The sequence below is a fragment of the Erpetoichthys calabaricus genome, chromosome 4, assembly GCF_900747795.2.
Source record: "Erpetoichthys calabaricus chromosome 4, fErpCal1.3, whole genome shotgun sequence".
In the NCBI taxonomy this organism is placed as follows: domain Eukaryota; kingdom Metazoa; phylum Chordata; class Cladistia; order Polypteriformes; family Polypteridae; genus Erpetoichthys; species Erpetoichthys calabaricus.
Genome location: NC_041397.2, coordinates 222,190,944 through 222,263,032, shown reverse-complemented (window position 1 = coordinate 222,263,032; position 72,089 = coordinate 222,190,944). Strand labels below are relative to the sequence as shown.

The following is a 72,089-nucleotide window of genomic DNA, read 5'->3' as shown; positions in this document are numbered from 1 at the left end:
TATATGAATCAAGAAGGATGTATCTAAATGATTTCACCTTTCTGGAAGATGAAAAAACCCCTTGTGTACAGGGTGTGATTTTCCTGTTCGGGACACCTGAACTTCCCATTATGGACTCTGCTCTCCAGACAGCTCCTCTGCTGGGTCTCCTCAGCAGTTCCTGCATTGGGCACTGACCTCTAGTGGCAGTCTTTGAGATTTGCTAGATGAAAGAAATCTAAATTTAGGTTCAGAAGGAAAAAAAAGAGAAGTCATTTTAGAAAGCTGGTTATCCTTGTAAAATGTGTATTCATTCATTATGCTGAACCAAGCCAGACTAGCTGAATACAAAGGGACGCTATATGGATGAATAAAATCCTCCAGTTCTTCTCTGTGCATCTTGTTTCACTGCATTTTTAATTTGCTAACAACATTACAGTGAATAAGCATTGACACCCCTTCACTTTTGTCACATTTTGCTGTCTTTCAGGCTTATACTAAAATGTTTCCCTTCATTGAGCAACATTCAATATCCCAGAATGACCAAGAATTTATTAAAAATCTGTTTTTTTTAAAGTCCACTTTACATGCATGAGTCCAGTTATATCAAAACTCCCCAACATTATTAAACTGCACAAAAAAAGAGTTAAAATGTCCTCATCGGCCGCCGTGAATCTGAAAGGAGCCTGCAGTGGGTCACTTGTAGTGTATCTGAGATAGCAGTGGATGAAGACCAGATGTTGTAGTGCATACGGTACCAAGAGGAGACGATCTGCAGGTATAAGAGTTGTTTTAGTGAACAGCGGAACAAGACCAATACCGAGTTGAACTAATCTGCAGTGAGTCTTGATTTTGTTTTGTGTTTCACCTCAGTTTGCTCAGCTGGCCAACTGATTGCCTGTTAACGGCAGTGTACCAGAAATGAACATCTCACCCTCTCTCAGTTAGCAACATGCTGCTACACATTCCTCTCGGTTTAAAGGTATGGAGCACAAGGAAAAGTGCATAGTCATGTAAACTTAATTTAAGAAATAAATACAGTCTCATAATTGCAATAAAAATGATTGCAGTCGTTAAAGCTGATATCACATTAAGCAACTTTTTTGTAGTGGGGTATGTCAGATTTGCCAACAGCAGTCGCTGATCTCTTTGCTGCACAATATCAATATACACGACTCGAACATCACAGCCCATGTCACAATTACCGACAGAGCAGAAATCTTCCTGCACGGCCGTGCACGCCCCTTTTTCTAACAGCCAATAGCGTTCTGCCTGACGGAGCATGCGCTGTATCAATAGTTAATAGTTGTGGTGTGTTCATCTGCAGTCTCTGTTTTTGTTTTATTTTTTTTATGTTCTGTTTTAGCACATAAACCACAAGACATCAGGCAGACAAGCTTTATAGAATTTTAATCAAATATTTTTAATCAATACATGATAATTTTTACAATTTAATATAAGTATATACTTAAATGTAGTTGCAACAGTGGATTATTAAAAGCATAGGGGAAAGGTAACTAAAGGGTAAACTAAATGTTGTTTTAAGCATGTGAGGCTTTTGTCTCATCTAGAGGAGCCACCAAGATAGTTGCTAAGGTTAAAATAAAGTAGATGTGTAATGAACACCACCTTAAAATGCAAGAACAAACCAGTGAGAAAGCCCAAACACCCCTGTTCTGAAGCAGAGATAAAATCAACGGGAAAACCCATAGGACACCCCTATTAACGAAGCAATATTTAGAATAATGGATGAATCGATATGTTTATGAAGTTACTGGTGGCTGTAGTCGATTGGATAAGATGATAGAATTCTGCATATTAAGAGTCAGATGACGTGATGTGTTAGAAAAAGTAATGGTAATTAAAGTTTTAAAGGGAATTATTTTATTGACTGCTCACTCCATGGACTGAGACATTCGTGCAAATTTATGTGCAAAGAAAGAAAGTTTGTGCATTTTCATCTGGACTCTGTGAATGACCTCTTTGAAAACAGAGGAAAGATATTTCCACAAAAAGTTTCTTTTCCATTTGTGGGGTTCAAATGAACACTGAACTTTGAGAATATGAAAAGGCCCCGATATTCCTATATGGAAACTAATGATGGTGAGAGGTACACATTAGTAAAATTATATCTAAAGCACAATTGTCTGTCTGTAATTTTCCAATTACATTTATATGGGTAATACAGATAAGTTAATACTTGTCATTCATTTTATGCAAAGCTTTTCTTAAAAGCCAGATTAATCCAAAAGTAATTAAAGTGTATGAGGCTGCCAATATTCATGAAGAATGTCTGGTCACAGTGCACAGAAGAGCACCAGTTCTCTATAATGCATTGTGAGAGATCTCATATCAGATCTGGATGATTCTTGCAAAGATACCTCAACAACACTCTGAAAGAATACAGCATGGATGCAACCAGCAGCATCTATCAATAAGCATATTCGGAACCGGTGACCGAGCAACATAAAATGCAATGTAAATATTTCCTTGCATCAATTGATTTTTTTAATGACATTGAGTTAAATAGATTTGATTCTGTATCATACCATACTTCACACCAGATATAAATATAAAATATGGTTTCCTCATTTTTAAATTGCATACTGTATAAGTGCTTTTCATGTTCATACAAGTTTGTCTGATGCGTGTAGAATTCATTTTTTAACACTACCCACCTCACTAAGTCCACTAAACCTGCTCACAAGGTGGTCTAAGTTAGTGCACAATGTTGTTCCCCTTCTCCGACTTCTCTGACTCCAACTGCACCTGCACTTAGTCTTAGTCTTGGTCCGCTGGCAGTCTGCAGCTCCGTGGCACACTATAATAAGGCTAAATCCAAAAGTTAGTCCTGTTACTATAAATACATACTAAGACCAGATCAGTGTGGGGTCATCCCGAGCTGGCAGCACATTGCAACTGAACCTGTCTCTAAAGAGATTGTGTTGCTGAGCTTAGCACTGTACATTCAGCTCATCAACAAGAATTTAATGATTTTCGAAATACTTGGACAGATTATTCCAACCAGAAGAAAGTATCATGTGATCGCCCAAGCATTTGCATTAGGAAATTTGTCTTTGTGGACCCTCCTTTCTTCTCAACCCATGGCTGCTGTAACGGAATAAACAACAAGAAAACAGGTAAAGTGTTGGGGGAATTCCCTGTATAATGATGTTGGTCCTGAACAATATTAACAGACTGATACAACAGTCAAAATTACAAGTAAATACATTTGACAGAGAGAGAATTGCTGGTGGGACTTTTATATTAGACGGACAGGAAATTACAGCGGTAGAGGAAATGATGACGGTGGTGAGAGACGGAAGTAAAGTCATCTGAAGGGGACCAGGGTAGGATTCTTCAAGGAAGCAGGAAGTGTTGTTATTTGCATGTGTTCAGAGGTAGGAAGGTATTTGTTAATCTTAATACTTCATTCAAATCCTCTATCCTTTGTTCTTTCATGCTCCTTTGGGCCCTTTGCCTGCCCTCTAATCGCACGCGTGACATACTGCTGAAAATGAGTGCGAAGCAGAGACTAGTGGAATGATTTACTTTGAACAAGTTTACCAGAAGAGTGCAACAGACATGCACAGACTGTGAAATCTTTACCTGCAACCTGGTTAAAGGTTTACATGACCACTTAACCAGGTTTCTCACAGAGAAATCTACATGTGCTAACCCAGTTACTCAAAGACCAAAACCCAGTTTCCCTAACCAGAATAAAGGATGTAGCAGGGTGAATAAAGAGGCAGGGCAAAGCTAAATACTTGGAGTGCCAACTGAGTAAAACTCCATTTAATTGGAATAAACACCAAGAAAATCAACAAAAAATATGCGCCTTAGTGTGCCATAAGAGAGGTATAGTCGTGCTTTCAGAATTGCATGGCAGCAATTCTGGTCTTGATCTGCACAGTAGCAAGGTCAGCACCAAAAGTCAGACGCCGCCTTCTGGGAGGGTTCTGCTCTTATACTGGGAGGCCTGGAAAATGTGAGGCACCATTTGCTTCAGTGCCGTCAAGGGGCTGTTTCTTAAGGCTGTGAGGGGAAAAAGAGACAAGACCATTAGCAATACGCCCTGTTGTCCCAGGGTGGTACTACTAACTTTAGGTGAATACAGGGTATACTGTACATGGCTCTCTGTGACACAAGTTTGAGGACTCTTTGCTCAAATTTCCTCATCAAATACTTGAAGTGTTACTAAACAAGGCACCCATCAGTAGAAGCAAACCATCAAAGTAAGTGTGGGGTTTACGTTAGGCAATTGATCATCTAAAGGGATTCAGGGGTGCGGAAATCCAACACCCGACTCGTCCAACACAGGTAAATTGACCATTGAACAAGCGTGTTTTTCTGGTTTCAGTTGTCCGCGGACAAGTGCAATTTTCTGGAGAAAAAAGAATTATATGTGCTGTGCTGGGCACATTTTTACCACTACTTTCAGATTTTAAATATTTGGGTACGTACTTTGTGCGGAAACAGTCTACTTAAGCATGTTCTTCATGTCTCAAATTGGTCTTCAATCCATCCATCCATCCATCCATTTTCCAACCCGCTGAATCCGAACACAGGGTCACGGGGGTCTGCTGGAGCCAATCCCAGCCAACACAGGGCACAAGGCAGGAACCAATCCTGGGCAGGGTGCCAACCCACCGCAGGACACACACAAACACACACCAAGCACACACTAGGGCCAATTTAGAATCACCAATCCACCTAACCTGCATGTCTTTGGACTGTGGGAGGAAACCGGAGCGCCCGGAGGAAACCCACGCAGACACGGGGAGAACATGCAAACTCCACGCAGGGAGGACCCGGGAAGCGTTTACAAAATAATGGCTGATTTTTCAAAGGGGAAGCACTCTTACGGTCTTACATAAGTATTTTACCCTACTATTTACATGCTTGGAGATGTGGTCATTTTTTTTCATGCCAACATTATGATGTAATCTGATGATTTTTCATTATAATTGATAACTTTTATATATTATTGATAAAATTCATTGTTTCTACATAAAAATGCGGTCATTTTACTTACAATGCAAATGTTTTCACCACATAACAAAGCCTGTTAGACAGTTAAACTATCCTGAAATTTACAATTTCGCGTAGGTTGTGATATATTAAAGAGTTAAGAAATTTATTGCGTGACAACATCCATTTTGATGAGCTGTCTATAGATCATTTTTGATCAGAGAATTTTTAATATAAAACAAGTTGGGTTTCGCGCTGTCAGTTTATTAAAAATAAAGGAGAAAACATTCTAACGGTTTTCAAATGTTATGAAATGTCTATAAAAATCTTCACTTAGAAACGATTATTTTTTCCCAACAACATCGGTAATATTTACTTCTTTGGAAATGTACCATCTTGTGGAATTTTGAATATGTCATTAGGAATTACCTGTGTAACCCATAATGCACTGCGGTAAGCATGTTTTTCTCACTATATGCATGTTGCTGAAACTGAAGCAAGTAGCATCGCGGATGAGAAATGGACCGTTTCTTGATTAAAACTGGCACAACAGGCCCTGAAAAACCTGACAATAAAGGCAAGAAAAGAAAAACAAAAGCTGAAAGGGACTGTGAGTATGATAAAAAACGAAAACGGTCTTTTCAATCGCAATGGCTCAAAGAGTTTCCGTGGGTAAATGCAGACAACACGGACTCTGTTTTTTGCCAAATTTGCCGTCAGTATCCACTTATTGCCGACAAAACATCCACATTATTTACCAGCAAGAAAGTCGACAGAAAAGACACACTACTGTCGCATCAGCTGACTGCGAAACACATTGCCTTTATGTCAAAGCATGAGTCTAAAAGTAAGAAAAAAGTTGGTTCAATTGAAAAAGCGTTTTCTAAAGTTGAACGCTCGTAGGTTGAGCGTTATGCTAGGCTGTTCAGTACTGCTTATGCTGTTGCTAAGCACAACAGGCCATTACCGACTTTCAATTTCTATGTTCTGTGCAGGAAAAGAAGGGAGTGACCATCGAGGCAGGGATGTGTAGCTATAATGAAGGCATTGTTTATTAGTGAGCTAAAATGATAAGAGAATCTTTTATATAATGTTCTAGAGCAAGGTGGCAAAATACTACTCCCTGAAAGAACAATATCAATCAATAAAAGAGATCAGAAAAAATAAACTATTTTTCACTTTTGTTATTTGTTTATGAGCAAGTGAATTTAACTGGTGGACAAGTGGATTTTCTAAGTTTACTTGTCCGTGAACAAGTAGAAAATAATTTGATTTCCACACCCCTGGGATTAGATTCTGTCAGGGCTGTGTTTGGGAGGCCCAGAGAGCAAAGGTCATCTTTTAATAACCACTATTGTTAAAGGTGTTGGCTGGAACTTTTATACAAAGTGTCCACAACAGTAAAGGGGAACTCAGACATTATATTCAGTCTGCTTCATGTTCTGTGGGTTTGGATTGTATTGTTATGGGCCAAATCAACAGTTGCCACTCTGAAACATATTATCAAAATTGCCATCTTACCGGGCACAAGCTGAAACTGCACTTAAAGGTAATTTCTTCTTTTGCGGGTACAATAAAGCACTGAGACATTTCTGTAAGTTGAGCTGCCTTTCTTAAAAACTGTCAAAGGAAGTGTGGAGTGTAGAATTGTGCAGAGAGACATAACCCATAAAATGTCTCTATGGTTCCATCTGTTTGGGAGGCTTGTAAACTACTCACTTCCAGGATGAGTGATTGCCTTTGTTGTTGATGCAGGCACCATCTTCAGTGTCTTCAAACCACAGAATCCTAGCAGCTGTGTGAATCCCATTCCACTAAAGTCAGTCAGCCCAGCGCTGTGAGTCAGGTGGCCTACACTTTTTTAGTGAGGGTTTGGTCCTCTGACACAGCAGGATCACCCCACACCCTTTGATTAAACATCCAGTCTTTAAATCATAGGTGAACGACTTATTTTGAGCAAATAAGAAGACAGATTTATCACAGTATGCTGTCACACACGTGCGAGTAGGAGGCAGCTGAAGGGCTTAAGTAATGGTAATACCACATCCGACCAAGGGGCAGCGGGGTGCACTAACTGTCTTTCTCAGTTCTCTGCAGACTGTTCCCGAGAAATCCTGCCAGGTTCCGGCTCCCTCAATGACGTCACTTCCGGGTCCGGCTCCCTCGATGACGACACTTCCAGGTCCGGGCCCCTCGATGACGTCACTTCTGGGTCTGGGCCACTCGATGATGTCACTTCCGGGTCTGGTCCCCTCAATGACGTCACTTCCTATATGGGCCTTTAAAGCAGCCATCTTACCACCAAGAAATCAGTTCTGTTTTGGACTCAGTATTGCAAACATTGCTGTCAACTTAAAAAACCTTTTGCAGCCAGGGATATTATACGGGTGGCTGCCCCAAACCTTTTAATGATGTCTGGTCTGTGTTTTTATCACAATGCATGAATTGAGAAATTAGGTTACTCAGTTGAAATTTTAATGACACAACATACTGTTTGAACAACTTCATTCAAAACAGGTCCATTTTGACATCTCAGATTCAAATGATGAAAAAACTGTTCAAGTTGGAAAAAGAAAGTTTATGCAAAATTTGTCAATTCTTTTTTCTGAAAAGAAGCAGAAATGTTGCCTGAATATCTCAACTGAATGCACATCTCAGCTCCATCTAATTTGAGTTGAAGGTCTGGATTCTGAATACCTTCATAAAGAATGTTAATTCGCATACCATTTATCCAAACAGACATTAATTTTGAAATGCCTGATTTAATTAGTAATAATGCTTTTTGTTAATAATATGCTTTTCCTAAATGCAAAACACTAGATAGATAGATAGATAGATAGATAGATAGATAGATAGATAGATAGATAGATAGATAGATAGATAGATAGATAGATAGATAGATAGATAGATAGATAGATAGATAGATAGATAGATACTTTATTAATCCCAAGGGGAAATTCACTACAAAGCTGTAAACCAAGAAGACCAAAAATAAAAAAGCATGGGCACTGACTTGACATAAATAATAAAACAATAGCAACAACAATCTTCCTATTATATTAAATATGTGTTCCGTCGTGTCCGCAATATTCAGCTTTGACTACTCCCCTCCACACCGATTGCCCAATCATTACTCCTACTGCGCACATCCTCTCTCCACACCACCCCATGACACTCTCAGTGCTTCTCAGTGCCTTTCGCCCTTCAACGCAGTCAGTTATAATGGCAAGGCAGGAAAGCAAATGATCTATTCAATAACGACAAATTTTAGACAGTGATAGAAAAAGAACGTTAAGAGCTGATAATGAACGTCGAAAAAAGAAATGAACAAGAAAGAGCTGCATATAATAAAAATCCAAAAAAAAAGAAAATCATCCAATAAATGAAAAAGAGAAAAATATCCCGAACAATATGCAAACAGAAATACAATAAAGCAACATTTATATAATATAAGTTAGAGGATAAAGTAATTCATAATATTGTCTTTAATGAGGCATTAATGTAATTTAAATTTTATTTACTTTTTATTGAGTTTTACTTTTTTTTTTTTTACTTTTTACTATGTTATTATTCATTGCTATTTAAAATAGACAGTTGTAGTGAAAAAATCAAGTAACTAATTTTCTATCTATAACAACTAAGCACCAAACTGTCTTTTCTCCTGTGCCCTGCATACTCTTCTATATACCATCTCTTTAAATACAATCGCTCTCTCTAATGGAAGAGCACCCCGACGCTCTTTGAGTGGTTCAGCCCAGGGGTTGGTGAGCAAAGCGAGCAGGGGGCAGAGCCCCCTAGTAATAATAATTTTTACACTTACCATAGCATATGAGACAAAGACATAGCAAAATAAAATTTAAAAAATCAACACGGTAAAAGGACTGCAGTAGTAGGCTTTGACTGCATTGGTAAAGACTTATTTAATTCAAAGTATAGGGATCTCTCAATTGGGCTTACATTACATACTCCACATAAACCCTCCTCAGTTGGTTAGCACGACCTATGATTTGATTTATGAAGCATTTCACATTTGCTCCTTAAATGCTAAAAAAGTTCTCTATAGTCATTCTGTCACTAGAAATGCTCTAAAATTGCACCTTGATTGTAATGGTGATGCTGCATTCTTTGCATACCTTTGTGAGGATATGGCATACAGGGATCATACAGTAATTTCTCTTTCACTCCTATGACAAAAATGTAATCTTTCTTACAGATATGTGAAATGGAAAAATGAATGAATGCCTGTCAATACAGCCCAGTTGCTACATGTTTTCTGAAATGTGCATATTTTTTTGAGACAGTTTTACCGAGTATAGTGATCCCTCCTCGATCGTGGGGGTTGCATTCCCCCCGTGAAAGGTGAAAATCCACGAAGTAAAAGCTATATGTTTATATGGTTATTTTTATATATTTTACGCCCTTATAAACTCTCCCACACTCTTGCAAACATTTCCCGCACAGCTATACAGCATAAACCGCCTTATTACATCCACTTACAACTCGTTTTGTGCCCTGTTTAAAGGACACTGTGGCCATAGATCTTATATTCTTTTCATCCTTCTTAATATAACGAACCGTGGACTCATTGATGCCGTCATACAGCGTTGTAGCTGTTCCCTTCCTTCAACATATCCAAAACTTTTACCTTTTCGGCGATCGTTAGCATCTTCCATTGGCGCTTGGGCACGGCCCCAGAAGCAGTAGCAGGAGCAGATCGTTTTGGAGACATAACGAAGGGCTTGACTACGCACAAAGATAAACACAAAAGAGCACAAAAGTTAACTCTTTACACAGCGAAACACGTTGATGCTGAATGAGCGAGACGAGATGCTGGCTAACGCAAAGCGGAATCGAATGCTGCTCTCTGTCGCTGAGCCAATCAGCACCCAGGAGCTTAACCACGTGCTCTGATTGGGATTACTGTAGCTCCTCTCTGGTGTCCACAGGTTTCTATGTGCAGATCTGGCAGTGATGGTTTTACTTAAATTATCTTTGAGCTGAAAAATTCACAGATGTTCTGAACTATAAATAATTTAAAGTCGGCACATTGCTGAACTGGAATTCGTAGTTGTCTATTAGGTCACAGTTATCTGCTGATTTCATTTTTATTAATTTGACAGAATCAAGATAGATATTGGTACAAAGCAATGTATAGTTTCAAACACCGCTGATATGGATTTTGCAGGGTATTTAAAATATTGTGACCTTTTTCTAGCATTGCTCCACGATTAGGTGGGGAGTACCAAATGACAAAATAAAAATGATCACTAATAGAATTAAATATGCAACATTTCAGTCATAATAATAATAATAACAACAGAATAAAACATACAACGTGCATTAGTAAAATCTGAATAAAAAGGGAAAGTAGGCCTCAAAAGATGTTTGAATCCTTTAAAACTAATTTTAAAAGATGAATTTTAACTAGCTTCCTAAAGCAGTCAAGTGTGGTGGTGTTCTTAATAGCTATTGGTGTGGCATTCCACAGCTGAGGAGCACTGCAAGAAAAAGTCTTTCACACATTGAAATGAGGAACAAGGGGCAAGCAGATTGGTGGTAGCGTGAGGGAGTAAAGGGTTTCATTAGATCACAGATGCAGTGAGGGGACTGTGACACGGACCTCTTTGTTTATAAGGATGAAAGTTTTGAAAGTAATGCCTGCATGAATATGGAGGCATTGCAGCGGTGGCTGTACAGGGGTTATATGTTGAGGTTCGAGTAAGAACATGAATAGCACAGTTGTGCACATGTTGGAGCTTATTAAGAGATTTTGCATGTGTTTCAAAAAGAAATGAATTGTAGTAGTCTAATGTAGAATTGAAGTGTATGAATAAACCTTGTAGCGTCAAACTATAAAAAAATGACCAAAGTCTAACAATTTTGAGAAGACAATACAAGGAATGTGTCCCTAAAATGTCCCCTGACTGTTGGAAGGAACTTGAAGGTTGTGTGAGTAAGTAGTGGGAGATACCAGAGCAGATCTGTTTGAGAGAATAAACAGTCTTTGAACAGTTTAATTTAACATAGTTGTGTTGTGTCTGTGACTTTGTCATGGTAACAACTGGTAAAGTTAATAGTGGTAGAAATACATTTAGCTTACCAATATGGATGCGAGTGTCAACTGTATAGCAGTGATAACCCATTTCATTATGATATTCTCTAAGGACAGAATGGGCCTCAACACCAAACCATGAGGAACTTCATGGCATACTGGTGAAGGAATACGATTTATTATTACCTGTAAGGCAGTAGCTGAGAGTGGCCTGATAAGTAGGACTTTTACCATCAAGAATAGGTAGCCCAGGTAGCCTGACCAACAGTCCCATACAGTCAATTAGGAGGTCTCAGCAGTTAGTGTCAAAGGCAGCACTAAGGTCAAGTAGTACTGTTGAGTCTTCACAACTAAAGAGATCAGTTAATAAGGCTGACCAGGAGTGTTTGAGTGCTGTGCCCAGGTCTGAAGCCAGATTCGATTGGGTCTATTATATTATGACAACTTACTCAAGAAATCTAGAAGGAAACAAAAGGCAAGAGAATGGTCTATAGTGGGCTTGATCAATTGCAACATGCCCTGGCATCTTGGGGACTACAGAGCTAGAGGCCATGTTTAACTCAGTGGAAAGGGAGCTGTTAACAAAAATAATCCACTTCTCCATCTCTAGGGAAGAAAAATGAAAGATAAAAACAATTAAGAAAGAGCAGTTTTTGCGAGTGACTGAAGCAAGAAAAAAATGTGAAAAAAATCGCACTCTTGAAATACATAGGTTTAGGCCTAGAAACATATTAAGGGTAGAGACGAAATGGGAGTGTTGGGAAAGGGAAAACAGGAGAGTATTGGCCAGCAGCACTGCAACAAGGAATCACTGATAAGGCGGAACAGGAAATGACTAGTTGTAACCAGCTTTCAGTAAACCATTTCAGAGTTGGAGCCAAACTCACCGCCCTTCATGGCCAGTTTACCACTTGTGACAACTGGCAATGGGATTCCTCACCCTGTTCTAAATTTTATAAATGACAGAAAAAAAACACACAGGCTCACTTCTCATGCTTGATATCCTCAGGTAGTCCATTTATAGAGTACAGTAAATGAGGAGACATTGCACAAGAGACATCTTGACTTGCCTTGTAGAAGAAAGTTGCCATGGAGCACCCACCCCTCTACTAAGAACATTGCTATCTTTGTAATTTATAAAGCCTGCCAACTTTCTAGACCCTTCAATCATACCTTGACATACAGGCCCAAATACTCCTCATTGTGATTCAATTCAACTCAACGTAAAAATAATTTTGTGCTCTTCAAGGTACTTCCACACACTGATGGATAGAATGCAATTATCAAAATAACTCAAATATATTCATTTACTCACATGAGTACATAAAATTAGGCTAAATTACCATAAAATGATCACGACAATATTAAAGTTAAGTCTTTTAACTTTAAATTTAAGATATGGCCAGTTCACAGCAGAGAAGACAAAAGAAAACTTCAATCAGCCACAGCCCTGGAAAAAAAATAAACCTCTCGGTGGTTTGTGCTCAGTTAGGACTAACAGAGTTAGAGAAAGTCACAGATATCAGAACCTAAACCACCTGACATTCAGCCATGTTGTAAATAGTAGTCTCATCAGATGGTTCACAATATTTTAGTATACTGTATATGCAGTGTTTATTATATACTAGCCAAGCTACCGTCAAAGACAGGTAATGAAACAATTTTAAAATTATTTGCTCTCTCTTGACCCTACGCATACCTTTCCACTGTATTCGCATGTGTCTGAATCTCTCTTAATCAGCCCTCCCTCTGCTGAGCACGTTCCCGTAGAGCCTGTTTTTCAGACTTCATCATTATTTTTGAGACACCTTTCTCACCTCCTGCCCCCTTTTATTTTTGGCATCTTTGAAGGCAACTCTTTCAGTGGGCCTCCTATGTTGTTTCTCCTCCTCACACTCGCAGTTCCTCTTTTCTACAGTGTATATTTATACACACACACACACAATTAATTGTTCTTTAGGTTGGCCATCTCTGTAGTTCCTGAATGCAATCGCACCATCCCTTTCCAGAGCTGGATCACATCATACCTATAGACAAAGTGGGAATGCAGAACAATTCAATTCTAAAGCCCCTCTTAAAAATCTCATTACCTCAAATTTATCATCTAAGAACTTTTATCAGACTTATGTTACCTTCTTCTTGTTTCTAAACATGAAAGTAATTTGCAGAAAAAAAAAACGTGTCCACACAGAGCTCTTAATTCATGTAGGCATGTGTACTAATGTGACATTACTGAATAATCAAAAGAGATGCTTCTGGACTGAACTGTGTTGTGTAATATTTCTGTTCTTTATTCTACTTGTGGGAATTCACCATCTGGGCTTCTAATATTCAAATAAAGCGCTTCAAAAGCCACTACTGTAATTAACTCTTCTTTTGGGCAGTATAAGGTCAGCATTAACAGCTGTTTTTCAAATTTAGATTTATTGGAGAGAGTACTCCTTACAACAGGTTGCCTAATGTAACTTAAGGAACCATAACATAAAGAGAACAAAAAATGCAGAAAGGCAGCAAGTAACAACACTATGGTTTATTTTATTCCTAGTTTTCAGAAAGGGAAAAAATGGAAGGGGAAAAAAGCAGTATAGTCCTCATGTTAAGAGTAAACCTCTTTTTGACAAAAGTATTCATTTACATTTAGCCCAGATGTGGTGAGCGGAGTTTACATCCCAGTCTGCTCACATTTTATGTGCAATTCTTCCACATGTTCATGTGGGCTTACCTTTGGTGCTCCAGTTTCCTACCACATCCCAAACTTCAAGTCACATTAGACCATGGGTCATGCCTACCTACTATAACTGGACTACTAAGCCTGTCTATTACTGATTTTTAATGAGAAAAAAATACTGTTGTGCATTAAAATCTTTTATATATCAATGAATTCACAAACAATAAATAGCTGATTTTTATATCAGCCAAAACCCTTCTAGAGAATATGAATATGTTTCATACAAAGATTGATCCTTTGGAGTCAGCAGTAACTCACCATTGTGAATTTCCCATTGGGATTAATAAAGTATCTATCTATCTATCTATCTATCTATCTATCTATCTATCTATCTATCTATCTATCTATCTATCTATCTATCTATCTATCTATCATTACTTTAAATTGTTGATGTACTGTAAATGTTGACAATTACAAAGCAGATGGCATCATTTTTGAAAAATTACAGTATGAATATTAGAAAACGTCTGAAATTAAACCCCTGCTACTTTAACTACATATAATGTATTTAAAAAGTGTTCAGACCTCTTTACTGTTTGCACATTTTGTTATGTTGCAGCTCTGTGCTAAAATCATTTTTTTCCCCCAACATGAAGCAACACTCAATAGCCCAGAATGACAAAGTAAAACCAGGATTTTAGAAATTTAATTGAAGATACATTTTTAATCTTCGGCATAAAGAGATCAATAGTATCAACTAATTACTCAGCGTGCACTCTTATACAACCATAGAAAGTGACCTCTCAAATAATGTCTCTGTGACAGTCACAGACTCGGGATGGACACCACAAAAGGTTAGGGCACTAGCTTGGCGAACCCCGTTTAATCAGTAAACTCAAAAAAGAAAAGAAACATGCTCTCACATAAAATAAAGAATGGTTTTGCTTGCCAATAATGTTGCTCTGCTTGATCTTTAAATACTATATGGTTCTGTCTTGTCTTGCAGATGGGTCCAAAGGATGGTCATCTTCCTGGTTATATACATCCACTTCAGGAAGGGTTTTGGGAGCCAGGGCAGCCTCTGCTGTGTGCGAGCCTTGAAGCTGTGGGTGAAAAATGAGAAACTGTTAGTGCTAGCACAACCTCTCACCTTGTGATGGTACTGATTACCTCAATGGAGCCCTGAATGTGACCCCTAGGCAAGTATGCATGACACTCAAATAAGAAATTAAATTCAGTCATTCATACCGTACACTCTCTTGAATTTGTGCAAATCTTTAAATCATGCATCATACGCATCTTTCAAAATAATATTTATGTAAAATCCTAACAGTGAATGATGTGAGCATACAGTGGCCTTATTAGGTCATATGTTTTGGGAATGTTCTACACAATGATCAGTTAGAGGTAAAATATTTGCCCATGGGTCAGATAGCACTGTACTCACAATTGTTATAGATCCCCTAATAGCATTATATTGACTGAGTAACACTGCAAAAAAAACCTACATATTTGCTCCTACTCCATTATGCTTGTCAACTGGTACTAATATATTGTGTTTGGCTTTTTGCTAGGCACAGGGCCTGATAAAGGTGGGTGCTATTGATGCTGCAGCATTAGACCCATTCCTGAAATAGGCCCAGATGAAAACATACGAGTGAGTGTCGAATGCACATGCACCAATGATGGCGAGAAAAAATAGGCCTTTTTTGCGCTGCAGCATCAGGCCCAATTTCGTCTTAATCCGGCCCTGGCTAGGCGTAGTGTTAAACAATTCCACTTTGGTCTCATATGTTCTCAGGATATTATTTCAAAATTCCAGTCGAACATTCAGATTAGTTTTTGCTAACGTAAGCAATGCTTCTGTGTTCTTTTTTGGAGTGGAGAGATTTTCTCCTGACGAACCTACATGAAACGCATACTTGTTCAGCCTTTTTCTGAGATTGAACACAGATTGTAACATCACCTTGTTGATAGAAGCCTGTAGGTTTTTGAATGTAGTTTTTTGGATTTTTTTGTGAGTTCTCAGATCATCACATGGTCTGACATTTGGGTGAGTTTAGTCTAACATCCACTACTGTAATTCCAACATAGGAGGTCCCAAGTATGAAAGAGAAAGGTGAATGATGGATGGTTGGCGTGGGGCTAGTGTTGTGGAAAAAACTTTCCTCCATTGTTAAAGAAGAAATTCACAGAGCCCAGAAGAGAATGCAGATGTTATCTTTACTTGCACAGACTATGCACAAATGTGAGCAATCAATTAAATAATCCATGTGCTTTTATACTTTTCTATTACCACTACCTTACCTAATATATCATGTCATTTGACTCTTAATATGCAGAACTTTATTATCCCATCCAATCAACTAACGTTACCACTAATTTCTGACTCATGTCGATTCTCCCATCATTCTGAACATCGTTTTGTTAAGAGGCATGTTTTGCGGATTGTCCTATTGATCTTAGCTTTGAGTCATAGGAGGGGTGCTTGGGCTTTCCCATTAGTTTATCCTCACTTTTTAGAGGGGGTGTTTGTTACTCATTTATTTCATTCTAACCATGGAAAATCAAATTGATGGTTTCTCTAAGATGAGGCAGACTTCATGTGCTTAATCTTTAAGCTACATTTAATTAAACCTTGACTACCCTTGAGTTATCTTCAGTCCTTTTCCTTATGGTTAATAATTCATTCTATTAAGGCTATATCTATATATACTTGTAATAAATTGTAAAAGATTCTTAAAGTCCCACAAAAATTTAGAGGTTGATCTAGTTTTTCTACTTTAATTATGTCTATTTCTAATTTGAATTCATGTGTATAGTATTACATTTTTCCTCAATAATTCTCAAAATTGTGTCCCAAAACTCTAAGTTTGATGATGAAACATTGTCAATAACTTACTTTATCAGTATCATATTTTTCCCGTTTTTAAAGTAACAATTTGACTTCCTTCCTATACAATAAATATTAGCTATGTTAGTTTACAAAAATGTGATTAGATCATTCAAAATTACTTTTGTGGTGACAGTGACAGCACAAGTACAGTATTTCCTTCAAAAACTTCAAAAGTCACTGTCAAAGATGTGTACAACACTGACCAGAGATACAGTCCTTATACACTCACATCCTAATGTTCACTTCCCCAAAGTCACCCTGTTTTTTACATCCAGCTTTGATCTATGCAAGGTTATCACCTTTGTTCCATTAAAGCAAACTTATCTTGCTGACAATAGGTGCCAATCCTCCCTTTGGAAAATGTCACCAGTACTCTCATTAATACCAATCACTGGCTCTATTCAATGTGACATTCAAATTGCAAGGGTTGTACCTAAGCTTATTTTTGATATTAAAAATCTTCCGCCACCAGCTGGGATATCTGGCTTATATATGGGCTGTCCTATTTGCAAACAGCACACTCAACAACTCTTTGCATAAGACTTTCCATCTCTGTTGTGCCCAATAATTACTTTGTTTGGCTATTTCCCATACTTAGGCCCAAGAAACCATAATATTAATTACTGTATTTGTCCTACATTGACACCAGCAGCTTCTAGTTTAAAGTTTATCTCTGTCTATAATAATGGATTTAGACATTTTACCCTGGTGGCCCTATTTCCAAAACACTTATATAACACCCCATAAGTATGCTATCGTTCCTTTCAGTTAACAAATTTCCCTTTATATTAAACCCTATACTATACGTTCTTTTATTAAAATAACCAATAGTGGTTAGATTGGGCTGACTTTAACTAGTAATGTTGTTTAAGTGCTAATGTGATAGTCACTAATGAAATACTAAAGATGGTAGTTATCATGTGCTAGATTCAGAAATGGGTTCTGAAATCCTCTTACACCAAGTATCCTATAAAAAATATCTATCTAAAAATATTTACTCTTTCACATTGCTTTTACTATAGGTGGTGACCATGTTATCACATTTTCTAAACTATTTTATTATATTATTTTATGTCTATTGTTGTAAACGTTAAATCCAAAACAACTTAAATTCAGAATACTCATGCACTATTTCCATTAATAAAACAATATTTACTAATATTCAAGAAGTATTTATGAAGTACAGTAAGTTCATTAAGTGTTGTTAATGAAAAATATTCAATTGCCTCGTGCGTGCAGTTAATTAACTTTTCCTCCTATATCATTCATCACTCAATGGTTCAGATCCTATTTGAAAGACATTGTTGCAGAAAAAGAGATATTAGGGTGTGACAAATTTCCTTCTATAGTGGGAATTTAATATGATAGTCAGGTCTTGGGGTCTAACACCGTTTACACAGAGAACCATCTACACTTGGAATATCCTACTAAATACTGTGGTAGACAGTAAGACAGTAAGGGACTTTCAAAACTAGACTTGATGTTTTTTTAGAAGAATTAAGTGGATAGGACTAGTGAGCTTTGTTGGGCTGAATGGCCTGTTCTTGTCTAGATTGTTCTAATGTTATAATACCCCAAAACAGAGGATATTAATATCTAAAACTCCCTTGATCCAAGGTGGATGAATGCCTTCTATGGTTCGAGACCCACGATGATCTTTTTGGTGTCAGAAGTCAACAGCACATAACATGTTAAACTTTTAGTTGGGCTGTTTGCATTAGGGGCCTGTGATCCCTTTAACTGGAACTTGAGTATGTTGCAACAAATGGAGGTTGTGGCAGGTGGCCGGGTGTGGTCATCAGCCGCCTGCCTATTTAAGGGGCCGCCTCCCTTCAATCAAGGCTGGAGTCGGTTGAGGAGTTGGACGAGGTCGGAGAGGAGGCGGCGAGGAGAGGCCTGGAGTGAGAGAGACAAAGAGTGAATAGAGAGAAAAGAGAAAGAGAGGTGGCTAAGTGAAGCCTGGACTTTGGGAGACTGTGGGGGTTTGTGTGTGGCGGTGCACGTAAGACTTTGTAGATACTATTGTGTAAATAAACGTGGGGTGATGGCTGTAAATGTGTCTGCCTGTCTGTGTCCGGGCCGTTCTATTTCACAAGGTTCAGAAGTCACTTAGACGATGGCCTGGTCCATGGGGTGATCCCCTTCTGGTCTGGCTTCTTCCTCCTTGGAATTGGACAATACATTTATTTACAGACCTTTATTACAGCTCAATGTCCAGGTTCAAATTCAAGTGCTGTTACCACTGATCAGTTACGAATAGCAGCTTTTACCTGCAGGTATAAACACTTAAGAGTTTTGCTCAATATTAGTCAGTATTACAATAGTTAATCTGCAATTGTTGAAAGTTAAATATGGATTCCATATTAATATCTCATGAGGTGTTAGGCCTGTTTCGTTGGGGGTATCTCATATTATCAATAACGCTAGCGGTAAAACAGATGGCCAGTATCCAGTCTTTGCTTGTATCTTGGCCAATTTGTTTTTAATGGTCAAAGTGAATTCTGAAGGTTATAAGCACAATGTACAAGTTTCCTTTCATTTTGTCTATTATGTTCAAAATAGATCCTTCATTAAAAACATATCCTTTATAGTTATATCTAGTTTGGCTGCTGTTGTGGCCTTCACTCAATTGAAAACATATCCATCATACCAAGTAAATCATCACAATATAAAATAACTAGTCATTTAGCCCGTTACAATAACGGGCGCTAGAACAGTAGTGCATAAACATTAGTAGGAATAGTCTATATTAAATGGCAAGGGACTTTGACCTCATTCTTTTTGTTGGTTTTATTTTTCTTTCTTTCAGCCTTTCTTTTGTTGATGTTTACTTGCTGAGCTGACCGTTCTTCGTGGGCTGCCGCCGTGTATTGTGTGTCTTTAATTTTCTGTGACAGTAATACTGTCTTGTACGGCTCTATTCAATAAGGGCGGGTAGATAATTTAGTTCAAATGGCTCTGGAATATGTGAAGAGCAACAGGTGCAGATCTTTATTTACGCGTGCCTTTATTCGCTGTGCCCAATTGAGGTCGTCCTTTTGAGGCTTGCCTTTTTGTGCGCGCCCTTATTGAAGGATACCGTCTTGTACGTCCACTGGCTTGTACGTCCGTAATACACGTCCGTACGTCCGTAATATACCTTTAATTTTCTCCGGCGGTAATACAGGCGTGCGCGTCGGTAATATGCCTTTAATCTCCTCTGACAGTAATACTGGATTGTATGTGGCTGTAATATGCGTCACTGTATTGTGTACCTTTAATTTCCTCTCGCAGTAATACTGGTTTGTATTTCCGTAAAACGCCTCTAACTTTCTCTGACAGTAATATCGCGCGCCGCACCGTGCCCCGCGCATGTGCACTTCACCAGAAGACACCCACACACGGACACCTGGACGCACTAAGGGATTTTATATATATAGATGTAATTCTTCAAATATTCTAAGAAAAAAAAACCATTCAATTAGTCTCAGAATATTCAAAGTATTGGCACATAACCTTTGCTGTTATGAATAAAACAATTAATTTACTATAACACAAAAATCAACCCTTCCCCCTTAGTGACACCTGTGTTAATTTGCTATATATATTGTTAGAGGGAATGGGAGCAAGAGGGTATGTTAATATGTAACCTTTCACAATTTATTACACTAGCAACCCCACCCCATGAAAAAATCCTGCTTCAGAAACACCAACAGAAACTTCAAATCATAATATCTCAATTATGACTTTCTTGTATTACTTGGGTGGTCCTTTTAAAATTAATTTTAGGTTTTCGGATATGTAAATTCCAGTTCTGGTAATGGTTTTCCCTAATTGTATTTATTTTATTTGGTTCAATCATTTTTGCACCTTTTTGACTCCATTTTGTTTTTGTAAACGTCAATATGTGGAGTGGTGACTATAGTATTAGTAGGTAAAAGACCTGAAAGTGAGTGGCTGTGACATCATGGGGTCATAGGCGTGAAGGTCACGTCAAACACCTCCTATACAGTTTACAGAGTAAAAATAAAGAGACTGTCACGTTGTACTTTTCATTGTGTTCTTGGCAAACAAATCATTGCAAATTAAATATTGACTGTGATTTCTGAGAATTCATAGAATTCTGATGTTTGACTTGACGACTGCACATTTGACTTCCTAGTTAAAAATCTTTGCCCGTTTTCTTGAGTAGTGAGAAAACTGCTATATAAATGTAAAGAATTACTAGTATTATTATTTTTGTCCACATCTTATCTTCTGGTCATATTCTAAATTATTTTCCACCTCACTTTTTCTGGTAGAATAATCTCTGGAAACATGCTGGAAGAAGGATCTTCAACGGGAAGATGCATGACGTCATGTGGTGACAGTCACTCAGCAGCAGAAGACATGGGTTGGCTTACTACCTTTTTAAGAGGAACAGTACCCAGACATGAGGTGTTAGAACCATGTATGGACCTGAGGAAAAGCAGCACAAGTAATAGAGAATTACAATTTAGCTTTTTTAGGAATTAGTGAAATTCCTTGGACAAAATGAAGGCAGCCAAATCGACCAATAGGTGAATTAATGCTCCATTCGGGGAATGAAGAAGAAAATGACTGACATTCACAATGGTTAGCATTCATGGTTTCAAAACAATCTCAGAAGGAACTACTAGGATAGGAAGATCATGGACCAAGGATTATTACAACTTCTTTTAGAACAATACAAAAAAAAATAATTTAAATGTCATCCAGTGCTATGCACCAACAAATGATAGTGACAATGAAACCAGAAGAATCATTTGTTAGCAGGCTACAAAATTTACTAGAAAACAACCCTATAAAAGATACTAGCAGCAAATCATAGCTCTGAAAACTGAACAAATCATGAATGAATTTGCAATAAATTCTGTAGTACATTACAGATATAAAGAGGTGAATATGTAGCATCAGGACACCATATTTAACTTGCCAAATGAACTCTGAAACTAAAACAAAAACAAACTTGGCCCAAAATACATCAAGAGAGATGGGATATAACACAGAATTATGAAAAATGCAGAGATTAGAGGAGAATTTCAGGTTTTTTTCTTTTCAACAACTTCAAGGTACTGCAAGAACAACAGAAAGAAACTGATTTAAATGAGGAATGACATGTCAAGGAAACATCAATCAAAAGATTTACTATCCATAGAAATTACAGTATGCAAAAACTGAAGATAGAAAACAAAAGAAAGCAGCAGTCAATAAGAGCAGAACATGAGCAACTAAGCTCAAAGCACAGGAAGAATGTGCTCAAGAAAGGGGACAGAACGAATAAGCACATGGGCAGAATACCTCGGAGACTTTTTAAACAGATACCTCAGAATCCACCAGACATTAATCCAGCTTTCGGGGATCTTTTTATAAAATGTGATAAACCAACCAGAGGGGAAATCAACTGAAGAATAATAAACCACTGGGACCTGATCACAGCCCAGAAGAAGCTTTTCAAATGGATATTAAAATGTCTGTTGATATACATTCCCTAAGTGTTTGAAAAAATACAGAATGAAGAAGAGACATAACTGGAATGGAGAGAGGCACTGCTAGTCGAAACACCCAAGAAAGGATTCCTAAGTAACTGTGCCAACCATACCGATATCTGTGTTTTCAATCTCCAGTAAAATATTCACCCAAATCCTTTCAGAAATAGTAAAGATATCGTAAACCAATAACTAACGGATGACCAAGCAGCCTTCATCCAAACCAGTCATGTACAGAATAGTCATGGATGTGGCGAGGAACGCCACAGACCCATCTGCATGCCTTAAGGGTGAACACAGGACATTTACAGAAATCACTCAGGGTGGGTATTGAACAGTCAGCCCTGGTGGGGGTTACAGTCCACTGTCTTCATCAGTAGACTACAGTGTATTAAACAGATAGAAGACCACTTTAAGACATTGTAATGATGAGCAGCCAGGAAAACACCAAAATGCGTCTGTCATGATTTAAAAAGCTTAAACATGAAGCTAAACTCTTTTTATCTTCATTATCTGCCGGGATTCTCTTTGGGATTATTGCAGGAACAACCTTAGCAGTGTGTAATGTACTGCCGTTTTGGTGGCAGTTGATCAATTCTTCAACTGCACTCATATTATCCCTTTAAAGAACTTACCCATTGACTGATATCGTTATAAAGACAATTCTTCATCTTCATGGCTTTCCCTTCTCTGTTATCCCCAATAGTTGACTAGTTGAATTTGTTTCATTTTTTTTGTCAATTTTTTATGCCAAGATAGGTTGTCAACACAATTTCATTGCAGGCTACCATCTTGAGGATAATGGCAGACAGAACGAGCCAATCATGATTTAGGGAATGTACTTTGTGGCCCGTTTTAGAATTTGCCTGCAGTAGTTTGCTCAACTGTCCTGTAAGGATGACACCTTTTGAATGTTTTTTATGGATTTGAACCTGCTTTACTTCAGCTGAAATCAGTTTCTTCATCATTGCCCAGTTTGGCTGAATTCCTTACTAGCTTACATGACACATGAAGGTTTTTTCAGGAGAACTTGAAGATGGTGGAAACTGGTGCCAATAATTGTTGTGGGCAAAAGGTGTGGTTCACTACAAAATACATCCACCTAAGGGTTCCATCCCCTAAGTGGGTTCCACAATTTATTGATCCTCATTCTATTATTAAACAGGTTGATAATGCTTCATATACAGTACATTGGCTCTTCTTGCCCACTTCAGATTCACCCTGTGTTTCATGTTTTCCATCTTAAGCTTGTTCATCGTAGTCCAGATTTTAAAAGTTATGTTCTACCTCCTTCTGTTTGTGTTGATGGGAAGAGGAGTTTGGATTCGCACCATCAAGGTTCTTATGCTCACTGTTTGGTGCATTGATGTGGTTACAGACTTGAGGAACGCTCTTGGGTTCTTGACCATGATACTAATCTTCCTAGATTGTTGTGTTCTTTCTATCTTCACAGTGCTGGCTGGACAGATGCCTGCACCTGAGGATTACAGTATGTTGTGGATTCTAGTACTTTGCTAATTTTTCATCTGCTTGACACGTTTTACTCTAAGCTTTTGCGTGTTTCTTTTTAGATTTTTGTTCCATGCTGAAATTCAGTTTAGCTTTCATGTTGTTATGTTTTCTTTTGTGACATCTAGTTTTATTTTATTGTTATGTTTTTTTGTTTACCATACCACAATCTTATTTTTAAGTAGGCAGCACCATTTTGTGTATTACGATGCAGTTGTTTGATATCATGAATGTGGCCCTGGAAGTTGCGTATGGTGTGACGTCATTTACACAACAGTATTTATGATGGCATCGATAATCAGCCATTGTCCAAGTCTGTGGATTCAACACAAAATGGCAGAGGCAGCCTGGAGACTGCAGATGGACAGTAAGATGCTGTCGGATGCCAGACAGAGTGCAACGTTTGGTGGTTTTTCACTGGTTTCAAGCAATATTGCAGACGCTTCAAAGAATTCTACAGTCAATAGGGCCCACCCTAAAAAAATCTTCTCCGATCACCACATCCTTTAAGATGTCCTTTTAACGTCACTGGAGTCCTTTTTAAAATACTGTGTTTTATTCACATTTTAGTTCCTTTGCATTTTAACCTTTTAAACATATTGCAACTGCCCTGATTTTGGCGATCCCTAGGAATGAACTAGCCATCATGCCATCTATCCTTTTATTGGACGTGAGGTCATTTCATCACAGGACACACACTGGACCGATTCAGAGTCCCCAAACAGCCTAAATGTATAACTTAGGAGACCTTAATTCCCAGAGAAAACCTACATGAATACACAAAGAGCAAGGAAAACCCTGCCAGGAGCTGAACAGGGCTTAACAGTGGTTAATGTTAAGTAGTACAACACTGTGACAGTCCTTAGGAAAAGTGCTATGTAAAATAAAAACTTGTCTTTCAAAGCTGATGAGGCACTGCCTTATGTTGAAATAGATGAGAAGTGACAGCAGACAGTAACTGCAAGAACTGGAAGTGTCTAGATGTTTCCCTGAAAGGATCAAAGTATGCTGTAATTAGCATATGTCCCACTAATCGAGTATTATCTAGAATGTCAGCTGGGAGGGATTATAAGTTACCTCACCTCAGTCGGCCTCTGACAAAAGCACATTCACAGTCTGCCATCTCAGTCTATGAGCAGACGGACCTGTGGAGAAACCGTACCACCGGCAGACCATCACACTCACATTGGGACAGCTTCATCGAGCTCTACTGGAGCAGAGACGCAAGAATGGCTCTCATGAAAAGTGGATATCTATGGCGACAAAGTGAGTGGAGTGACGAGCCGAGCACGCAGGTCTTGTGCTGATTACGGTAGCTGTTTTTGTTACTTAGAGTCAGAAATGAAACAAGTCTCGGAAACAGTGAAAGCATAGGGGAAGGATTTGTAGAAAGACAACATGTTTGAAAATGTTATTTAAAATTATAGTATAATATTCTAAGCATTTCTCACCAAATACCAACATAAGGAGCTGCATGGGAAAAGAAAAGTACAATGCAAAGTAACCCTTGAAAACAGAGCAATTCAATCAAGTTACAAAACAATTCCAAAAGAGTACTCAACACAGAGATAGGCACTCTCCAGGTAGACATCATATACATTAGAAAATAAAGATAAGAAATCGCTTTATCCAAATATTTCTTTTAAATGGCACAAAATTGTACGTTACTTTAAAAATGAGCTAATCAGTTAATGTGGTGGCCTTGATAGCAGAACTCAACAGACACCACAAAATGATAGATAGATAGTTGAAAGGCACTATATGATAGATAGATAGATAGATAGATAGATAGATAGATAGATAGATAGATAGATAGATAGATAGATAGATAGATAGATAGATAGATAGATAGATAGATAGATAGATAGATAGATAGATAGATAGATAGATAGATAGATAGTTGAAAGGCACTATAAGATAGATAGATAGATAGATAGATAGATAGATAGATAGATAGATAGATAGATAGATAGATAGATAGATAGATAGATAGATAGATGAAATGCACTATTGATCTACAGATAGACAGACAGAGTGTTCTATGAGTTTTAATTTATCGCGTCAGCTTCTGTTCCCCCTACAAGTCTGTTATCATCTACGAGTAAATGGATACAGGAGAGGCAGCTGCAGGCTCTCATTTCAGGTCATTCAGAGTGTTTTGCCCAATCAGTATTCTGCTAATAGTAAGTGTATTGTTAAATTGTTTGACTTTTTCATTCAATTCTTGCTTTTATTTATTTTATATTTCAATGTGTTGGTATTATCATCTGTCATGCATACTGTAACATTTTTTGTAAGAACAAAACATTTTCCCTAAATATTTTATTTCAGTTGCTGGCTTATTAAATGAGAGGCACTTTATTTACTATGTTTAGAATAATGTACTTTACATTATTTTGGTTTGGGGTGAGTTTCACATAAAATTAATTTCAGTTAGAACTTAACTGTTTAGATTGCTTTCCAGAAGTTATAATGGGTACATCGTGCTCAGTATAGAAACTTCCATCTCTTTCTTGGAATGAATTACGTTTATAAAGTGAGCTATGGGTGTATAATAGTTTCTGTTTTCTTTCTGTCATTCCTCTTACCCACTATAAACTACCCCACAAAATATCAGAAAGTAGTTTTTTTTACTATGTGGGAGCGGCAATGCGCTGTATCAGCGGGTGCTCCTAACCTCTCTCACTATTGTGTCTACGTGACCACACGGTAAGACCCAAACTGTTCCGAAGCAACATTTGCACTGATTTGTGTTTTTTGTATCTCATACACCTTTATCGTAAGAGCATCCCTTATCTACTATAGAGTGTTCGATCAGAAGAAATATGAAGCTGGTTTTAAATTAAAGTAGCAAAAGAAATTGCTAACTACGCTGCTGTAAAAAAAATTGATGAGTCTGAAAAACTGACATGAGATTGAAGGAGGCAAGAAGATGTAAAAAAAAAAAAAATTTTAAGTGTCGCATTTTTGAACAGTAGTATAAGTCAGGGTCTGATTTTATAATCGATTTTTCGGGTTTCAAGACCTGACATATGTGAGTATATATGGTAAGTGCAGTCAAATAAGCAAACAGCACTTCTCTGTCTCTTCCTCCCTCGTCCGCCTCCACTCTTCCCTCAGCTTTGTTCTCTTCCTCCTGACTCTGGCTCCCTGAATGGCTCCCTGAATGGATTGAGGCAGCTCCTTTTATAGAGTACCCGGAAATGCCTCAAGTGTCCCATGATCTCATTCCAGGCATACTTCTGGGTGTGGCGGCAGTCCTGCAGAGGAAGACTCAGGTGTTTCCCCCACACCCCTTGGTGATGGCCATGGGCCCCAGCAGGGCTGAGCTTCCAAGCTCCAAATCTGTGGCACCACAGTAAGCCGGTGGGCTGCCCTCTGTCATCCCATGGGAGATATTGCCCCATGTAAGCTCCTTCCCCTGGTCCTTCTCTTAAGAAGGTGTCCCAGCTGTCCATTACACCAGACATAGGGACAATCCGAACGGCATATCATATGTAGTGGTTTTCTCGTACTGGTGAGTCAGGAGCTGCCAGACAAAAAATAAATAAACTAATTCCAAAGCAATTGTAAGTAATTGTTATGAATTATAAATGAATAAGGATTGTTTAGAATATTTGTTTGCACTGTACTTTTGAGCAGGACATGAAGAAGAGATCCTATTTTTCTCACAGCACTCAATTTTAAAAATGTACCGACTCCGTAGAGGGTGCTGCACAGTGAGTGGCATGTAGAGACTGAAAGAAGGAGAGGAAGTTTCGAGAACAGGAAGGAGAGGGCATACGTAAGGATTGGAGTGAAAGAAGGAAATACGCATGAAGGAGAAAAGATGTGGATGGAGTAACTAGGAGTGAAAAAGATGGAAGACAAAGGAAGAAAAAACAGACTGAGGTTGTACAAATCAGGTCAACAAAAAAATGTGACTGAGTCAGTGAAATGGCACGTCAGAAAAAAAAGGTTAATGGTGTGTTAAAGGCGTCCATACAGTACATGTCAGCAAGTATCTGCACCTTGGCAAGAACAATGAATGAGACAGGGACTGAGTACCGAATGTATTTGTGGAAAAGAAGTGTCCGATTTTATTTAATTGTTTAGCAGTTGCTTTTATCCAAAGTGGCTTACAAAAGAGGTCAATATAATTGAAATATAAGTTTGGGAATAAGTGTTAGAGGCCTAGGGTACAAAGATGATCACCGTAACCGAACAAAAATGTAGAAATTCACCAAACAAAACAGACTTCATACACTTCATTAACTCATTGAAGGAGTCAAAATTACAAGTGGAGATGGGCAACTTGTTGCACCAGCCAGGAGAGACACATGAGGTGTCTGGACTGAGATTTGATGCCACACAAGTGTCTCCATATATACAGCTGCTGACCCATTGACTGCTCCTGTAGGCAAGCAACAAGGATTTGAACCCAATGTGTTCCTCTACAGGGAGCCAACATAGTCATCTGAAAGGAGGAGTGATGTGTGCCTGCCTCGGCTGGTTGAACAGCAGACGTGCTGCTGCATTTTGAATCATTCAGAGCGGTTTGGTGGCACGTGCTGGTACTCCTGCCAGCAGAGATCTGTGGTAGTCCAGATATGACAATACCAAAGCCTGGACCAGGAGTTGTGCTGCATACTCTGCCAGATACGGTCTGATCTTGTGGATGTCATATAGAATAAATCTGCAAAGCTGAGAGGCCATTGCAACATGATCAGTGAAGGCCATCGATCACCACCGCAAGGTGGCGTTAGCAGAGAAAATCGGCATTCTGCTTGCAATACTTCTACTGATGGAAGTACCTTCGGAAAACAAAAGATTCATTTCATAGTGTTTACTATCAGATGGAGTTACAGTGGTGGAGAATGAAGTACTGAACTCTTACTAGGCGCAGCTAAAAGTGAAATTTCTTGACTCCCACTGCTGCCTCTTGTATTGCATTTGAGGATTTTAACAAATGATTAGAGTTCTTTTGTGTGGTTATGTATGTCTTTTAGTTTTTCTTATGTACACCAAATGTTTATTAATTGATCATTTTTCAAATCTAGGAAAAGTAGTAGTGTTTGATAAGGAATACAAATTAGAAAGTCTAAAATTTCCATAATTTTAATTTACAAAAATTATTTCTGCTGATCATTATAAGGTGGCTCACTAGTTTATTATATATAGTTTGAAGAAAAAAAAGGATTTCTTTGTTAACGCATTTTAAGCTTGAGGTACGTGGAAAAGCAAACATGCATTGAACCTCCTTGGCATGATTTCTGCTGGCAGCAGGTCAGAAGTGAGGTGAGGCTCACTGCTAATCAGTCAGGCTGCCAGATTTTCTGTCTTAACTCCATGGGTTGCCTTTTTCTTCTTCTTGCTACTGTTTTTGCTTCAGGGTGGCAGCAGTTTATTATAATCAGCATTTAGGAGCGGTCTGTGCCAAAGTAGGAGCACCGCTAAACCTCAGCTTGTTTTTAACGGGAGAAATTTGTGCAAAATGAGTGGCCACATAATGCGGCTTACAAGAGGATAAGGTTTTATTCAAAGGTGCTTAAACAAACTGCCTGGCAGCGTCTTAAGCGTCACATAGATTATCTAGAACAAACTCATTTGAGTGAGGTGAGCCCCCCAAGTAGGGCATTGGTCAAGCCGAGGCTTCTTGCTAGCTTCTTCTTGTCTAAATTCAGGCTGGTATATGTAATAATTTAGAAATACTGAAATACACAATTTAAACCAGAAAATGAAGGGTTGACACTTGAATCTGACATTACATGTAGGACAAAGATGAAAGAAAATTAAAACACATAGGCTGATGAAGTTCCTAAACCAAAAAGACACTGATGCTGCCATCTGATATGGCACGTATTCACAAATGGTCCATGCCAGCCCAAGAGCAAATGGTACTAGAGGCCAAGAAACTAAAAAGCAACATTGAATATTACCTTCCAGAATGGCTGGTTTAGAAAGTGGTCTGTTAATGTTACAAATGTCCACCCCCTGTAGCAGATGCCATCTTGCAATGGTTTAGTCGAACAGCTGCACCACAGCCCCTGCCTGGATTCAAACAACTTAGAAATTTGTTTCATAGTTTCTGACTCATGCTGGCACAACAGCACCAAATTAACACGCTTGATGAATTTGGAGTTTAGTTTGCAGGCATTGAGATGTTAATAGGGGCCTCCTACCGTACCTGAGGATGACTTCATGCAGTACTTGAAACTGAAGGACATCGAAGTTTGTTAACGTCGACTTCTGAAGCTGTGTTGAGATCAGGGTGGCACTTTACAGTTACACTCATGTCCTCAGCAGTCACTATTTAAAATAAATTTAAGTTTCTTTTTCAAACTTCATTTTGTGAAAATTCTTAGAAATAACAATATATATATATATATATATATATTCATTGCATTCGTAGTTGAGTCCTGAACCACATGCCGTGGCGCAGCGTAAAGGGGCTTCGTCTCTGATGCTGACATCCAAGGTTCGAACCTCTTTGAAAATAGTTTTTACTGTCAAATAATGCAAAGAGTACGTGACACGTGTTTCGCCCTAATTCTGGGCTCATCAGGCGTACACACTCACTGCACTCCCTCTCGGGAATCGAACCTCAGCGCTAGAGGCGAAGCCCCTAATGTTGTGCCACAGCATGTGGTTCGTTCATTTGATAGCATGTAGATCGGGGTAATTACATTCATAGCATTCGTAGTTTCAACCATTCAATGATCTGCTTCTCGCAACTGAAAGAGGGCACCATGGCGGATATTAGCCGACTTGCTGACCAACCACAAGTGTTACCTGGTAGGTAACCACCCATACAATCAGATTGTGATTCAGACTATGAATGCTATGAATATATATATATATATATATATATATATATATATATATATATATATATATATATAAAACATTTGAAAATTACTCTAGGGGCACTGTAAAATGGTTGACCCTGTGCTCTGCTCTCTTAAGGTCATGCAAAAAGGCAATTTCCTCTCAGGGTATGTATAAATATAAAAAATAGCTATATTTAAAATGTAACATATCCGTACATTATAACATTAATTGATGAATGAATTCATTGACTGATTAATTTGTTGCTTATGCTGTGATCCTGCTCCACAAACATAAACAAAATAAAGGGTACAGGCCTGTAAATCAAACACAAAAGGCCAGACCAAACAGGCCTCACTCTAGGCAGCTTAGCCCCAGACTCAAGTGGCAGACATGTGGCTTGCACAGGCCCAAAAATGGAGGTAAGAGTTTAAATAATAAATATCAAAAAATGTTCACAAAAAGGAAAGATAGAGGAACCATAAGCCTCTGGTCCAGGACAAACCAAACAATGTTTCTTTACAAAGATATATTCAAATAGCGTTCAAAAACAGAAGAAGGAAAGCAAGTTAGGACAAAAAAAGCTTAAAAGCAAACAAATCAAAATATCACAAAAATCAGAAGACAGTGCCTTAAAAATGAAATGCAGGGGTTGAAAGTCAGGAAATCCAAAAATTAAGATCATAAGAAATTCAGCCAGACGAACAGCAGCTCCACCATAAATACCTGCAGGGGCCAGTAACTCAGCTGCAAGATTAGGTGGTCCCACCTCCCTAGGCTCTAAATAAAGGAAACAGGACATATAACTAAATAATATTGTACAAACAACGCAAAATCAACAACCATCACCAATCAAAGAAAAGCAGAATAACACACAAAGAAAAATAAAAACCAACAATAGAATTTCTAACACAAGATACAAAATTACATAACCAACAATAGAAAGTTTCAATGCACAAAAAATAAACTTAAGCCAGAGCAACAAGCACAACGGTTTATTCCACTGTGCTAATCTGACTACATGAGGCCTAACAGATACGGCAGAGACCACTGCAGGATGCACTCGCACAAACACCTACGTTCACTTGGACATCTCCAGTTAATTTAACCTGAATGTCTTTGGGACGTAGAAAGAAACACAAGGAGAACACACAAACTCCACAAAGACTGTCCAGGCTGGGACTCTGAACATTGCTGCCTTGCTTTTAAATACTCACTTCTGTAAGATATATTTTCACACGTCCTACATGGCCTTAAACTGGATTAATAATGTTCAATAAACTAATAAAGTAGTTTTGTTTTAATGGAAGATTCTTATGATATATTGAGAATCCCATCTTAACATGTCGTGTTTACTTCATTAGGTATTTTTGCTAAATGTAACCCTAATACTAATGTTTAGTAATGATGTAGATTGTGTTCTGTGATTTTTCAGGTAAGAAAGAACTTGAAAAAAACATGCAAATTCCCTTCGAGAATCAGCTCCCATATTACACACATGTCTCCATTTTAGACAAGTCTTAACATTTTCTGTGTGAGTGAGAACAGATATGTGAGATAGTATGACCTGTGATGGACCTGCATCTTAAACTGCAATTCTTTGCTACTTTACATCCAATGCTGTTGGGATTCCATAACACTCTGTATAGAATAATAAATAAAAAAAAGATAGCTGGACATGAGAATAGGAAACAAGCAAACAGAAGCAAATCCTTTTAAAGTCAGTAAAACTCTAATCAGCCCAGCAGATTTTTTATACAACTCCTGCAGTCTTGCTAAAGGTTTCAAGGCTCTCCCACAAACAGGCAACCTGAGTAATTCCTGCTTACATCTACAGCACTCAAATAACATTCCATTCTGCAAAGTATTGCGTTTTCATATATAAAGTAAAAACAGAATTGAGTTTTCCTTTCAAACAGCAAACATTATACTGTATATCTCAGCACAAGGATGTGTTTTGGTAGTCAGTGTTACAGTTGCTTTGATTACTTTTTGTAAGTACAAGAAATCATTTTGGAACATCTGGAGTCATAATATCAGTTACTTACACTGATTTCTGTGCTGAACTGTGCCATCTAGTGGTCAAGCAGGGTATCAAATTAAATGATACCTTTCTGGATTTACTGTGCGCAGATAGTGAGCTTCTGTTTGTTTTGATTATATTTTTTAATTCCCCATTGGAAAGCCTTTCTCATTCTACTTGTTGTACTTTTGATTTTGGTTTTGTTATTATTTTCTTGTGTTTTTGTAGTTGCATATGGATTTTATTAACCCTTTAATTTCTTTTCTGGGAAAAATTCAATTTTATTATTCATTTTTGATTTTTATTTCATTTTAATAATGTTAATATGTATTAATGACATTTTTTGTGTTTTTATGCCACACGCAGATGATGCAATGAAAGTAGCGCTATAAATATGGAGGTGTCAAAGGTGGATAAAACACGTCATTGTGTCTTTTGGTTTTTTTAGTTGTTTTTGAGTTTGGCTTCATAATTCACGATTACTGTTTTGGTCCTCAGTTTAATGTGGCATTCAGTTTTCTCGTTAATTTCGTTTTGACTTCTATCTGCCTAATTTTGCCTTCTCTCCCGGTCATTTCCTTTTTCTCAAAATAATTCTTGAGTACACGATTGGGGCTCAGGACAGATTTTTAAATCCGGTACAGACGTACTCCTGCCTGTTCTTGACGGTGCCTTGGATTTTCCAGCAGGGAAGCTGACAGCGAGGACCTGCGCTGACATGACGGCACATATCTAACTGTTATGGTTCAGCCCAGCATTTCCCGCTGGCTGGGGTTCTAAGTGATGTTTCTTGTTTGTTTTGTGTTATTTTATGCTATTTCTTTGCCTTAATGTTTATTTTGTTTATTATGTACATTTTTTTTTGTGTTCATTTGTAAATGAATGTGGCCTTGTATTTTGTTGGTGGCTCCTCAAGAGGCAGGGCCACCTGCCAATCACCACCACCCTATTTAAGGGACGGCCTCCCATAGTTCCTGGCGGTTCTTTGTGAATGCGCTAGGGAGTGAAGGGTGTCTTGTGTTTGCTGTGTCTCTTGCTTTGCTTCATGTTTTCCTGGATTGTCGACCCAGTGCTGCATACGTCTTTGGTTTTCACATTGAGACTGTGTTTATTAAATTTTTGAACCTCTGCTCCGTTTTTGACCACAGTTTTGGATTCCGTATTGGAACCTTGTTAACTGTCGATTGTCTTGCCTTTTCAGACAGTTACTCGTGCTCTTTGGAACTTTGTGTATTGTAGAGCCTTTTGGAAAATCAACCTTTAATTTTATTAGTATTTTGCAAGGCCCTTTTTTGGTTTCTAGTCGGGGTTTTTGACGGTGTTTCCCCCCCATCTAGTGGGCAACTTTGGAAAATGTTTTGGTACTTGTGTTTTGGAACTCCCCAGTTTCATGACACTGACAGATGGACTCTTCATTGTATGACAGAACTTTTGAGGTTGAGACATGTCTTGTTTTGTGCATTGCCCAACGACAAATGACTGACTAAACACGTAACAGTGCAGGCATATTGCTAGCAACAGCAGTGTCATAGACCACTTCTGTACGTTGCTGTTCATAGTTCTTTCTATTTAGGTTCAGTCCTGCATCGCTGGAAAAAGAGTTGGGTCGACATCTGGATGGATGGAAATCTGGTCTACTACCAGGATGAGAGCCGCAAGGACTATGAAGGCCGCATCCACTTAAAGCAGAAATGTACTGCAGTGAGAGTGGGCCAGGAATGTGCAGGTATGAGGTGGGCAATGCAGAAGAACTTGTGTCCAGGGTGGCTGTGACTGCCCTGCAGGCCTTGACGTCTGTGTTCTGCACTTGTGTTTCTTATAATCTACCACATGAGATTCATTACAATGGGGGGGCGGTTAGTGGAGCACAATGGGCGGTCTTGTTCATGTCAGTACCTTTGACACTTCCACACACAAAGGTCAAAAGCAAGAAGGATAAAGCTTATTTTTTTAAATGTGTCTAAATCCCTCCCAGAAACAGAAAAAAGGCCTCCATCCTCCCAGATATGAGTAGCAAATTGCTGGAGGGAGCATATGGTGACGTAACGCAAGTTACAAATTGCATTTAATCCCCACAGTTGGAGGACTAGATCAGTTCATCAGTGGTGGGCCTGACTTGACAGCCTTCCTGGGCGTAGTCTAACGCATAGGGTCTTGGGCCAACATTGTTATTTGTACAGACTACAGTGAAATTCTTAATATCCATTCATCCATCTACCAAAGTCACTTATTTAGAACACGGTCATGGGAGAGTTGGAGCTAATCCCAGCAAGCATTAGCCTCAAAGCTGGAAAAATCCCTGGATGGGGCACCAGCCCATTGTAGGAAACTCTTAACTAGCATATGCTGGACAACATGTCGTCCCATTGGCCACTAGGCCAATGCATGTCTAAATATATTAATTGTGTAAGCCATTCCAAAGACCCTTACTTATATAGTACATGACTATTCAGTTTGAACCTAGACAGTTTAAATGAGCTGCTCGGAGACATCCAATGGTCTAAGATCCTAAATGACTTTGGACCCCCTACCTGCAGGCTCCCTTTGTGTTTGCCGGCCTTATTCAGTCCAGAGTTCTCAGTGTGCTGGCTCACCTGTTAGTCTGTAAGACCCCCATAATTTCCACAAGCCTGAATAGAACACCTCTGTCACTTCCTTCCATTTTAAATCTGCACTGCAGGCTCCAAGAGAAAGCAGCTCTTTGACAAAGTGCGAGGGGCTCGCTCTCCTCGGAAGTCTGTTTTTCTGACTGTTGCATGCAGTTTTAGTTCACCCCACTGCCCCATCACGGTTTCATTTATATACAAAATGTATATACTTTACTTGTAAAGCCCTTTTGATTGGTGCTCACCATGAAAGGCGCTATATGTAGTTATCATTGGCTCCAGGCGCCTAAGCTTTCTCTTCCTTTTCTTACACTGTGAACTGCAGAGAGGAGACACTTGGCCTTGACAGGCTTCCTGGAGATTTGCTTATGATTAAGCTTGGTAATTGTGCCTCCTGGGGAGCACTGTGCTCAGATACCGAAAGTGGATGTTAGGCCCTGGGGCAGCGGAGGCCTTCAGGAGATTATTTTCTTGACATTAAAAAGATGAGGATGCACTGCTTGGAGGAATACGGGCAACCCTCAGTTCATCAATCATTTGTTTTGTGTCAGATGTGCAGCCACCGGAGGGGATGACAAGGGACTGTTTGCTGATGGTCTGCGTTAAAGGGGGATGCAACCTCACGCTCTGTGCCAACAGTGCCGATGAAGCTCTGTAAGTACTGTGTGCCTTGTTTGTTAAAGACATGACTCAAATGTGTGGACTTGTACTGTACTACTGTACTAGTCACTGGAGTGTGGTGTTCACCATAACAAAGCTTTTAATGATACCACCGTGAGGGCCAGAACCAGCCACAAAATAGAAAGGAGCCAACACTCTTGTCTGAGCCCACTTAAAGTAAACAATGAAAGAGCAAAATTGCCACTGGATTTCTCAAATTTGGGCACTCCAACTGAACTTTTTAACATTACTATAAGCTTTACAGAGTAACTAGTTGTGCTACTTGTCTAAGACCAGTTGAAACTTAAGTTTGCAGTGCACCATCTATTGGAATGCAGGCAGTAATAAAATCATTACATTTTTCATTCCAAAAGATGGTGCATCACAAAACAGCACTGCTTTTATGTATTTCATAGAAAATGGTGTATACAGTTAGGTCCATAAATATTTGGACAGAGACAACTTTTTTCTAATTTTGGTTCTGTACATTACCACAATTAATTTTAAATGAAACAACTCAGATGCAGTTGAAGTGCAGACTTTCAGCTTTAATTCAGTGGGTGAACAAAACGATTACATAAAAATGTGAGGCAACTAAAGCATTTTTTTTAACACAATCCCTTCATTTCAGGGGCTCAAAAGTAATTGGACAATTGACTCAAAGGTTGTTTCATGGGCAGGTGTGGGCAAGTCCGTCAGTATGTCATTTTCAATTAAGCAGATAAAAGGCCTGGAGTTGATTTGAGGTGTGGTGCTTGCATGTGGAAGATTTTGCTGTGAACAGACAACATGCGGTCAAAGGAGAAGACTGCATGAAAGTAAATACAGAGGGTGCAATGCAAGGTGCAAGCCACTCATAAGTCTCAAGAATAGCAAGGTGAGATTGGACTTTGCTAAAGAACATCTAAAAAAGCCAGCACAGTTCTGGAAAAACATTCTTTGGACAGATGAAACCAAGATCAACCTCTACCAGAATGATGGCAAGAAAAAAGTATGGAGAAGGCGTGGAACAGCTCATTATCCAAAGCATACCACATCATCTGTAAAACACGGTGGAGGCAGTGTGATGGCTTGGGCATGCATGGCTGCCAGTGGCACTGGGACACTAGTGTTTATTGATGATGTGACACAGGACAGAAGCAGCCGAATGAATTCTGAGATGTTCAGAGACATACTGTCTGCTCAAATCCAGCTAAATGCAGTCAAATTGATTGGCAGGTGTTTCATGATACAGATGGACAATGACCCAAAACATACAGCCAAAGCAACCCAGGAGTTTATTAAAGCAAAGAAGTGGAAAATTCTTGAATGGCCAAGTCGGTCACCTGATCTTAACCCAATTGAGCATGCATTTCACTTGTTGAAGACTAAACTTCAGACAGAAAGGCCCACAAACAAACAGCCACTGAAAGCCGCTGCAGTAAAGGCCTGGCAGAGCATTAAAAAGGAGGAAACCCAGCATCTGGTGATGTCCATGAGTTCAAGACTTCAGGCTGTCATTGCCAGCAAAGGGTTTTCAACCAAGTATTAGAAATGAACATTTTATTTCCAGTTATTTAATTTGTCCAATTACTTTTGAGCCCTTGAAATGAAGGGATTGTTACAAAATGCTTTAGTTGCCTCACATATTTATGCAATCGTTTTGTTCACCCCACTAAATTAAAGCTGAAAGTCTGCACTTCAACTGCATCTGAGTTGTTTCATTTAAAATTCATTGTGGTAATGTACAGAACCAAAATTAGAAAAAAGTTGTCTCTGTCCAAATATTTATGGACCTAACTGTATAATGACATATATGACAGAGACATAGAAACTGGACAGACACTCTGACACACACACAGACTTTGCCCTTTTATTAAGGTGGATTATTGTTACTTTTACAGAGTTCAGTGAGATTCCTACTTGCATGTTCAAGTCAACACATTGCCACTCTCTAATATAATGGTTAGCGAGCACAGAAACCTTACCCCAAAATTTGTGTCCTACTTACCAAAAAATCCCGGAGCTCTTGTGGTTCATCATGTGGTGGGTGCAGCAATGTGCTGTATTAGTCCACGCTCCCTACCTCTTATTTATGAGTATCTGTGTATTTGTGCTCAGTGTGGTGGTCTAAGCTCAGGACCACAAATACATAAAGGGCACCGCACAGTCCTGGCAGCATTCTTTAGTGCAGCCTGTAATGCATCTGGGGTTGTCATTCCAATAGGTCAGTTTAATTGATATTTTAAATGTTTCAATTTCTTTTTCTGGTGGTTTGGGTTTTTTTTCATTATTTTGGCAGCCCCTTTTTGCATTTTTAGTTTTGATGTGCCTGCTGTACTTTCGTATCAAGTTCTTGAATTTCTGTGGTCATGGTGTTGGTTTTTTTATCCTAACTAGTTGCCAGTCACATGCCTAGGAAATACATGACATATTTTTCAATCCAACCTTTTTAAATCTTTGATAAATATTTAAATATTAAAGAAACTTAGCTTTGTCCTTTGACCAGAATCTTTAACGATTTTCCACCCACCAGATTTGCCGTTTTTGAACTTTTGAAAAGCATTTGGCCCATTTTTGGGTTAGTCCAGACTGCAAACCTGTTTTTTGAGTTTGGGGCTAGGCCGCCTAGGGTGAGGCCTGGACAGGTCTAGATTTTGATGGCTCTTTGAGGCCTGCACTCCATTTTTGAGCTTTGTCATGGCAGGGATCTCAACGGGTGAACCTTTATAGTGCTATTGGCATATATGTCCATGAGAAAACACTCAAACTGTGACTTGGTATTTACATTTGGAGAACAAAATAAAAGGTCTCTTCTGAGATTGGTTATTTAGACTCAGACAGGTTTGTCAATTTAATAGCTACAGCTTTACAAGAAAGTAAGTAATAGAAGTATGTGGCATGTCTAGAATACAGTGAAATTGTTGCAGCCAAGTCCAACAAATAAGTAATAAGTCACCACTCTATTGTGCCATAATAAACAAGAATCTGTGAAAATAAAGAACTGCACTTTATTTACTAGAAAATAATACCAATTCTTTGCATTTCTATAGCACTTTTCTTACTACTCAAAGCACTTTAGTAAGAATGGAGTCACTTCAACCACCACTAATGTGTAGCATTCACTTGAATGATGCGATGGCAGACATTTTTGTGCCAGTATGCTCACCACACATTAGCTATTAGGTGGTGAGAGAGAGAGAATTAGAAGCAGGGGATGATCATAGGGTCAGAATGACTAGGCTGTGGTGGACAATTTAACCTTTATATCAAGATACAACTTTATGAAAGATGCTCAGGTATCTTTTATGGCCACAGTGAGACAGAACCTCAGTTTTACGTCTCATTCAAAGGACGGTGGCATATTTACAGCACAGAGTCCCCATCACTTCAATGGGGCATTGGAATTCACATTCAAATCACAGTAGGTGCCCCCTGCTGGACTCACCAACATCTCTTCCAGCAGCAAACTGTGCTTTTCCTAGTTGGTCTTCCATCCAAGTACTGGGCGGGCCTGAATCTGCTTAGCTTCAGGTGGATGACTTCTCCTGAAGTGCAAGTGCTATGGCTGCTGCTACAAAACAGAAACAGGTGACTCCTAACCCCAGCGTACTCCTTATCTCAGTGTTCATACTACTTAGTCCGTGATTTTCCCAGCTCCTGAAACCAAATGGGAAAAAAAAACCCTGAGAAGCTCAACATATTTCAGCATGATACTGCCTTATACTGTAATGTCTTTTTGCCTTGTAAGAGGCGTCCATATGCAATCATAGGGTATGAACGACTGCTGTCTTTATCCAACTTTGAACCAACAGTGAGAAGTAGAAGGGAGAGTTTTATCAGATCACTAGTTCATCCTTACTTTGAAATAAACTCACAACTTTTACACACTTTGGTGTAATTCCGTACAAGGAGGGCTGCCATACTGCCTACTTCTGACTATAAATTAGAAGTTTTACAGAGTAGTTTGTATCATGTTTGTTGTATAACGATTATTTTATAAATGACTGAAGGGAGTTTTATGGTTTTACAATCTCAGGACATCAGTGAGCCCTTAACATGTCCTAAAATTCAAACAGCATGTCAAAGATTTTACTTTGATTTTTTTATCATAAAAAGCTAGCATTCAGAAGCCAAGTGTGAAAAGTAAGTACACCCCAAGAATTAGGAGTTTGTAGACTCACCATTATAATCATTACCTTTCAAGTAGAAGCTCCTGCCCCATGTGCCTACTCCACATACCCAGCTTCCTTCAGTTCATGTTGTGCTCTTCGTGGATTGCAGGGTTACAAGCCGACGGCTAAACATGGCTCCTGTCCTGCCCGTCCAGAACTGTGCACCAGGCACATGACAGGCGTGGATGCACACTACAATGTTTCAGGCACGTTATACAGTTTGCCATTACATTACATTGGTGTATTAATGGCTTGCTTTGTCATTTTTAAATTTCTTGCAGGGCCTGGAAGTTGACCCTACAGGAGGCCAGAAAAAACCCGGTAAGAACTTCTCTTTATCATTTCATTTTGGAAGATGAAAACACAAGCAGGTTTTCAGAGTGTCGGTGGGCCACTCGGTGGTTCTTCATCCTATCCATGCTTTGGCTTTACACTGTGGACAGAAAGGAAATACAAGTTTCCTATTTTGAAAATGTACATGAAAGTGAAGTAAAACAATTTAGAGAAAACAATGCTACCTGAATTAACCAAACTGCAACAGAATATTGACATGTCAAATCAGTCAATAATATTAAAAAAAAAAGGTCAGTCAAAAATAGAATTTTGTGATCAAATCGCATTTGCAGTAGCGTGATCAGCTCAATGTGTTTAGCTTTTCAAAAAGCAAGAACAAGCAGCAAATGAAAAGCAACCATCCGACTGAAAACTCATGTGAATGAGGTGAAAGGGGAACCCCGAAAACTCCCACGACCAGCAAGTCTGCCTGCATATCAGCACTACCTGCTGGCCGCGATGTTCAACAAGCAGGAGCTCAGGACTTAAGTGTGCTGTTTGGCTGACATAGCAAGTAGAAAGAAGTACGGAACCATCAGGATGAAGGTCAATCCATTATTATTTTACATAATTTAACATTCTCAAAGATATTCAATTCATTTCAGGGTTACAAGTTTCCAAGGCAGGAAGCAGCCCTTCATAGAGAATCAGCCCACAACAAGGCCCACTCACCCACACTCCCACTCATGCAGGGCTTATTTTTAATCCTAAAGTAATTTACTTCAAAGTCAAAATGTACTGGTGCAGGCGACACATTTCAAAGAAGTCTTGGGATTTTTGACCTTAAAAGTGAGAAGTAGCTTTGAAATACCAGTTTCAATCAGCCTGTGGAGGTGGGCCAAGGAGGGACGGGAAGTTGAGCAGCTTTCTCTGTGCAGTCTGGATGTCCACTCAGGAGGTTATAAACTGTGCGTGAATGACGTCAGACACATTTTCTTCTAAGTTTCAGGGTGCCTTGTAGTCTGCTGGTTTTTTATTTTTGTAAAAGTGTAACACTCACATGTCGATGGGACCACTCATTAAGAAATGTTGCAATATGGGAAATGATCAAAAAAGATTAACACAGTGAGTCTGAGAGATACAAAGGTAACCTGCTTGATGAAACAAGTATTAAAACAAAAACAAAATTTATTTCTACTCAGTGTTTCTATTTAAGCCATTGCAGATCTTACATCAGAGGTCTTCTAGCCCCCAGTATCAGGTGAAGGGGCTTTGGGACTGCAGGAAATATTCAGTGTTTCTGACAAGACACCTCATGCTCAGGCATTTATTAGTTAGCTTGGACATCCAAATGGGGAAGGTCTTCAGATGTTTGATTTAATATAAATATTATATGTAGCTGAAATTGTCAAGGGGGACCCCCTCTTCTAACATATATATTTTCAAAAAAGGACTGCAGCCCATGCTTGCAGGTTGGAGGGTTGAAAAACAGCAAATGGTAGTTTTCAATCATTTACAAGTGCGATTGGAACTCTTCAATGGGGGACCCCGAACCCCCCTGCTGTTCTCTTTATTGTAGGTATTACACTTAGCTTGAATTACCAAGAGGCAGTCCTCTCTTTGAACAGAAACATTAATGCAGCAATAATGGAGACTCCAAGGGGTAGTGCAGCGGAGATGGAGGAGATGTCTGTTATTTAGTTATCCATATTGAGGTCCAAAACCTGGAATTGATACCAAAGTCAAAATTTTAGTTCCAACACCAGTGCACACCCAAACCTTGTGTCATGTGGTTTGTCCAAACATAGCCTATGAGAAGTCATATAATTCAGTTTATTGAACAATTGTTCAAACATTTCTTAATTAGCAGTTGAAGTTTAAAGTGTAAGGTGGTTATTTTCAAAAGTCTTGAGGCAAAATGTTACGCAGTACACCCTTCATTTACTTAAAGTGAACTGGAGGTCAGGCTTTTATGGTACAAAAACTTCAAAAAAACACAAAAACAAGCTTCAAAGGAAAGGATGACCATAAACTCCTGGCCTTTGAGACAAAAAAAAAAAAACGAAACAGGGTTTCTTTATTTCAGTGATTTTTTAAATAAAGAAAAGTAAGAACAAAAATGGGCAAGGCAGGAGAAAAGAAAGCAAAAAGGAGTCAAAAAGAGTTTGACTAAAATACGAAATCCAAAGCAAACAAGTCCAGTTTGAAATGCATGGACAGAAAAATCAGAAAGCAGAAATCCAAAAAAAAGATTGCCACTCCTCTGCCCCTAATGACACTCTGCTGAACCCCTGCCGTCGGCCAGAATAAATAGGCTGAGGGTGGTCCTTCAGCAATAGCACCCACCTGTTGAGGTTCCAACCACAAAACTCAAGGGCAATACCCAAGAAACAAATATGTACAATACAAAATGCAAACTAATATTTCAGCAAAACAATACTCAAAACAAAAAATGTAAAATGATAATCCAGAAACAACAGAAATGACAAAGAAAACTAAAACAACAGAGCCTGGCTGAAACACACTCCCACCACTAGCACACTTTCTGCAGAACTGAAGGTTACCTTAATTAATACCAGAAAAGAAAACCGCGCTTAAACACACAAAAATCTCAAACAATGCCAGCTGGCCACAGCTCAAAATATGTCCAGGTTGTTCACAGCTCACGTGGCCTTTGAGACGCTCTCATTCCCACCAATGTGCTATTATTCAGCAAAGGACACAAAGGACACTGCAGGAATGCAGCCAGTAAGTGAAAGATGCAACTTCCAATCTGCATTGCACCAACAGCCCTGCCAGAGTTGCCATTTAGTCTGCTGTGCTCTCGGAGAGGCGGCCATTCACAATCCAAACTGCACCATAACTGCACTCCTCAAAGGCAGGGGATCAGAATAACACGGCTGCCACTGTCTGTTTGGCAGGCTGTGTGGTGCAATCTCAGATGTGCCCTCTAGAGGTTAATAGGAGAACTGCTTAATATTTTTGTCATCCCTGCACACACCTTTAATAATAATAATTCATTACATTTATATAGCACACCTTTACTAGTCTTCTGTTACACCTTCCAGTAGCGACACCCCAGCAATTCAGTCCTCAGTGAGCTCTGATCCTTAATGACTCCAATAAGTGTCAGGGATTAACTCAAAAAGCTTGAGGAACTAATAAATCAATTTAAAATGTTACAACTTTTACTTCTCAGTAATATCATTCAGAAAAGTCATGAAGTGGTTTGGAAATATCTCTCTATTATATAAAAAAAATCCTGGGACGAGACGAGACGTTTTAACCTGGGATGAGACGTGACTTTTTCAGAGAGATACAGCGAGACAAGACTTTGTGCCAAGAGATTTAACCATGCCCGGGGCCGGAAATAAAAGACAAAGAGTAGATGACAAAGTAGAACGTCATAAAGAGGTTCAAAAACATTGGCGCGAAACACATGCAGAACAAGTTAGAGATAATGAAGTACAAAAATTTGAAGGTCTCAAAAAAAGATATTAAAGATTGCATTAGCGCAAACAAACGGAAATTATTACTTGGTGAAATAACAGGACAGCGAAAAGAGGTTAAATATATTGTTTGGATTTAAACTTTAAGTCAGAGACTAGTAGATCGTCTAATTCGTGTTGCCATCAGGGAAAAGTAGTGTTTCCTCCCAATGAAGAGGCGCATCTGTGAGAATTAAAAGATTTGTTGTTTGGTGAAAGTGAAATCCACATACATGAGCGGCAGAGACATGAAGTAGCTGGCGCATAGCGCAGGCCAGGGGTTGGCGAGCAGAACGAGCAGGGGGCAAAGCCCCCTACTATTTAAAAAGTATTTCTATTGTTTTTAGTTTTCTTTGTACTCTGCACTGGGATGCAAATGTGTATATGACAGCATTTCTCATGCTTTGTGTCCTTGGAAGAGGAGGTTGGGAGCGCACACTGATGGGACCCACCAAAGAGGACTTCACATATTTTAACCACATTAAAACCATATGCTAGAAAAAAAAAAGAAAAAAGTACATGAAAGAATTGGGTTCAGCAACTCATAAAAACCTATCGTGATAGGTAAAAAGAGCCTAAAAGAGTTCAGAACAACATAGAAAAATTATTAAAACAACTACAAATCATTGGGAGCCAATGACAGCCTTTTGCCCTGCTCGGGACTCCCACAAATGGCCACTGAGCTTGAAGTCTGTGGACTTAGTGAGGTTAACTGTTTGAAAACAACCTGGAAACTGACCAGACTGTTAGATAAATGCACTGCTCCATGATGCCATCGAGGAGGGGATCGACACAATGGTGTGACCAACAGAAAAATATGTGATTCAACACGACCAGATCACAAAAGTGCTAAAATGGCAAGGCATACAAAGACAAAGCGCTAAGGGTACAAACAAACTCAAATCCTTTCTGTGCTTCGGTGGGCCTCGCGAGTGAGCACAGTTAATGCGTCGGTTCCCAGCGAATGCTCTGTGTCTCAATAGTTTCATAGGCCACTTTGGAGAATGCAAATGAAACACGAAGTCAGTCCATTAGGATTTTGTTTGGTGGGACACAGCATTTAACTTCCACTGCCATTCCCCGCTGAGGGTCTTCCGTTTTGAGTTGACGTCCCATCTGCCATAATTGGCTTGCTCCGAGTCCTGTGACAGTGCTGTTCCTGCTTGGCTGCTGGGACAGAGGCCAGCTTCCTTTCGAGCTGAGAAGAACAAAAGCGGCAGAAAGAATGAAAAGCTTCCACAAAGCTTTGAATTAGAGAGGAGACGACCATTTTTAAATTAAACTCTTTGACCTGAATAAAAGAACACATACATCAGAACAGAATACATACCCTTTAACTTTATAAAGCTTTAGTTTTCCTGTTTTTTCTTATCCATCGCTACAGCCATTTATCCCAGCATGAATTTTGGTGAATGGCAATTAAGACCATAAAGCATGAAGTGTTAGCATTCAGAGTGCGACTCCGCTTAAAAGGCGACGACCCTTTGGGTGTTAAATGGATGCCAACAGGTTAACAGCTGGCACCCGTGTGCCAGTCCACTCTGTAGGGCATGTCTGTAATTACTGCCGGCAGCAGGGATCCATTAGCTGTGCCTTCATTTTGGGTCGTGCCTGGGATTTCTTCACCGATTGCTGTGATTTACCCTACAGATGTGTCCCCTGTAATTTGTCTAATTAAATTTCGTCTTTGATGAATAATTTGTGAATCCCTGCTTAAAATTCAGCACTTGTGCCTAATTACCCAAAGAGATTCACAGTTTTGGGCTTCATCTACAAGCCGTTACATCTGAGCTGTTTAATACAGATTTCTGTGATTGGGGGGGGGCATGTTTTAAGGGAACACTAACCTGGAGTTTCTATAGCAGATAAACATCGACAGGATTACCAATTTTTGGGCGCACTTGGCACACCGTCATTAACATAAACAGTAGAATTAGGAATTCTTAGTGAACATGTAACTGGCACCAATGTAGTGAGTCAGCAGATAAAGCTGTCCACTTTCTGATCACAGCGTCCCAGAACTGCTCTGGTAACAGAGGAGACTGAAGAAAAAGCAAATTCTGGAAGTTCTGCCAGTTTACCACAGGACACACTTACCCTGGGGTGAGGTCCAGTGTTCGATGAGCGTTACATATTTCCATTAAAAGCTCCATCGTGGCCTGGTGTGAGCACTTCCTCTGATGGACTCGTGTCCCATACACGGCCGCTGCTTTACTCCCATGCTGTTCTACTGCCTGTGACCCTGTAATGGAAAAAGAGGGAGAGAGAAAACAAAAAAAAAAGGATGGCTGCATTAAAAGATGAAAACAAGAGTAGAGAACATGGATCCTAAAGGGTCGTAGCGAGTTGTCAAGTTTGAAATAAACTTGGAAGTAAATTCACTCACATTGTATTATCAGTCTGGCGAAGATCAATGAAGGGGTTTCAGTTTAGGAATTTACATTTGTGTAGAAGAAGTTGTTGGCAGGGCTCCAATTGATCACCAAAGTACGAGGCCAAACCTAAATCCACAGTCAAAAGCCAAAACTCTGTCCGAACCAGAATCGGAATCTTACACGTTATCAGTTTGCTCACGCACATAACTGCAATGGGAGTTTGTGTTGAACACGCACAGCTATCTTTTAAAATGCCAGGGGTCAGGTAAGCACTGTGGGATGAGAACAGGCTTCCTGGCCAGGGGGGACTTTGAGTTATTACCTGGATGGGAGGCCCGAGAGGAACAATGGATGGATCAGCCAACTGGTCAGAAAGATAATTCTGTGCCCAGCCAGAGTAAAATAATGGGTGGACCAAGAGAAGCTGGAATTTGGGAGTGGTTCCATTCCCCAGGCGCTAGGTGGCAGTGGTTGTCATATGAGAATCTAGTTGGGACATCCTAGGGAAATGGTGTCCGGAAATGTATCCTTGTAGGGGTCCCTTGGGGTTGATAGAGGGAGCTGTCAGGGGATGACCAACCTTCTTCGTTTATGGCCCGGAAGTGCTTCCTGGAGGAGACAGAATGATACCGGAAGCATTCCCGGGTCAGGCATGAAAGGAAGCCTGCCACTGCACACATGGGAGTCAGAGTCGGGAGGCAGGGGGCAAAGCTCAAAGGAGGTGCAGAAGGAGGAACAAATAATTAGATTTATCATTTATTGCATTGTTTTTATGATTGTGACTGAATGAGGACTGAGAAAGTGCTTGGGAGAAGAACAAAAATCATTTATTTTATTCCATTTACGTGTGGTGTATTGCTGGATCTGTGGTTTGGGGCTCTCTGGTACCCTTTTATGGTTGCACTATCATAGTTGGCAGGATTTTCTGGCCATCCGTTTAGTAGAAAACTTGTTTTTTTTTTTTGTTTTTTTTTTAATTCGTGACCAAAATTCAGAATGGTTAACACACACGGGCAGCACCTCACTTCTTTCCAAGAATGGGCCGAAAATCTGGTAAGAAAGCCAGCCAACAACAAGCCGATCGATGGGCAGCAGATCCGTGGTCACCGTCTGGGAAGCCTGTTCTCATTCCATAGCACCTATAATGAGATCAACAATGTGCGGCACCCCAAGGCTCAAAAAAGGCAGTGCCCATGAAAAACAAGTATACACAATTTTGATGGAATAACAGAATAATGCTAAAAATGTACATGATAGAAAGCTAATGCTTTAAAAATATATAAACAACGGCTAGTACTGCATTTCTGATACCAATCAGCTTACCTCTCAATCCAGAGTAGACAGCTTTGGGTTCACTTGATTAAAAATTGTAAAAAAAAAAAAATTGATTAAAAACCAATGGCTACACTCAGAGCTCAGTGTCCTGACTAGGGAGGAGTGAAGCAATTTGCGTAAATCCGAATTCAAAACAAAAATGAGACTTTTTGCTTCTTAAAAAATGTATCAAATAAATTGTGCTTCATTTCTAGTGAAATTTATGCCATTGACTTTAAAAGGAGTGTTTTCATTCATTAATTTCATATGCATCTCTCTTAGTATTTAAATAAAGATCTCAGCTGGAAAAAGAAAAAGAAATCACTGGAAGTGTGCACTGGGATCAGGTGACTGCCAGGCAACATCATCAGGTTTGGCAGCAGAGACCGAGTTGTGTGCATTTTTGGATGTCGTCAAGTGAAAAATACGCAGTATTTAAAAAAGAAACTGCACTTCTCTGGTCTGAAAGAGGGGTACAAAATGAACGTGTGAGTGTGTGTGTGTGTGTGTCAGATTGCAAGTGTTGTGCAGCTGCAGAAAAAAAAAAGAAAAAATGCAGTTTAACGTGCTGACATGAATGAGCCTTCAGGCAGCAGCGTTCTTTGTTTTTCAGCCCACCAAAAAAAAAAACTTTAAAACATCAAAGCATATGAGCATCGAAGCTCGCCTGCCTCACTCATCACTAGTCCTAACTAAAGAACTGACTGACACTGGCAACACATTCCAAGTTAGGCCTTGTGGCTACAAGGCCGACAGACAATTCATTCCTGCATCCCACATACTGAGTCTAAAAAGTCATATAAACCTGTTTATCCATTTCTGCAATTGTCTGACATACAGAGCCCACCCAGTCCCCACAGGGCACAGTTTCACTATTATTTTAAGATGCTATTTGGCCATTAAGTGCTCAGCTGGACTTGGACAATCTATCACTCTGTCACTCTATGACACAACACTAGATTTCCGAAGCTTGCCAAATCAGTGACCACCTCACTTGCCCCTTTCCAGTTGCAGCTGGTTTTAAGTCGCTTGGGTGCCCATATACTTTTTTTCTCTTATACAACCATCTCTTCTACCCACATGCGGCAGCACGCTGTAAGCCATCTTTTTAGGAATATCTGGATTGGGGTTATCAGAGTGCCAGATGAAACCGCAGGCTGCTACAATCCGGTGCCATTTATTTGAATCTGTATGCCAATTTCAAAGGTGCCTGCTGCCTTCTCTAATTCCTGCAGATGGTTGTCTGTGCTCATATGGGCCATCTGGGGCCCTTTAGAACAGAGTAGGACCCCCATTTGAAAGACTTCCCCCTGTGTCACTACATCTGATACTGTCTGGCACCATAACACCGCATAACACTATCCACTCAAGTGGGGAAAAAAATGAAAGATGGCAAACCCATGCTTTCTGGATGTATCCATTTGTTGTTGCCCCTTACTACCTTCAGCACTGTGTTCATGCTTGTGGACTTACTTGGACCTTATTGTTTAAGTACTTACTTATCCCCTGGAGTTGGTTTCATGTTATAATTTTTTTGCCCCTACAATAATCTACTTTGGGTATGATGGATGATTACCTTAAATGACATAACATACTGTAGCATACACATATTTGAAGAAACCATACTTCTATCCCATCTCTCTTATGTTCTTGTTATCTAAGATGTAGAACGTTTGTGGTCTTCAGACATTCCCTGGAGCTCCTACCCCACAAACCTTGTATCTGTCTGCCAAGATGTCCTATCTGTGATTTGCACCCAGTTCTCCAAATGAGGCCTCCCAAGAGCTGCGTGGGCTTAAGCTCTACTGAATTGTAGCCTTTGTAATGGCGTCTGTCCACTGCCTGGGTGCAGACAATGATCAGCCCTTTAGGACTCACAAGTCTTGTTTGTAAGATGTATGTTTTGACCATCAGAGTCATCCCCTGCTCATGTTGTATTAGGTTTCCTTCATACTTTTATATTCCACCCAAGCCTGAACTTCTTTTTCAGGTCGAACTGTAGCCAGAGTGTCTTCTAATCCACTTGACTTCGTGTCTGCTCTCATTTCTGTGAGTGATTCATTTGCAGATGCCATCACTACCTGCAGCACTAACCTCTATGGATCACAACGTTTGCCCCGTCCCAAAATGTGAAAACTAGCATTCCTACTATCCCACTTGTGTTTCAACTCCATATGATGGGATTGCAGGAATAGGTTTGTGTTCAGAAACACCCTTGTTAATTATTAACAGCACTATTTGTAAAATCCTAGAAAGCTCAGGGGGTTTTGTTCTGCAAAAAGCACTCTCTGACTGAGAAGACCTGCAGGAGAAATAATCAGTTTAATGAGAACTGAACACGGACGTTGGGGCCATCGGTCTTTCACGAGATTTGAAGGCAGTTGCTTACACTATACTTGGGGATCTATCCATTTTTACTTACTTTTCAGCATTTCTAACCATCTGTTCATCTCAAATTCTAGAATACGAAAACAAAGGTTAAATAATCTGATTTAATTTTTGCTGGATATGGGTTATTACAATAACTAAAATAGTTTTCAAATGAAATGGGAAGGTTCTATATAATGTATTATTATTATAAACATACTGTAAGAATTGTGCATAGATATTGCCAGACGTACAGTTCGCCCTCTTAACAAAATAGCAGGCAATGAACAATGAGCTCTGTGACAAGAGCAGCCACCACACTTGACGCTTGTGAACCCTTGTGGCTGCTCTTTTTTTTTACCTTGATTTATTTAACACTTTACTTTGACTTGAAAGTCTGAATTGCCACCATTTCAGGACCTGCTTCCTTGTTTATTCATTTTTCACAAGGCCCTGATGACCCCTAGTGAAGAAGGCAAACTTATTAAAACCACAGGCAGCACCACAATATGGGGCATCCATCTAAGTCATTGTAGTATTCACACCAAATTTGAAATGTAGTCGTGATTTAAATATGGACAGAGATTATAATTATTTTAATGTTCCATTTATGTCCTTTATTGCTATGCCTGTATTGCCTATTTAATATTCAAAGAAGAGTCAAGAATCTGACGAGCTCCAGAAAACATACATAAAAACATCTGACAAGCAAGAGACCATTCACTCCATCAGACTAGTTTCTCTAGCTAATAGCTGAGCTCTCCCAATGTCTCATCCAGGTCCTTTTTGAATGTTCATCAAGGTTTTTGGCTTCATCTTTTTGTTCTGAGTATAAAGAACCCACTCTTGCTCTTTTTCTCCTCAGGTATATGTATATGACCCCTATGAAGACTCGTACCACACTGTACCTCTGGATGGCCACAATGCAGTCTACATTAGCCCAGGACATGGCTACCTAGGTATGCTATTATTTGATGCTGTAAGGCAGATGGCAGTCTACAAGCACAAGTCAAGTGCTTCAGAAAGTAGTATTTAATCCACTTGGATATATTAGTCAGTTATAATTACATGAAAATATGCCTTCTGTTGATTCAAATAAAACCCTCACTTAGCCCTATGTGTTATAGCACAAGTGTCTAATGGCCAAAGCTTCAACTGTGGAGCCTTCAAAGGCTTTGCAGGTTCTTTTCTTTCTTTTGATGATTTTGTGACACTGATGTTACTTGAGTTCCCATAACATATGACAAGCATTAAGATGGAAAACAGACAGCTCCCAAACTGGACAGTTCAGCCCTTCCTTCATATTTGTTGTAGTTCGTAAAAATCAGGCTATCCTCCTCCTCTTCTCCACTTAAACTCTCCCACTGTTAAGACTGAGGAGAAAAGCTCTGAAACAACAAATTCAGGTGCTGTGCTTTCTTAACTTATGTGGCTTTGTCAGACTCTTCAAAATGCCACTTGGAGGCGCTCAATTCAAACCCCCCCACTAAATTAGCAGGCTCTGCTAGGTTGCCATCAAAACTTATCATACTTGAATCACTTGATAGCTCCGTATTTATAGATATTGGAACTGTCCCATCTCCCCATTCAAAGTACATTCTTTATTGAACTCCATTCCAGTTATTCTCTTTCTAAAACATGGCAAAGACTCTGTATACTGCAGCAACTGTTGTCCGATTTCTCTTCTAAATGCTGAACAAAGTTATTGGTAAAGCTGTTACCAAAGTGCTTTCAAAGAGCGGTTCACAAGCTAATCCACCCAGATCAATTACGCCTTAACTCTGAAGGTAATGTCTGTTGTTTACTTCGTATTCTAAGCACGGCCCCTCTCAACCATACCTAACTGCAATTTAACGTTAGGCATGGAGCTGATTAGATGTAAAGTTTTGATGAGGACTTGTCAATATGGTTCAAATGCTGTAAATTCTTCTTGCATGGACAGAATTCTCACCATTTTGATTCCTGCTCCTTTGATGTCACTAAAGCTGCTAGGCAGGGATGACCATTTTTACTGTCCAATATCTCTCTTGAACGCCTTACCATTGCCCTTTGTTCTAAAGACTCGATTATCCCCTTTTCCGCTCATACTTACCATGATAAAAGAGATCTTTAGACAGATGACATTTTACTTTTTCTTAAGAGATGTCCCCTTACATCTGCCCCACTTGTTTCAATTTTATGCAGTACGTTCAAAAGGTTATTGGGTCATAAAATTAATTGGCCAAAGTCTACCTCTTATTCCCTAAATTGTCTTTGCGAAGAAGCTGCTGTTCTTCACCCTGAACCAGGCCAATTCAATGAATTAGACACTTCTAGACTCTGTATTATCCAGCTATCTTTAAGTGTTAGAAAGTCCAAAGGTGGCATCTGAATCTTGGTCCACACTTTTTTTGTTATGTCTGACAAGACTAGACCAGCTATTATTAAAATGAAAACAGTTCCCCAATTAAATTGTTAATTGTGGTAATGCACAGAGGGTAGATGGAATTGTGAACGGTCTCCACTAAGCATTCCTGTCCAGTTTTGAGGAGAGGCTCTGCCCAACTTCAGGCTTTACGAGAGTAACTATAAACAGCCATTTCCTCCTCTTCATTATTGCTCAGTAGGGTTGAAATCCGAGGACTGTACAGGCCACTGAACCAATCATTTATACCAATGCAAGAGGTACTAAGATTTCAAATGCTGGCTGGCTGGATGGAGAACTTTGCCAGCTTGAGGTTACGTAATCCTTTCTTCTTTTTTTCTTCTCCTTCCAGGGCCACACCATGTTGTTGTGCACCAGGAGCCATGCTTTAGTATGGGAGAACAGGTGGCACTTGGCATGCTGGCAGGAATGGCAACAGGTGCAGCTCTACGTTCTCTCATGTGGATGCCCTTCTGGATCTGAGGATGCAGCACTTATTACTGCAGTCATTTTTAAAATGAAACAGGCATCCAGATTCACAGCACATGTCCATTTCCTCCACTATGTGCATCTTACTATTCGACTGGCTACCTGTCTACTTGGTTAATATACATGTCCACCACATTGTGACCATTTTTCCCAAGACACCATTGTCCACTTTTTGCTTGAGAAAGTTTAACTTTACAAGTGAACATATGGCAGGCAATGACCAGAGAACCCAAACAAGTAACAGTAACGGTCTGTTGAGTTCTTTTTGAACTGTACTGTTGCCATTCTTTCCATGTTAATTTCTTGGTGAACAACTGCAAAACACGTCACCTAATTTACTCAAGACATTTTCTTGAGTGATCCATTCATTTTTTAAGCTCACAATTTGTAGTACTCAACTTTGTGAAGCCCATGCCAAAAAAGACTAAACATGACATAGAAACCAACCCAAGATGGGACCTCCATTCTCCACAGTATCTATTCACACTTATTAACATTAAGTGCATCTGTAGAATGTGGGAGAAGAGTGGCCGACTTCACACAAATACTGGATAAACCTACAGTATGTGAAACGGCACGTCTTCATGTTAAATACCACCACCTTCACCGGTGACCACCATGCATAGTGGATTAGGCTTTCACAATAAGCACTGTAAATTTCTTTAGCCTGGAACTATTGTCTGCTGTAATGCTTTGGTACTGTGCGGCCTACAGGCTTGGAAATTAATGTGATGGAATCCAAACATCAATGTGGACACAAATCTACCAGGACAAATAACAGCCAAGCAGGACTGAGATGATAACACATTTTGTGGCATTTCACCAAGCACTCCATCTCTTTTGAAACTTACACTTTCATTCATTATGTTAACTGACCCCCACATGGGATAATTTGGCAAATCTACATTCAAAGAGGAAATGAGGTTGTTCCACATTTACCAAACATAAAGACATACAACATTTACCGGGGTCTGTGTCAACAAGACAGTTTTTATAAATGTTTGGTGAAAACACCGGTACATATTCAAAATGTTTTTAAATGCATCTCCAAATTCAACTTCTGTTCTTTTGTGGCATCCATCACTTACTTAACATGTCTGTACTAGAAGCCACTATGCTGTACATTTCAGAACATCTCCCCCAAATTTAAACTACTAAAAATTATGCAGACACTGAATTTAGAAGAACCACTCCAGTGACAAGTAGGCACGTATCACATTATGAATTTAGTCATGAAGGAGTTGGTTAGTTCAAGCTTCATAAGGTACACACAACATGGGTACAAGTCATACTTGAGGAGGAAGAATCAATTCAGGAGAGATCATTGACATAAATAATGAACACCCCGTAACGCTTAAACGTATAAAAATGCCTGGGCAGAGCCAGTTTTTCATGATGTTGGTTGCAGGATTTCATCTTTTAGGCCCGCCTGACAGGAGACCCACTGATAAAGATGACAGTTCAGATGAGGTTGGTGTGAAGAGCCATCATGAGCTCAGGCAATGGCGGACTAAAGAGACATCTTTTTGACCACAATGTTTATGTATTGATTCAAGAAAAAAATAAATAAATAAAATGTCCAATTCCTGATCATCAGAATGCAAGTGTCAGTCTCACATGAGATGTGTTACAGTATTGTTGTGGAGGCAGGAGGAGGCAAAAAGGCTCGTTTCTTCAAGTTAAAGGTCCTGGTCTATCTTATCACATAGGCTTTTGAGTTGGGCCATTTATAACACGTAAGGACCTTTCTGATATTCATCAAATATTAGCTAATTCATTGGTGACACTACTGATGTTTGCTGTTGTGAAGAATTGTAGCATTTGTTGTTTTGCAGCCTTTGGATTTGAGTGATGTGTTGTGGGGCTGCAGTGCTTGTGTTTGTGAATAAAAATGAGACACACCGTCATCTGACGTACATTGGCTTTGGCTTTACAGGAGTGCCACTGTCCTGCCTGGCAATCAAACACATTTAAATCTAAGCTCTTTAGCAGGGTGCTAGAACAGAACGAGTTTGGTGGGTTTGGCAGTGAGGTATGCATTCCTCCGAGTTTCTTCATTCAAAGATAAACATTCCATTCAAGACATAAAGATTTAATTTGCTACTTTATAAATTTCTCTTATAATGTTGGACTTGAATTAGTGCAAATCAGGGCTCTCAATCTCAGATGCCAGGGGGTCGAAGTGGCTACAAGTTTTCATTCAGGTCACTTTTTAAATTAGTAACCACTTACTGCTGTTAATGAACAGGCCTCTTTTGCTCTGTTTCTGGCTGACTTGCTTTTTAAAACTCAGAACCTTTTTTTTTCTTCCTTAACAAACAGCTAAGTAATAACATGATCCAATGCTAGCAAACAGATGCCCAGCTAAATCAGGGGACCCAAAGACTGCTCCAGGAGGGCTATCATCTTTTCTCCAAACAGTTTCTTAATTAGAAGCCATTTCTTGCTGTTAGTAAAATGTATTATTTAAGTCTGTGTCTGTTAGCACTTACAGTGAGTAAACAGGAAAAAGTAAAGCAACTAGAGGACCCCAGACACCCACTGTACGACCATATCAATGTCTCCAAATGCCTCAAATCACGTAAAAGTTTCATGCTCAACAGACCTCTAGACTCAAGGGCAACAGCAACAAGGTTGGATTTATGACACCTCAACAGCATTAGCACAGAAGTGAGAGAACATCTACCCGCTGGCAGTGGCCTAGACTGGCCAACATGGAAAAGCCTTAACCGCCTGCGCACCAGGACTGGCAGATCCAAAGTCAACATGACCAAGTAGTGGTACTCTGATGACAGGGACCTGTGTGACCATGGGGAAAGACAGACCATGGAACACCTCCTGATCTGCCGATTCCTGGGTAAACCATGACCATGGAGGACCTCACTGTGCCATAGCCTGTGCTTGCCATTGGAATGGCATATGAAACTTTTGGTGTTAAGGATTCGAGGAAAAGAAGAAGAAGCACTTACATTATGCCAGACCAGGCAATTCCAAAACTGCTGATTTGCTTTTTTTCTGAGAAATTCATCAACTTGTTTTGTTGGCTACACCAGGTCAGTATTCACAGAACCTCTCTTTGTTCTGTTCACATATTTTACAGAAACAAATAACAGTCTAATGGATATATACATGCAAGTGGGATCAAGTTAGCTGATCGTCTGTTGGCTTGCTTTGCATCAAATTATTTTTTGCAAAAGGTAACTATTTCATTTAACAAAGGTAAGTCACAAGATAGCAAGGACCCTGTTTAACCTACAGTTGGTTTCTAATTAAAAAGTGGCTGGAATGAAAACATGTGAATGATGATGATGTGAATGTTACACCCCTGATGTCTAAATTAATTAGACAACAATCAAAACTGCTAACCTTTGATTCTTCTCCACTGTCTTTGTGAGGTGGCCATATTGTGCAGTTGACAGATACAAGTCCTTCACCAAGGCAAGAAACCCTGGCTAACATCCTCAAGCTTCCAGGAGGGAAATGCACTTCTGACTACAGAGGCAGTGTCCGTTTTCAATCTTTACTGCTTTGTTATTGTAATAACCATAAATTGATTAATGCTTTGTTACTTACCTACTGCTGTATCTGCTGTTTTGAAGGTCATTAAATTCTAGGAGTTTCTTGATTGTAAATGATTCTGTCTCTGTCATTGTTCCCTTTCAATCAGCTATAATCTGTTATTAAGAGAACCCTAACTCACAAAGACAGACAGAAGGAGCAGTAAAATCTGTGCAGAGCCTTGGTGAGGTTTGCATCACCTGTCCTTGTTACCCAAAGACAACTTCATTGGCCTGGTTCTGGAAGAGGAACCAGTGTGATTATTTACACACCCTGATGCGATGTTCACATAGCAGAAATTCCAAGCATCTGTGACAACAAAACTAATCTTCACATTGACAAGTTTAAATTTCTGGGACCATGTGAACCCTTTAACATGGACCACTTTTAATATTCCCATCTGAACACAGGTACTCCAGCTCTCAGTCACTCTTCTCTTTGGCTTGACATCATAATGCTAGTTACACTCCCTTCTATACCTTAAAATACAACACAATTTATTATTGTACAGCCCAAAATCACACAAGTGCTGCAATGGGCTTTAACAGGCCCTGCCTTTTGACAGCCCCCCAGCCTGGACTCTCTAAGAAGACAAGGAAAAAAACTCTGGGGAAAAAAAAAACCTTGTAGGGAAAAGAATGGAAGAAACCATGGGAAAGGCAGTTCAAAGAGAAACCCCTTTCCATGTAGGTTGGGCATGCAGTGGGTGTCAAAAAAAGGGGGGTCAATACAATACAATACACAAAACACAAGTAATCCTCAATACAATATAATAATGCAACAGAAATATTACTAGTACAGAGTAGAATTCAACAGTAGATGATATAAAAACAAATCAGTTATCTACAATCTACCCAGATTCCTTACGTCTTGTGGTCCAGGGTCTCCTCTGTGAGCTGCAGACATGTGGGTATAAGACACTGCAATGTAAGTGCAGGCACCACAATTTAGAATTTCCATTTGAAGCCACAAGGGGGAACTAACAGCAACCTACTGAATTACAGACACACAGATTGTATTCGTGTTTGAGGTTCTAAATTTTATACAATTGGCTAATCAGGAAGGCCTGACACATTCAGCATCTTAAAAGACACATGGGATTAGTTATAGAACTTAAAACCTTTGTTGTTATAAACTAGCAGTAACATTTTAAGCAACCATTTTATGCCATAAAGTTTTTTCTGTTTTAAATCCGTTAATATCTTTTAACATCAGAAGAAAGTTCTTAGAAGACATACTCTCTGGATTAGAGGTTAATAAGAGTCATTACTGTATCTGGCACCATGACCAGTGAGTAGAACTTCCTTAGGTTGAAGGGTCTGTCTTCCTTACCTCTCTTTAATCTTCTTTCGGCTGCTCCCATTAGGGGTTGCCACAGCAGATCATCTTCTTCCATATCTTTCTGTCCACTGCATCTTGCTCTGTTACACCCATCACCTGCATGTCCTCTCTCACCACATCCATAAACCTTCTCTTAGGCTTTCATCTTATTCTCTAGCCAGACAGCTCTATCGTTAACATCCTTTTCCCAATATACTCAGCATCTCTCCTCTGCACATGTCCAAACCAACATAATCTCGCCTCTCTGACTTTGTCTCCCAACCTTCCAACTTGAGCTGACCCTCTAATGTACTCATTTCTAATCCTGTTCATCCTCGTCACACCCAGTGCAAATCTTAGCATCTTTATTTAACTGTCTCCTTACCTCTCTTTAATAAATATATGAAATCAATGTTTGAGGTTTATAAGATGTCCTGAAAAACACAAAACAAAAAGGCAGTTCTCATATGATAAGAAACAACTTTTGGGATAACATGGGCTGCTTTAGATACAGTAATTTATTAACCTACATTATTAGTGTTCAATAGTCTACAGAATACAAGAAGGATCACTAGGTGTGAACTAAAAGTGAATGAACAAGACAAGCCTGGGATAAAATTCACAAACCTTAGCCCTTCATACTGGCATTGCACAGCCAGGACACTATTGACTGTGGCTTTACTGAAACCACTTTATAACGTACTTTCTATCAATAAAACATTTGTCAAAACGTTTTAAATGCAGTGCATACCATTTACAAAATAAAAAAAAAGTTTCACCATCATCTTGGGTGGAGGGTCACGTTTTCAGTCTAATCTTTTTTGGTACTTTAGATTATTCCTTTCACTCAATAGGCTGTCCTGCTGAGTTTATACCAAGCATAAACAAAAGGTTTAGTAATCCAGACTAATGTCAAACATAACAGTCTAATCAGAGTTCAGTATGAGTGTTTAGACTTCAACTAATTTAGAATTATTTTTGGAATGAAAGTGGATGCCTTCCCTAACAGAATACTTCATATTTATTGATTCAGATTACTACTAGAAGTTTTTTCAGGAGCCATTGTGTAGATTAATAAAGAGTTGAAACCATTTTAATTCTAAGATCCACTTAGTGGTACAAACATTTACAGTGCACTCCATAGTATTTGGGACAAAGACACATTTTCATTGATATACCCCCTCTGCTCCATAAAATTACAAATCAAACAATTCAGACCCATATTGCACGCTTTCATTTAAGGGTGTTTGCATACATTTGAGTCCCACCATGTAGAAATAAGAACACTTTTTTGACATGGTCACCCCATTTCAAAACACAATTATATTTGGGACATAGCAATTAGTTTGGAGGCATTTAGTGGAGCTTGAGCAGGTAAGATATTTCTATACAACTGCCATCATCAATGAAGATAAGTGTGCCAGTACCTGTGGCAACCACACATGCCCAAGCCATAACAGCCCCACCACCACGTTTCATAGCAGAGGTGGTTTGCTTTGGATCTTGGGCAGTTCCTTTTTGCCTTCACACATCACTCTTCACTTTCATTCAGGTTAGTCTTTGTCTCGCCTGTCAAAAATGTTTTACAGAATTCTACAGGCTCTCTTAAAATTTTTTTTAATCACAAACTATAATCCGGCCATCCTGTTTTTGTGGCTAGCTAGTGGTTTACATCTTGCAGTATGGCCTCTGTATTTCTGTTCATGAGGCCTTCTGCAGGTAGCAGCCTCTGACACATACTCATCTGCCTCCTGAAGACTGTTTCTGATCTGTCTGAACAGGCTTTTAGGGCTTTTTTCTATCATAGTAAGGATTCTTCTGTCATCAGCGGAGGATGTCTTCCTTGACCTACCAGGTACTTTGCTTACCAGTGTGTTCTTTCTTGTTCATGATATTCCACATATTTGATTTAGTTAATACTGAGGCTTTACCGTGGTCTCAAATGGTATTATTCTTGTTCTTCAGCCTCATAATGGCTTCTTTGACTTTCATTGGCACAGCTCTTGTCCTCATGTTGAAAAAGGGCTACTGCAGACTCCAAAGATATTCTGTACATTGAAGCAAGTCTGGGTGTCTTATTCATGCACTAATGAAGCAATGAAACACATCTAAGGAATTACAAACACCAGTGACACCAAAATTCCCAGAAATTATGGTGCCCTATAATGGAGGGGAACAAGTAAAAAAAGTGCTGGTGTGACCAAAATACACGCAAATACCCTTGAGTTATCTGCAATGTGCAATTTAATTATGTAAATTGTTTGATTTGTAATTTTAAACAAGGTGGGTAAATCAAGAGAAAATATGTCTCTGTCACAAAATTATGGAGGTCACTGTAATAGGTAAGGTCTATTTTGTTTGCCAAAGCTTGAGATTGATGACTAACCTCGCAATTTGTTTTCTGACCTTCTAACTGGATACATCACTTGGAGTGTATTCAAAAAGTACTAACTGAATGTGCTGTCACTTTTATTACGTTTCATCAAATTTGTATGGGATTTTCTGGTCCCTTAGTCACAGAAATAATGAATATAACTCCATAGGTTAGGCTCCTAGGATACAAAAGGAATCTTTAAAAACACAATGTTCATTATTCACTATGCTTGATCAACAAGTACACAATATGCAGTTTTTATAATTGAAGGCTTTGCACACAGTAGAAGCAACTTGGCCGCATGTGAGCTGCAACAAGCCAAATATAGATATAACCACCATCTTACCACACCTCTTCCTCATACTTTGAATTCTCCAGTAGCTCCAGGGAAAGATCAAGCACAAGCTAGTACTAAATGAGCAGAGATACCTGAAGGGAATTTGTCCAATGTTATTTATGAAACAGCATGAAGAGTAAAAATCAATTATAATGCCTGATGTGGGTTTGGAAAGATACCTCGTTCTGCTGTCAAATAAAGAACTGTGAAGATCTGAAGCTACAAGGGTGAAGATAAAAACATTAATTTCTGCTCCTAAGACCAAGTTGTAATGACAGCAAATCAAAACATCATCCCAAAAGGCTGGTCTCCAATTAGTGACTAAATTAATTAAGGTGTAAAAACAGAAACAATTCAGCAGATGATTAACAGAGCTCCTTTAAATGGATTTAAAGATAAAGAAAAAAACAAGGTTTTACGAGAATTCATTCTTCTAATGGTTAGGAATATAAAACAGTTTCAAGAATCATGTTGATAGTGAACACAAAGGCAATCAGTATGTTTTTACACATTGATACTTGGCTGAAGTTACAAATGAATGCAAATTTTCAGCTAATTACCATGTAAAATCAGCACATGAGAATAAAATATAAATGGTGCATGGACAACTGAAAAGATGGAGCACAGATAGAAGGAAGGAGCAAAATGAGTGAGGTGAACAGTGGTCTGAGTGGTGGTTACTCAATTATTCAGCCATGGGAACAGTACTATTTGTTTTGTCTCTTTTTTAAAAATCTGTGATGACTTTATTTCTTACCTAAACAAACTCACAACAGTAAAACAGAATTAAAGCCCTGGTTGATTTCAAACTTAAAAACTACAATTTCTTGATTTTACATATATTCTCATCTTTTCAATCTACTTTGCAAGGTCACATAAGCTTGACAGTCCTCTTGTGGTAATTTTAAGCCAAAGCAGAATGTCTGCCTTGAACAGCAATGAGATTTCCATACAAACATGCAACAGAACTAAGACAGCACAAAAAAGTTTAAAACTATGCAGTATTAATATTTCTAGAAGCAATATTTAGAAATGAAAGAATGTTGAACTTGCTAGATCCTGTCTAGAAACGACCACTAGACCTGCTGACCAACTTGGTCACAATTACCTTTCTCAGAGAATTGCCTAAAAAGCATATGACACAAAAGATCTAAAAAAAGATTTAAAGACATGGCGATATTCATGACTGAAGCAATTCAAAATATAGGCACCAACCCACACAAAAAGCAGCAGCTGAACACAAACATTGATTTGCCACTCTCCTACGGTTTCATTCTTATGATGAACTAGATAGCACATCAGCGTGACAACTAGAAAATAGTTCTAAAAGGCTTCATCAGTACCAATAGAGTTAAAATAAATTTGTTAAAAATCAAGTACTGCTAATAGAAAACTATGTGGTCACAACAGGGTAGGGCAAATTAAAAAAAATGTTACAAAATAATATTTCATCATATAAAGTATTTTATGACTAACAGCAATTCAAAAAGGAAATGAATGCAATGCTTCAGATATTACCTTTGTATAGCCACATGGCATTGCTGAAATAGCTAAAACATGGCCAGCAAACATGGACAAACTGCACAAGTAAATACCACCTGGACAACAAACTGTTAGGTAACCTTTTTTCTTTGGTATTATTAAGCTCTTTAACCCTGGGGTCAAATGGATGTATAGACTTCCTTCCTTCCTGCAGAACTTATCTTGAACCATCAAGTTACTAAAATTGTAAACACTGGTCATTTATAAATCATCCATTCATCTGGTCATTCAACATTTTGACAGACAGCTGCATCCCTGGAAATGTCACTAATAAATTAAAAGTTAAATTCATCTAATCCAATCACTATTGATATTTAAAGTTTCTAATTAACTTAACCTACACATTTTTTCCAGTTACAGAAGAATCAGCAAAACGGCATAAAACATGCTGAGAAATCAATCAGGTTTACTTAAGAGCTGTAAAGCAGCAGATCTAACTTCAGCATCACTCTGCTGTACCTATTCTGTAAAACAGAAATACTAATATCATGTTTTCATATTGCTTTTGCTATGAAATCAGCCACAATATAATACAAACCCTGTATCTGGCAGTATACTTACCCCTGGCCTCATTAATGACTAATTCTTTTTACTTTTTCTTATGAACCAATGCTTAAATGACTTTACTGAATATGGAGCTTAGTGCGATATATAACTGACTAAACAGCATCCTCTCCTATCAAATAAGAGCATGTCTACTCTCTGCCTGGGTAATTCATGGTTATTTCTCTGCTGCCACCACTTGACTTCTCTACTCATTTTTAATAGATGGTAAAACAAAATGCTGGTTAAGGAGTGCTACAGTCCAAATGTGATCATAATCCTCTTACAAAAGCAATATCAGTCAGGTCAGGTTGGGGAACATGCAATGGTACAGCGCTTTGCCGCACTCACCACATGATGAAACACCTTGGGATCCTGGTTGGCAACCCCGCAGTCCTGTCCCACCCTTTGGAAATGACCATCCATTTGCTGCAGCCAGGTGTTACGTGGGTGTCCCCCTTGGCCTGGCCTAGCCGCTCGGGTCCTCAACAGTGGTCATAGTGCTGTAACTGATGCTCCCGCACAATGCAGGTAATGTGCCTCACTCTGGACCCCATGAGCAACTGCTCATTCGATACAAAGTCAAACCAACTGTACCCAAGGATTTTCCGAAGAGACACCGTACCAAAGAAGTCCAGTCGTCATCTCAGGTCACTGGATAGTGTCTGTCCATGTCTCGCAAACATTTAGAAAAACAGGAAGCACCAGGACTCTAAGGACTGGACCTTCGTCCTTTTCAAACATATTGAGAGCACCACACACCCCTTTCCAGCGACCACATGACCACCCCATGCTCTCCCAATCCTTCTACTGACTTCATAGGAAGAATCACCAGAGACATGACTGTTACTGTCAAAGAAAGTAAACCTCTCGACAAGGTTGACATTCTCTCCTCAGACAGACACTGCTGATGGCTGTGTCCAAGAGGTCATTAAAGGCCTGGATCTTGTTTTTTTTATTCAGGACACTCGGAAGCCCAGACACTCAAGACTCCTTGCTCAATCTCTCGACAGCCCTTATATCAGAGTCTTCATTGACAATGCGAAGATCACAGCATCATCGGGCAAGTCAAGATCAATGAATCTTTCTTCACCAACAGATGCCCCAGGGCTGCTGAACGCCACAACCCTGCCCAACACCCAGCTCATGCAAGTGTTGAGCAGAACAGGAGCAAGAACACACCCCTGACAAACTCCAGAATCAACTGGGGAAAACACAGAAGTTCTACCTCCACTCTGCACAGCATTCACAGTACCAGTGTACAGGTCAGTCATGATATTCAGCAACATTAAGAGGATCCCACAAAGTCTCAGGATGTCCTACAGGGCAGCTCAATCAACTGAGCTGAACGGTTCATAAAAATCGACAAAGGCTGCAAAGAAACTCTGCCGATATTCGTGTTTGTGCTCCATGAAATCCCTTTGTGCCAGGATGTGGTTGATGGTAGACTTCTTAGGCATAAAACCAGGCTGCTCCAGTCACTGGTAGGTGAGCAAGTGATTACAGATCCTATTGAGGATGACTCTCGCAAGAACCTTACCCGGCACTGACAGCAGTGTTAACCCCGTGTAGTTGATGCAATCCAGGGGCCTCATGTATAATGCCGTGCGTAGAACTCACACTATAACATGGTGTAAGCACAAAAGTGGGAATGTGCGTACGCACAGAAAAATCCAGATGCAGGAATCTGTGCGTACGCAAACTTTCACGTTCTTCCACTACATAAATCCCACCTTCTGTCCTGCCCCAACTCCTCCCAGAATTATGCCTCTTTGAATATGCAAATCGATATAAATAGCCTTCTGTGAAAAGACAATGGGAAAAGCAGGGGGGAAAATATAAGAATTTCAGCGAATACCAAGTGGAGGCAAAGGAAAAACGTACTATTTGTTGGTTTAAACAGAGGTATAATCAACAAAAGAAAGTTGATCGAGTGACAGAGTGTCGGAGAAACTCGAAAGCTCAAGTTCACAAAGTCACACAGTGCCCGAAATAAAAAAGAAATCACATATCAAAGTCGGCGTGAAAAGGCGACTCGCAGCGGACCGTCTGAGTGTCATATGAAAGCTTATTAGGGTACAGACAAAAAAAATAGGCAAACAGTGGGAAATGTCAACTTTAATCTCGAAATTTCCACTTTAATCACGTAGTTTATTTTGTCATTAAAGTAGAACATCATAAACTTCATCTTAAAATCGTTTATTTTACTAGTTTCTCTTAAAATCGTTTACTTTACTAGTTTCTCAAGTAGCACGTTAAATGCTTTGTTCTGTGTTTGATCTTCTACGTGCTCTATGTGTGTGAATCACTACATGCTTCCGTTCTTTCTTTTTCTCCGATAGGACACAGAATCCATTACATTCGTGATATTACAGCTCTCTGAAAAATTTAAATACTGAGATGTATACGTGATATCTTTTTCATGATGACAGGAATGAAAACACGTTATTAAACATGGGAACTTGGTGGCGCAGTGATTGTTCATATCTCACGCAAGAGGCTTGCTGAGCCATGTGCGACCTTCGATGAAATAATTTATTACAGAAGTTCTGTCTTTCAAACGTACTAACCTCCAATTCCTGTCCTTACTTTTCTTTCTCCAAATACCCAATCGCCACACAATCAGCTCTGTAATATACGTTAAGCCATCTGTAAGCTTAGAACGCCGATTCTTCAAAACTTTTAAGCAACATTGAAATATCTTCGTAGTACGTGTTTAATTATTCTATCCGTCTATCCTTCCAGTGTTGCGTCAGCACCAGCAATAATACAGCGCAAGGCAGGAGCTATCCGTGAACTAGCTAGTGCTGCGGCACAGTGTCCTCACATGTTTAATTATTAACAATACAGATTATTTAAATGATGTTAGTTTTATCTGTATACTATAAGCAACATATTTTGCTGCATTTCATCTTAAAAATGATATTGTCATCATACGCACTTTATAAAGTGGCGCAGATTGTGCAATATTATAACTGTAGTGCAAGTTTACAGTGGGGTAATTGTACTTATAAGTACAAACAGTTCTACAAGGAGCACTTGATGGACTGATTGAGTGCGTTTATAGTTCTTGGGATGAAACTGTTTCTGAAACGTGAGGTCCGTACAGGAAAGGCTTTGACGCGTTGTGGCTGAGGTACTGTGTACTTGAAACTGTATACCGATAATTCTCTTTCCGATCAGCTGCTGCTGTGATTCCCCACTCAGATACAGTGATATAAATACTCCGAGTGGTGCAGTGAGAGTAATATAGAAAAAGATGATCCGCTGTGGCAACCCTTAACGGGGGCAGCTGAAAGAAGAAGAAGATGCAGTGAGCATAACAATGCTAAAGCAGTTATGGTATTTGGAATTCTATGGCTATTCCTTGGACCATTATATTGCTACAGGTTAATTACAATCAGATGCATTACACTAATAAACAATATGCAGTTAGTTTCAGTGTATTTATAAAGCCACGTCAGGAATGTGGGTCTAAGAAAGAAAGGGTGACCACACAGGAACAGTAGCACTGCTTTGATGCTGGGTGCTGCCAGTCTGCAAAACCGAGTGGAGAAATTGCGTACACCAGGGTATGAGGTACCGTGGAAATGTGCGTGGCTTTACGCCAAGTTTAGGTTTTATACATCGCAATTTGAGCGTGGAAACGTTCGTACGCAACATTTCTGTGCGTACGCACCGTTTATACATGAGGCCCCAGGTGATCACCCTTCCCTTTCCAGATAGGGATGACAAGTTCCGTTTTCCATTCAGTTGGGATGATGCCAGTCTCCCAAATGGAAGAAAAGATTGCTTGCTATGCCAGGAGTACAGCCTTAACACCAGCCTGGAGAAGTTTCCCTCGGATACCACAGATCCCTGCAGCCTTCCCTACCTTTAGCTGGTTCACCACCTGTGTAATCTCAGTGAGATTGAGTGGTTCACAGCCAATCAGAGGATCTGCCTCAAGAACTGTGGACCCAGAGATATCCAATGTCCAAGCCAGAGGATCAGCTTTAAACAGCTGCACTAAGTAGCCAGCCCAGCATCAGTCATCCTTAAGAACTGTTCCATGCAGGCTGGAAAAAAGCCACCATATCAAGGGGGATAAAGGCCATATTTACTTGGGACTTCTAGAACACTATCTTTTTTTTTTAAAATTTTATTTATTAATTTTATTGTAATCATTCAATACAAATAGATCAATTTATACAAAAAAGAAGAATTGAAGACAAATCAAACCCCACCCTTGAGAAGGAAAGCATGGCCAAAGGAGAATTGCTTAGGGCTTTTTAATAGAGCAAAAATAAACAAAAGAAAGGAAAAAATATATATAGGTAAATAAAACATGGAGAAGGGAAAGAAATGCAAAAATAATTATTTCTTCTTATTCTAAAATATTATTGATTAGATCCTGCCAGGTTTTGAAAAAATTCTGTACAGATCCTCTAACTGAGAATTAGATTTTTTCCAATTTCAAATAATATAAAACATCGGTTTCCCACTGACTTATCAGAGGAGAATTAGGATTCTTCCAATTTAACAAAATAAGTCTGCGTGCCAAAAGTGTAGTGAATGCAATCACCATTTGCTTGTCCTTCTCCACTTCAAGTCCGTCTGGAAGAACACCGAACACAGCTGTTAATGGGTTAGGAGGAATTGTGATACCAAGGCTGTCTGAAAGGCAATTTTGGTACAAAATGATGTTAATTTGGTGCAGGCCCAAAACATGTGACCCAGTGAGGCAGGATCTTGGTTGCAGCGTTCGCAGGTTGGATCTTGCCCTGGAAACATTTTGGACAGCTTTAAGCGAGACAGATGAGCTCGATATATAATTTTTAGTTGAATAATTCTATGCTTTGCGCATATGGAGCTCGAGTGTATTCTCTGTAATGCTACCTTCCACTCCTTTTCTGATAGATTGATTAAGAGATCTTTTTCCCAATGTCCTCTTGGATCTTTGAAAGGAAGGGACTCTAAAAAGATTTTATATAATGCGGAAATGGTGTCTAATTCCTTGAAATTGAGCAGTATTTTTTCCAGCATGGTGGAGGGTATGAGATGAGGAAAATCAGGCAGTTTCTGTTTAACAAAGTTTCTAATTTGAGGATAGTGAAAGAAATGTGTAGCTGGGAGGTTGAATTTGGAACGGAATTGTTCAAAGTATGCAAAGATATTGTCTATATAAAGATCTCTGAGCAATTTAATCCCAGATCTTTTCCAGGTATTAAAAACTGGATATGTTTGCGTGGGTTGAAAGAGGTGGTTCTCTTGCAGAGATGCCACAGATTTTCCATCTTAAAATGCTTTCCAAGTTGGTTCCATATTCTGAGTGAGTAAAGCACAATTGGGTTATTAGTATATTTGTGATAACTTGCATTTATTGGAGCACAGAGCAGAGAGTATAAAGAAGTACTACAGGATTTTACTTCTATTGCGGGCCAAGCCTGTGTATGTTCATTTTTTTGTGTCCAGGTTTTTATGGCTTGTATGTTTGCTGCCCAGTAATAAAACTGAAAATTAGGTAAAGCCATGCCACCTTCTGCCTGAGGTCTTTGTAGGGTCGCTCTTCGGATACGTGAGTGTTTTGAGTTGCAAATAAATGAGGTTATAGTTGAATCTAATTGCTTACAAAAAGATTTGATAAATATTGGAATGTTTTGAAATAAAAAAGAAGCTTAGGAAGGATATTCATCTTAATAACGTTAATTCTCCCGGCTAGAGTGAGATGAAGGGTTGACCATCTATGCAAGTCTTGCTTAATTTTTTCCATACAGATGGCAAAATTTTGCTGATAAAGAGCTTTATGTTTACTTGTGATACTTACCCCTAGGTATTTAAACTGATCTGCTATGGTAAAAGGTAGGGTGTCCAATCTAATATTATATGCTTGTGCATTCACTGGAAAGAGTATACTTTTATTCAGATTAATTCTGAGACCGGGTATCTTTTGAAATTCTGTAAGTGCTGTTAAAACTGCAGGCACATTGTTTTCTGGGTCTGATATACAGTGCATCCAGAAAGTATTCACAGCGCATCACTTTTTCCACCTTTTGTTGTTACAGCCTTATTCCAAAATGGATTAAATTCATTTTTTTCCTCAGAATTCTGCACACAACACCCCATAATGACCACGTGAAAAAAGTTTACTCGAGATTTTTGCAAATTTATTAAAAATAAAAAAACTGAGAAATCACATGTATGTAAGTATTCACAGCCTTTGCTCAATACTTTGTCGATGCACCTTTGGCAGCAATTACAGTCTCAAGTCTTGTTGAATATGATGCCACAAGCTTGGCACACCTATCGTTGGCCAGTTTCACCCATTCCTCTTTGCAGCACCTCTCAAGCTCCATCATGATGGATGGGAAGCGTCGGTGCACAGCCATTTTAAGATCTCTCCAGAGATGTTCAATCGGATTCAAGTCTGGGCCACTCAAGGACATTCACAGAGTTGTCCTGAAGCCACTCCTTTGATATCTTGGTTGTGTGCTTAGGGTCGTTGTCCTGCTGAAAGATGGACCGTCGCCCCAGTCTGAGGTCAAGAGCGCTCTGGAGCAGGTTTTCATCCAGGATGTCTCTGTACATTGCTGCAGTCATCTTTCCCTTTATCCTGACTAGTCTTCCAGTTCCTGCCGCTGAAAAACATCCATCCCCACAGCATGATGCTGCCACCACCAAGCTTCACTGTAGGGATGGTGTCAGGTTTCCTCCAAACGTGACGCCTGGCATTCACACCAAAGAGTTCAATCTTTGTCTCATCAGACCAGAGAATTTTCTTTCTCATGGTCTGAGAGTCCTTCAGGTGCCTTTTACTAAGGAGTGGCTTCTGTCTGGCCACTCTACCATACAGGCCTGATTGGTGGATTGCTGCAGAGAAAGCTCAAGTTCACAAAGTCGCAGTGCCCGAAATAAAAAAGAAATCACATATCAAAGTCGCCGTGAAAAGGCGAGTCGTAGCCCACCGTCTGAGTGTCATGATGAAAGCTTATTAGGGTACAGACAAAAAAAATAGGCACACAGTGGGGAAAAAAGCACGAAATGTCAACTTTAATCTCGAAATTTCCACTTTAATCTCGAAATTTCCACTTTAATCACGTAGTTTAATTTGCCATTAAAGTAGAACATCATAGACTTCATCTTAAAATCGTTTAATTTACTAGTTTCTCAAATCCCATTGTAACTAATGCGACATATTAAATGCTTTGTTCTGTATTTGATCTTTTATGTGCTCTGTGTGTGTGAATCACTACCTGCTTCTTAAATGGGCTTTCTCTTTCTCCGACAGGACACATAATCCATTACATTCGTGATATTACAGCTCTCTGAATAATTAAAATGCTGAGATGTATACGTGATATCTTTTTCATGATGATAGCAGTTAAAGCATGTTATTAAACATGGGAACACAGTGGCGCAGTGCTTGTTCATGTCTCACGCAAGAGGCTTGCTGCGCCATGCGCGACCTTCAATGAAATAATTTATCACAGCAGTACTGTCTCTTTCAAACTTACTAACCTCCAATTCCTGTCCTTACTTTTCTTTCTCTAAAAACCCAATCGCCACACAATCAGCTCTGTAATAGACGTGAAGCCATTTGTAAGCTTAAAACGCAGATTCTTCAAAACTTTTAAGGAACATTGAAATATCTTCATAGTACATGTTTAATTATTCTATCCGTCTATCCTTCCAGTGTCGCGTCAGCACCAGCAAGAATACAACGCAATGCAGGAACAATCCCTGAACTAGATAGCGCTACAGCACCGTGTCCTCACATGTTTAATTATTAACAATACAGATTATCTAAATGAAGTTAAAGCTTTATCTGTATAATATAATCAACATATTTTGCTGCATCTCATCTTAAAAATGGTATCGTCATCATATGTAAATCCGCACTTTATAAAGTGCCGCAGGTTGTGCAATATTATAACTGTAGTGCAAGTTTACAGTGAGGTGATTGTACTTATAAGTACAAACAGTTCTACAAGGAGCACTTGATGGACTGATTGAGTGCGTTTATAGTTCTTGTGATGAAACTTTTTCTAAACCACGAAGTCCGTACAGGGAAGTCTCTGAAGCGTTTTGCCGTGGCTCAGGCAGCGTCTGCTTCATGCTGTGTAACGATAATTCTCTTTCCGATCAGCTGCTGCTGTGATTCCCCACTCAGATATAGTGATATAAATACTCCAAGTGGTGCAGTGAGAGTAATATGGAAAAAGATGATCTGCTGTGGCAACCCTTAACAGGAGCAGCTGAAAGAAGAAGATGCAGTGAGAGTTACAAAGCTAAAGCAGTTAAGGTATTTGGAATACTATGGCTATTCCCTGGACCATTATATTGCTGCAGGTAATTACAATCATATGCATTACACTAATAAACAATATGCAGTTAGTTTCAGTGTATTTATAAAGCCGTGGCAGGAATGTGGATCTAAGAAAGAAAGGGTAACCACACAGGAACAGTAGCACTGCTTTGACATTGGGTGCCGCCAGTCTGCAAAACCGAGTGTTGAAATTGCGTACACCATGGTATGAGGTACTGTGGAAATGTGCGTGGCTTTACGCCAAGTTTAGGTTTTATACATTGCAATTTGAGCGTGGAAACGTTCGTACACAACATTTCTGTGCGTACGCACCGTTTATACATGAGGCCTCTGGTGGTTTCGAACTTCTTCCACTTACGGATGATGGAGGCCACAGTGCTCATTGGGACCTTCAAAGCAGCAGAACTTTTTCTGTAACCTTCCCCAGATATGTGCCTTGAGACAATCCTGTCTCGGGGGTCTACAGACAATTCCTTTGACTTCATGCTTGGTTTGTGCTCTGACATGAACTGTCAACTGTGGGACCTTATATAGACAGGTGTGTGCCTTTCCAAATCATGTCCAGTCAACTGAATTTACCACAGGTGGATTCCAATTAAGCTGCAGAAACATCTCAAGGATGATCAGGGGAAACAGGATGCACCTGAGCTCAATTTCAAGCTTCACGGCAAAGGCTGTGAATACTTATGTACCTGTCCTTTCTCAATTTTTTATTTTTAATAAATTTGCAAAAACCTCAAATAAACTTTTTTCACGTTGTCTTTATGGGGTGTTGTGTGTAGAATTCTGAGGAAAAAAATGAATTTAATCCATTTTGGCATAAGGCTGTAACATAACAAAATGTGGAAAAAGTGATGCGCTGTGAATACTTTCCGGATGCACTGTAAATAAAATCATATCATCTGCATATAGAGAAATTTTCTGTTCCAGTCCTTCTCCGATAATCCCCTTTATCTGATAAGATTTCGACAGTGAACCGCCAGTGGTTCAATGGCAATTGCAAACAGCAGTGGTGACAAGGGGCATCCTTATCTGGTGCCACGTTCTAGCTTAAAGTAGTCTGAACAAATGTTGTTAATACAAACTGAAGATTCTGGATTGGTATACAGTAGTCTGATCCATGCACAAATATTCGGGCCAAACCCAAATTTCTCCAATGCTGTGAAAAGATAGTTCCATTCAATCATATCAAATGCTTTTTCTGCATCTAATAATCTAGAACACTATCTTAAGATAATTAAGGGTTTTGGTACAGGGGATTAAATTCTGTAACATGTAAACAAGCTTTAGAGCCATAAATGAAAACACACAAACCAATATTTACTTACTAAATGCAATATATAACGTCCAAGTGAAAGATACCACAGCTACAGTTCAGAAGAATTTAAAAAAAGTAAAAAACAAGAAATGCTGAGATTAATTAAGGATCACTTCCATCCTAAACAATATTTGTAAACTCAATCAGGTGTAACAAACCACCATATCCATGGCAGACCATGGTTACTGGCTTCCACCTGTGATCAACTGTAATCAGTGTGATTAGTGAAGCATAAAAACAGATGTTCCTGGAGCAGTCCCTTGCTTGGTAG

General features: G+C 39.3%; 1 protein-coding gene across 1 annotated transcript; it reads left to right on the top strand.

Moving 5' to 3' along the window:
- Positions 1–24,579: 24,579 nt before the first annotated feature.
- plekhb1 (pleckstrin homology domain containing B1) lies at positions 24,580–52,675 on the top strand. The gene is made up of 6 exons (XM_028801162.2): positions 24,580–24,827; positions 33,965–34,117; positions 35,549–35,651; positions 40,093–40,132; positions 50,494–50,587; positions 52,385–52,675. Exons 1-6 carry the CDS (start codon positions 24,611–24,613, stop codon positions 52,513–52,515), a joined length of 738 nt encoding a protein of 245 aa, XP_028656995.2. The 5' UTR covers positions 24,580–24,610; the 3' UTR covers positions 52,516–52,675.
- Positions 52,676–72,089: the final 19,414 nt, after the last annotated feature.

Excerpts from the sequence above, each read along its gene's own strand:
- plekhb1 (XM_028801162.2), top strand. The coding sequence starts at position 24,611 with ATGTCAGCTGGGAGGGATTATAAGTTACCTCACCTCAGTCGGCCTCTG. Across the intron at positions 34,118-35,548 it reads AGTGGGCCAGGAATGTGCAG|ATGTGCAGCCACCGGAGGGG; the intron begins GTATGAGGTGGG and ends GTTTTGTGTCAG. Across the intron at positions 35,652-40,092 it reads AACAGTGCCGATGAAGCTCT|GGCCTGGAAGTTGACCCTAC; the intron begins GTAAGTACTGTG and ends AATTTCTTGCAG.